We start from the raw sequence: 72,089 nt of genomic DNA, 5'->3' as shown, positions 1-72,089 counted from the left end.
CATGAACACAGCTGGTGCATTAGTTAAACCAAACGGCATGACCATAAACTCGTAATGACCGTAACGTGTTCTGAAAGCAGTCTTTGGAATATCATCTTCTTTCACCCGCATTTGATGATACCCGGAACGTAAGTCAATCTTTGAATAAACAGACGAGCCTTGTAGTTGATCAAATAAGTCATCGATTCTCGGTAGTGGGTAGCGGTTCTTGATGGTAAGTTTGTTCAACTCTCGGTAGTCGATACACAACCTGAATGTACCATCTTTCTTCTTGACAAACAAAACAGGAGCTCCCCACGGTGATGTGCTTAGTCGAATGAAACCACGCTCTAAAAGTTCTTGTAATTGGCTTTGTAGTTCTTTCATCTCGCTGGGTGCGAGTCTGTAAGGAGCACGAGCTATTGGTGCAGCTCCTGGTACAAGATCTATTTGAAATTCAACGGATCGATGTGGGGGTAATCCCGGTAATTCTTTCGGAAATACATCAGGAAATTCTTTTGCGACGGGAACATCATTGATGCTCTTTTCTTCAGTTTGTACTTTCTCGACGTGTGCTAGAACAGCATAGCAACCTTTTCTTATTAGTTTTTGTGCCTTCAAATTACTAATAAGATGTAGCTTCGTGTTGCCCTTTTCTCCGTACACCATTAAGGGTTTTCCTTTTTCTCGTATAATGCGAATTGCATTTTTGTAACAAACGATCTCCGCTTTCACTTCTTTCAACCAGTCCATACCGATTATCACATCAAAACTCCCTAACTCTACTGGTATCAAAACAATCTTAAATGTTTCGCTAACCAGTTTAATTTCTCGATTCCGACATATATTATCTGCTGAAATTAATTTACCATTTGCTAATTCGAGTAAAAATTTACTATCCAAAGGCGTCAATGGACAACTTAATTTAGCACAAAAATCTCTACTCATATAGCTTCTATCCGCACCCGAATCAAATAAAACGTAAGCAGATTTATTGTCAATAAGAAACGTACCCGTAACAAGCTCCGGGTCTTCCTGTGCCTCTGCCGCATTAATATTGAAAACTCTTCCACGGCCTTGTCCATTCGTGTTCTCCTGGTTCGGGCAATTTCTAATAATGTGGCCTGGTTTTCCACATTTATAACAAACTACATTGGCATAACTTGCTCCGACACTACTTGCTCCGCCATTACTCGTTCCGACACCATTTGTTCCTTTCGTTCTATTAACCCCTGGTCCGTAGACCTCACACTTCGCCGCGCTATGACCATTTCTTTTACACTTGTTGCAAAATTTGGTGCAGAACCCCGAGTGATTCTTTTCACACCTTTGGCATAGCTGCTTTTGATTGTTGTTGTTGTTGCGGTTATTATTGTTGTTGGGATGATTGTTGTAGTTGCTGTTGTTGTTGTTGTTGTTGTTGGGCCGTTTGTTGTAGTTTCGATTGATGTTGCGATTGTTGGGATAATTGTTGCGATTATTGTTGTAATTGTTGTTGTTGTTGTATTGGTGATTCTTATCACCGTTTTCCTCCCACTTTCTTTTGACTTGCTTCACATTGGCCTCTTCAGCAGTCTGTTCTTTAATTCTTTCTTCAATTTGGTTCACGAGTTTGTGAGCCATTCTAAATGCCTGTTGTATGGAGGCGGGCTCGTGTGAACTTATATCTTCTTGGATTCTTTCTGGTAATCCTTTCACAAACGCGTCAATCTTCTCTTCCTCATCTTCGAATGCTCCCGGACACAATAGGCACAATTCTGTGAATCGTCTTTCGTATGTGGTAATATCAAATCCTTGGGTTCTAACCCTCTAAGTTCTGTCTTGAGCTTATTGACCTCAGTTCTGGGACGGTACTTCTCGTTCATCAAGTGCTTGAATGCTGACCAAGGTAGTGCGTACGCATCATCTTGTCCCACTTGCTCTAGATAGGTATTCCACCATGTTAACGCAGAACCTGTGAAGGTATGCGTAGCGTACTTCACTTTGTCCTCTTCAGTACACTTACTTATGGCAAACACCGATTCGACCTTCTCGGTCCACCGTTTCAATCCGATCGGTCCTTCGGTTCCATCAAATTCCAAAGGTTTGCAGGCAGTGAATTCTTTGTAGGTGCATCCTACACGATTTCCTGTACTGCTAGATCCAAGGTTATTGTTGGTATGTAGCGCAGCCTGTACTGCGGCTATGTTTGAAGCTAGAAAAGTACGGAATTCCTCTTCATTCATATTCACGGTGTGTCGAGTAGTCGGTGCCATTTCCTTCAAAATAGTCAAATGGAACAAGTTAATCATACAGAATGTTAAGAGTAGTTAATAGTATTTCGTAGCATAATATGAACTCATTTATAAAAGCTTTTTCTTCATATTAGCGTTTTATAAGTTTAAATTCGGGTAGTACCTACCCGTTAAGTTCATACTTAGTAGCTAATATACAATTCAACTACTACAATTCTATATGAAAAACTGATTGTAATAATATTTCGCGTTCAAGCTTTTATACAATATTTTACAAACTTACAATACCGCTTATTTTACATAAAGCATGAAATATAGCACACAATAACTTTGATACAAGATAGTTGTGAAGATAATTCTAGCTAGTACACAAGTCGTTCAGCAAAGGCAATAAAGACACGTAATTCATACGTCCAGAAACAAGTCATGCATTCTGGTTTTACTAGGACTACTTCCCATCCTTGGTCTTGTGCAACATAACCGTTATGGCCGTTGATAAGACAGCGTGTTGTAACATCATCAAAGGGACGAGGGTTACGTAATGTCCAACAGTCCCGTAATAATCTAAAAACCTCATTTCTTACCCCAATTACCGACTCCGTCACTTGTGGAAACATTTTGTTTAATAGTTGTAGCCCGATGTTCTTGTTCTCACTTTGGTGAGAAGCGAACATTACTAATCCGTAAGCATAACATGCTTCTTTATGTTGCATGTTAGCCGCTTTTTCTAAATCACGAAGTCCAATATTCGGATATATTGAGTCAAAATAATTTCTTAACCCGTTGCGTAAAATAGCATTTGGGTTCCCCGCAATATATGCGTCAAAGTAAACACATCGTAACTTATGGGTTTCCCAATGTGATATCCCCCATCTTTCAAACGAAAGTCTCTTATAAACCAAGACATTCTTGGAACGTTCTTCGAATGTCTTACAAACTGATCTCGCCTTAAATAGTTGTGCCGAAGAATTCTGGCCGACTCTAGACAAGATTTCATCAATCATGTCTCCGGGTAGGTCTCTTAAAATATTGGGTTGTCTATCCATTTTGTGTTTTTAAATTGTAAAATAGACAAGAGTTAGATTCATAAAAAAAATTACTTATTAATACAAGCAATTTTTACATATATCATAAAGCATAAGCACACTATATTACATATATTACACCACACGAATACAACTATCTTATTCCGACTCGCTCGTTTCTTCTTGTTGGGTTTTGGTTCGTTTTGCCAAGTTTCTAGGGATATATGATGTTCCCCTAATACGAGCCGTCGTTGTCCACATTGGTTTAGAAAAACCTGGTGGTTTAGAGGTTCCCGGGTCATTGTTACAACTTAAGGACTTCGGGGGTTGACGATACATATAAAGTTCATCGGGGTTGGAATTAGATTTCTCTATTTTTATGCCCTTTCCCTTATTATTTTCTTTTGCCTTTTTAAATTCAGTTGGGGTTATTTCTATAACATCATCGGAATTCTCGTCGGAATCCGATTCATCGGAGAATTGGTAATCCTCCCAATATTTTGCTTCCTTGGCGGAAACACCATTGACCATAATTAACCTTGGTCGGTTGGTTGAGGATTCTCTTTTACTTAACCGTTTTATTATTTCCCCCACCGGTTCTATTTCTTCTTCCGGTTCCGATTCTTCTTCCGGTTCCGATTCTTCTTCCGGTTCCCACTCTTCTTCCGGTTCCTCTTCGGGAACTTGTGAATCAGTCCACGAATCATTCCAATTTACATTTGACTCTTCATTATTATTAGGTGAGTCAATGGGACTTGTTCTAGAGGTAGACATCTATCACATAATATCAAACACGTTAAGAGATTAATATATCACATAATATTCATATGTTAAAAATATATAGTTTCCAACAAAAATGTTAAGCAATCATTTTTAAAGAAAACACGGTCGAAGTCCAGACTCACTAATGCATCCTAACAAACTCGATAAGACACACTAATGCAATTTTCTGGTTCTCTAAGACCAACGCTCTGATACCAACTGAAATGTCCCGTTCTTATTGATTAAAAACGTTCCATATTAATTGATTTCGTTGCGAGGTTTTGACCTCTATATGAGACGTTTTTCAAAGACTGCATTCATTTTAAAACAAACCATAACCTTTATTTCATCAATAAAGGTTTAAAAAGCTTTAAGTAGATTATCAAATAATGATAATCTAAAATATCCTGTTTACACACGACCATTACATAATGGTTTACAATACAAATATGTTACAACAAAATAAGTTTCTTGAATGCAGTTTTTACACAATATCATACAAGCATGGACTCCAAATCTCGTCCTTATTTAAGTATGCGACAGCGGAAGCTCTTAATAATCACCTGAGAATAAACATGCTTAAAACGTCAACAAAAATGTTGGTGAGTTATAGGTTTAACCTATATATATCAAATCATAATAATAGACCACAAGATTTCATATTTCAATACACATCCCATACATAGAGATAAAAATCATTCATATGGTGAACACCTGGTAACCGACATTAACAAGATGCATATATAAGAATATCCCCATCATTCCGGGACACCCTTCGGATATGATATAAATTTCGAAGTACTAAAGCATCCGGTACTTTGGATGGGGTTTGTTAGGCCCAATAGATCTATCTTTAGGATTCGCGTCAATTAGGGTGTCTGTTCCCTAATTCTCAGATTACCAGACTTAATAAAAAGGGGCATATTCGATTTCGATAATTCAACCATAGAATGTAGTTTCACGTACTTGTGTCTATTTTGTAAATCATTTATAAAACCTGCATGTATTCTCATCCCAAAAATATTAGATTTTAAAAGTGGGACTATAACTCACTTTCACAGATTTTTACTTCGTCGGGAAGTAAGACTTGGCCACTGGTTGATTCACGAACCTATAACAATATATACATATATATCAAAGTATGTTCAAAATATATTTACAACACTTTTAATATATTTTGATGTTTTAAGTTTATTAAGTCAGCTGTCCTCGTTAGTAACCTACAACTAGTTGTCCACAGTTAGATGTACAGAAATAAATCGATAAATATTATCTTGAATCAATCCACGACCCAGTGTATACGTATCTCAGTATTGATCACAACTCAAACTATATATATTTTGGAATCAACCTCAACCCTGTATAGCTAACTCCAACATTCACATATAGAGTGTCTATGGTTGTTCCGAAATATATATAGATGTGTCGACATGATAGGTCGAAACATTGTATACGTGTCTATGGTATCTCAAGATTACATAATATACAATACAAGTTGATTAAGTTATGGTTGGAATAGATTTGTTACCAATTTTCACGTAGCTAAAATGAGAAAAATTATCCAATCTTGTTTTACCCATAACTTCTTCATTTTAAATCCGTTTTGAGTGAATCAAATTGCTATGGTTTCATATTGAACTCTATTTTATGAATCTAAACAGAAAAGGTATAGGTTTATAGTCGAAAAAATAAGTTACAAGTCGTTTTTGTAAAGGTAGTCATTTCAGTCGAAAGAACGACGTCTAGATGACCATTTAGAAAACATACTTCCACTTTGAGTTTAACCATAATTTTTGGATATAGTTTCATGTTCATAATAAAAATCATTTTCTCAGAATAACAACTTTTAAATCAAAGTTTATCATAGTTTTTAATTAACTAACCCAAAACAGCCCGCGGTGTTACTACGACGGCGTAAATCCGATTTTACGGTGTTTTTCGTGTTTCCAGGTTTTAAATCATTAAGTTAGCATATCATATAGATATAGAACATGTGTTTAGTTGATTTTAAAAGTCAAGTTAGAAGGATTAACTTTTGTTTGCGAACAAGTTTAGAATTAACTAAACTATGTTCTAGTGATTACAAGTTTAAACCTTCGAATAAGATAGCTTTATATGTATGAATCGAATGATGTTATGAACATCATTACTACCTTAAGTTCCTTGGATGAACCTACTGGAAAAGAGAAAAATGGATCTAGCTTCAATGGATCCTTGGATGGCTCAAAGTTCTTGAAGCAAAATCATGACACGAAAACAAGTTCAAGTAAGATCATCACTTGAAATAAGATTGTTATAGTTATAGAAATTGAACCAAAGTTTGAATATGATTATTACCTTGTATTAGAATGATAACCTACTGTAAGAAACAAAGATTTCTTGAGGTTGGATGATCACCTTACAAGATTGGAAGTGAGCTAGCAATCTTGAAAGTATTCTTGATTTTATGAAACTAGAACTTTTGAAATTTATGAAGAACACTTAGAACTTGAAGATAGAACTTGAGAGAGATCAATTAGATGAAGAAAACTGAAGAATGAAAGTGTTTGTAGGTGTTTTTGGTCGTTGGTGTATGGATTAGATATAAAGGATATGTAATTTTGTTTTCATGTAAATAAGTCATGAATGATTACTCATATTTTTGTAATTTTATGAGATATTTCATGCTAGTTGCCAAATGATGGTTCCCACATGTGTTAGGTGACTCACATGGGCTGCTAAGAGCTGATCATTGGAGTGTATATACCAATAGTACATACATCTAAAAGCTGTGTATTGTACGAGTACGAATACGGGTGCATACGAGTAGAATTGTTGAGGAAACTGAACGAGGATGTAATTGTAAGAATTTTTGTTAAGTAGAAGTATTTTGATAAGTGTCTTGAAGTCTTTCAAAAGTGTATGAATACATATTAAAACACTACATGTATATACATTTTAACTGAGTCGTTAAGTCATCGTTAGTCATTACATGTAAATGTTGTTTTGAAACCTTTAGGTTAACGATCTTGTTAAATGTTGTTAACCCAATGTTTATAATATCAAAAGAGATTTTAAATTATTATATTATCATGATATTATGATGTACGAATATCTCTTAATATGATATATATACATTAAATGTCGTTACAACGATAATCGTTACATATATGTCTCGTTTCAAAATCATTAAGTTAGTAGTCTTGTTTTTACATATGTAGTTCATTGTTAATATACTTAATGATATGTTTACATATAATAATATCATGTTAACTATATATATAACCATATATATGTCATCATATAGTTTTTACAAGTTTTAACGTTCGTGAATCACCGGTCAACTTGGGTGGTCAATTGTCTATATGAAACCTATTTCAATTAATCAAGTCTTAACAAGTTTGATTGCTTAACATGTTGGAAACATTTAATCATGTAAATATCAATCTCAATTAATATATATAAACATGGAAAAGTTCGGGTCACTACATATTAAACATATATTGAAACAAATATGTTCGTGTAGAATATTATACCTTCATTACTTTGTTAACGTTTTCAAGTCAATTTAATAATCACACATATGTATATATTCATACATATCTATTTACACATAATTATTCGTGAATCATCGAGAGCAGTGGAAGGGTAAATGAATACATGAACATAGTTCAAAGTTTTTGAGATTTCAACATTACAGACTTTGCTTATCGTGTCGAAAACATATAAAGATCAAGTTTAAATTTGGTTGGAAATATCCGGGTTGTCACAGTACCTACCCGTTAAAGAAATTTCGTCCTGAAATTTGATTGGGATGGTCATGGCTGACAATAATTATGTTTTCATGACACATTCAAGCTGAAAATTTGAGTTTTATCATCAGCGAGTAATTTGGATAAAACAATTCATTTATGTGAAGAGTACGAGTGAAGCTATCATAAAAGAGTGAAATGAATAAGTATAGATTCGTCATATCTTTTGACGTAGATAGAATTGATTTCCAGAGTTTAAGGGATTTGGAGAAACTCTTTGTAATGAGATTTTATTTATCGGTAACCAAGGAAATTAGGATCCGCTTTAAATGCGATCATCTGTTTTGATTGCTCTGTCAGATATTTCACTATAAATCCACCCTCTTCGTTTCCTTACAATTCACACCTTCTATTCTTTCTCCTTTAATTCATACTTTGACTCATTCGTCAATATGCTTCATCCAGTTCTGATTCTTGATATACTCCTAACTTTCATATCTATCATTCTTCCTTTTCATCTACCGCCGGAGGAATCTATTCACTTTTACTATACTCTTGGCTTTATAGTATTTTTAGTTCTCCCGTGTCTTTAGGTTGCAATACTTATTGATATACACAGTTTGTAATTTATGAGTTGTCGTCGGGCTTTATATCTTTCCTTATCTTTCAGAGTCCCTACTTCTGTTTTTCTATAATCATCGATATCTGATGGTTAAAGCTAAGGGGTATAAAATACTATTAAATTTTAGCAGGAAATACTATTAAATACGATACAATTTTACACAAGATATTTATTTATTTATAGAATGGATATACTTAAACCTTGCTACAACACTTATAGGCAGTGTACCTAATCGTACAGTAGTGTAGTTTTTAGTAAGTCCGGTTCGTTCCACAGGGAAAATCTTTTAATCAAAGCTTAACGCTATATTAGTTTAATTTATAAAAATACGAATATATATATATAAGTAATATTATTATTTTAAAGGGGGTTTTTACCGTTTAATGACCGGTTTGTCGATTTTAAAACTTTAGTCGCAGTTAAAACAAAATGTAAAATATTAAATAAATAAAAGACTTAATTTAAAGTGTAAAGTAAATAACGATAATGAAATTGCGATAAATAAAAGTGCGATAAAATAAACTTGCGATAATTAAAAAGTACGATAATTAAAATTGCAATTAAATACAATAACAATAAATAAAAGTGCGATAATTAGAAGTGCAATTAAATATAAAATAAAGGAAATTAAATATGAAATAAAATAATTATGCTTATTTAAACTTTCCGTAATCATGATGTTTGACGTGTTGATTTTAGTTTAATGCCCATGGGTTAATTGTCCTTTGTCCTGTATTATTTAATATGTCCGTCTGGTTTTTGTCCATAACAGTCCATCAGTCATAAATATAAAGTGCGAGTATCCTCGTCAAATTATCCTTATACCCGAAGTTTAAATATTCCAACTAATTGGGGACTTAAACTATAACAAGATTTTAATACTTTGTTTAATAATTACACCAGGATGTCGACTGAGTGTAACCCAAGGTTTTAATACTTTGTTATCAATTATGCCAAGTGTCCTTGTACATAATTTCACCCCTGTTTTAATAATTCTAGTGGCTATTAATCCATTCCTGTGTCCGGTTAAATGAACGATTATTCGTACATATAAATACCCCGCCCATCGTGTCCGATCGAGTGTAAATGGTTATTTATAGGGACGCCCAATTGTAAATCTTTATATTAACATTAACAAACTATCATTTAGTTAAACAAATATAAAGCCCATTAATAGCCCATAGTCTAATTTCCACAAGTGTCGTTCTTTTGTCCAAACCCCAATTATGGTACAAAGCCCAATTACCCAATTTTAATATTTTTAGCCCAACATCATGATTACTTCGGATTAAATAAGCATAATAATAACTTAGCTACGAGACATTAAATTAAAAAGGTTGAACATAACTTACAATGATTAAAAATAGCGTAGCGTTACACGGACAGAATTTCGACTTACACCCTTACAACATTCGCAAACATACCCTTATTATTAGAATTAAAATTAAAATTAAAATTAAAATATAAATATAAATATATACTACGTATATAGATAGAGAGATTGATATTATGGATGGATATTACGTTCACCAAACTGCGAATTTATAGGCCTGTGAACTGAAAAAGGAGCTCATGCGATCGCATGAGCTTTGCTCTTCAAGGCCATGCGATCGCATGGCCAGCTGGGGAGGCTCACATTTGGTTGTTTTCTTCTGCCGACGGTTTTATAATATAATATAATATATATATTAATTTTAAGAATTAATTATATATTATATTATATTCATGTGCATAGTTGACTTGTAATTTTTAGTCCGTTGCGTCAAGCGTTGAGAGTTGACTCTGGTCCCGGTTCCGGATTTTCGAACGTCCTTGCGTACAATTTAATATCTTGTACTTTGCTTTTTGAATCTTGTACTCTTGTAATTTTGAGACGTTTCTTATCAATAATTGGAACCTTATTGATTGTATTTTGTACTTTTGAGCTTTTTGGTCGTTTGCGTCTTCAATTCGTCGAATCTGTCTTTTGTCTTCACCTTTTATTATTTAAACGAATATCACTTGTAAATAGGACAATTGCAACTAAAAGCTTGTCTTTCTTGAGGAATAATGCTATGAAATATATGTTCGTTTTTAGCATTATCAAATATTCCTACACTTGAGCGTTGCTTGTCCTCAAGCAATATAGTCTTGAAATACTAGAATCACTTCTTTATTCTTCACACTTTGTACATCAGTGATTTCTTTACGGCGGTATAAACAATGGTAGTAACGATGTGGTTTACAGTCTCACATGACTTATGAAAATTTAGATCCTTTAGGAAATTGGATCTTTATGAAAATATTTGATTTTTTTTAAAATTAAATCTAGCTTTTACCCTAGATAAGTTTTCCGGAATAACCCTTCACCGGTGTTTGCAAAATATTTTTATGGGTTTGGTGGGTTTCAGATTTGAAAATTTTAGCTCAAAACTTGCGGTTTTGTGTCACCCACTTGCTAACCTTGTATTGGGAAAGCAACACGTCCAGTTTACTTGCTCCGAATATTACCTTTCAGTAAACTACCGTTCGGTTGTAAAGGAAAGCGTTGAACAAGCAACTGTTAAGGCAATGTCCCCTGACATGCTTTTAATTATGGTCTATAATGTGTCGGACGCAATTACTATCCTTGGTAGGAGCAATAGTAAAGCTCACCCTTATGATTTTTCGGTCTGGCACAAGGTCCTGTCTTCGACCATGCTATGCAACCACCGTTCTTACGGTTGACACTCGATTTAGTTCAGGTGACCTAATGAATTCCAGGTGAATTCCTAGGATTTTACGTTCAATGGTAATGAAGGCATTGAAAATGGGTTTTCAGAAAACAAATCGGTTTGTAATTTGATCAAAATATTTTCTCGTTCAAGCTCGAGTTTAGATATCATTGAATTCCATGAGTTTGTAATTCTCAATCTTTAAGGTCAATCTCTAGGATTGAGTAATATCAGTCTTAAAAGTAGATTTTTGATCTTTAAAGGAGATTATCCTTTCTGGGGATCTGATTTATTAGTCTTATCAAGCTAATTTGCACGGTGCCCCCATTATACGAGTTAAATCCTTCTCATGGTTAGGATAAATCTGACCACTTGGCGACCCTGTTTGATGCTGAGGTCCGTGGATTTCCTGCTGATTTTAGAGATGACTTTTCTAGATTTTTCATCAACCTACAGCTGGTCTGGACGACAACTTCATGACCTAAATCAAGAAGCGCGCGTCTTTTTCGGAAGACTTTACTTCCTTTTAATGATGGAATTGATTCATCGTGTAGATCCATCTTTTCTTTTCTTTTATCGGGTAAAACAGTTTAGTTTAGTCCAAAGCAAAAGTATCTTCAATTATTTGTTACAGAAATATGTGACATATGTTTAAGATAACTTGGTAATTTTTCCCACATTTGGCTTTTATTTTCCTTTTTATTGTCCTCTATTCCATTTTAAATGAATTTTAACATTTTGGGTTGTTTCTCAATTTATGTCCTTTCTGAGGTAACAATAATTTCGGTGTTAACACCTAGTTTTATCGTTCATAAATATGTATAAACATGATTTTGAGTTCATTTAATTGAAAATTTTGAAAATTTTTACTAGAATTGGGTAGTCAGTATATAAGACTAGGGCTGTTCTTTATTATCAGAGAGCAATAGATTCTAATACAACTACTACGTTACTAGTATTTTTAATGGTAACCAAGTGTTTAAGATAAAAATTTTAAAAATCCGAAAGAATTTAACCTCTTCCCACACTTAAGATCTTGCAATGCCCTCATTTGCAAGAAATCAGTAACAATTTAAATTATTGAGGGTGATTAGCGTAGAAAAATGATTAAATTTTACCAAAGTTTCCAAACATATTGGTGTTTGTTTGCTGAATGATAAATGATGCATATCATTTGTTCATTCCGTCTGTTGTTACATCACATTTATTTGTCATCTTGTCGTCAAAATTAGTAGCATTTACTGAACTTAATGCCAGTCTTTGAAAATGCGCTGTTTTACCATGTTTTGTGCAATTTATAATATACATACATACAAATATAAACATGCATGGCAATTTAAAATGGGACTTAATATCCCACTTTCAAATCCTAAATGTGAAATATTAGTACACAATAATAATAAAAATGATAAAGATTACATAAGTATATTCAATAACATAAGTTTAAACATGAATAAGTAAAAAGATAAAAACATAACAATCATATAAATAACCAAATGGAACCAAATCAGTCTGGATAGGGGTTCCAGTTTATCCCATCAGGTGGGTTCCATTGTTGGTTATAGGTGTTCTGATAGGCTTGGTTATAGTCATACCAGTTAAAGGGTGGTCGGATATCGGGGCTGTGTGGCGGAAAATGAGCAGGTCGAGTAGGTACATAGTTATTTGGTACCTGATATGATAGCTGGCTCATGATTTGGTGTTGATGAACTACCCAGCTATCGTGTTGGCGTCGCCTATAATCCTCGTATACTCGCTCGGAGTTCCACTGCTCATACATACTATGTCTGGCCGCGTTCGTCATTGCTTCCTCATCTATACGAACGTGGACGTCAAGAATAGCGTCTCGAAAGACATCCCTAATGTCTTCCGCCTCCTCCATTTCCTCCTCTGAGCCTCTCTCTACCTGAGGATGAGATCCCTCATAGGGTACTGCCTGGTTACGTCTACTTTTCAATACCTTAGCACCCACATAAACTTTCAATACTAAGGGCTCAACCTGTTCTCTACAAAGCTGTAATAGACCCCCTTGGTTCCTATCAACACCTAAATACTCTCCAATGAGAGTAACAAAAATACCTCCTCCTATTATACTCCCGTACTGCATTCCCTCTACCATTTTAGATAAATAAAAAGCAACACAGTAAGGGATATTGACAAAGCTTCTACGATCCCGAATACACTTTAGGTAGAATAAATCGTGTAAGGTAATTTTTTCTTTATTATGACCTCTCTGTGTAATCGAGTTAGCCAAAAATCTATGAATAATACGAAACTCGGCTCTGTCAATATGTGTATAGGAGTGTCCTCCTGCTCGTGTAAAAACATCAAAATGTGACATACGCCTCCAAATGGCGTCAGCGTCAAAGTTACTATCTACCCTTTCACCATAATGAATCAAATTTGTACAATCGGGTAATAGCAACTCACCAGGAGTATATATCTGTAAAGCCCTGGCCATGTCCAGCATGGACATTCTGTACATCCTACCGCCAAGGATAAACCTAAGAAATCTTCTATAATCTATTCTAACTATATTTGTATCAAGTGATACAGTACTCATCAACTCAACACACCATTCCTTATATACAGGTCTACGAATGGTGAAAAGACGTTCCCAATCTGTAAAAGAAGAACTGCCATACCTTTGTACCAAAAGCTGTCTAACACGGTCAGCTAGATGGACCGTTTCCAAAGGGGCCCAATCGATTACCCTTGGCACCTCTACATTTTTTGTTACCAATTTGAATTTGTTCCTTTGATATGTCTCGTAATCTCTCCATCTCCTATCAAATCTCAGATTAGGATGCAGAGTGTGCTCAGGAATCGTTGGGAATTCTACTGGCGGCCTCATTGGGAATATAATGAATTCATCAACAAACTGTACCGGATCATAATAAGGTATGTGCTGATCAGACTTTTGTTGTGGTTCTTGTTGTGGTTCTTGTTCGTGTTGCATTTCTGGTTCTGGTTCTGGTGCTGGTGCTGGTCATCTAGATGATGATGCTCCTGAACCTCCAGTATCGGCTTTCTGCAAAACACATTAAACACAAAATTTTTGCATCCAAATATGCATTAGTGTTAGCAAAATAACAACTTAAAACAATCACTATAACATGTTAAATCAAAATTAAACTTATACACATTTTCACAATTTTTCACAATTCTACACTTTTCAAATAAGCACATATGAAAGTATATACAAAATTCATAAGCATTTAACTCAAATAACATGTCAAAATAGTCATTACTAATAATTAAACAAGTCTCAAATGGCAATTACATCAAATTAATCAAGTTCATGAATTTTGGACTTAAAAAGTCCACTTTAATCTCTAAAAATCATGTTTAGGATCAATGTTTGGATCATTTAACTATCTAAACATGTTACACTACTCAATTTAGCAATAATTCATGATAAAAATCGACCATAACCTGTTTATATCAAAAAGCTCCAAATTGCTCAAGAACACAAACCCTAGATTTCTAAATTTTTTGAAGTTTTTGGCTTCAAATCATGTTAAATAGCATCAATCTAGGTTATACATGCATAAAATACTAACAATTTAACACTAATTACACTAGAAATTAACAAAATTGCATTAGGTAAAAAATTGGTAATTATCACAAAAACTAGGAATTTATAGAGTTTAGGGGTGTAATTTTTACCATTTTGCTGAAGAATGAGAATCTAGGCATGATTAGGGCAAGAAAAATGACGAATTACGGTGGAAAAATAATGAAATTTGGTGAGGTTTTGAGTGTTTTTCGTGTTTGTGTGTGTGTTGTGGTGAGAAAGACAGACTCGCTGTCTGTATGTATCAGGCCTGGAATTTGCCTCCATGCGATCGCATGGATGGATAGTGAGAATCCCATGCGATCGCATGGGTACCCGGCTACAGTGTTTTGCTCTTTTTTTTTTAAATTAAAAAGGTTTTATACTTTATAAAACTTATAATTAATTAAATTTTAAAAATTTGTTTTCCTTTAGGAGCGAGGGTGTTTCGGATCGATGTCCTAGTCCATCCCTCGACAAAATTTTAAAATTTGACAATTCAAAGCGCGGTTTTAAAAGTAAAGATTTTTGGGTTTTTTAATGTTTTTGGCATACTTTAATTCAATAAGATTAAAAATAATGATAATAAAAGTTCTCGTCCCTCCCTCGGGTAAAGCAATTTCGGTTCAATGACCTAGTCTTCAACTCGCGACGAATTTTAAAAATCAAATTTTTAACTTAACGAAATAAAGTAAATTTTTGTTTTTAAATTCACACCAAACTTAAATTTAAAATGCATAAAATTAAAAATTCATATAATAAAAATTAAAAATTCATATTATAAATTCACACCAAACTTAAATTTAAAATGCATAAAATTAAAAATTCATATAATAAAAATTAAAAATTCATATTATAAATTCACATCAAACTTATATTATATTTTTGTTTTTATGCATACAAACTTATATTAAAAAGATTAATTTTTCAAATATTTACAATTTTAAAAATATTAATTTTAAAAAGTTTACAATATTATTTTAATTTTTATATATTAATTTTAAAAACATGGTAAAAATAAAATTAAAAATCTTTTTGGCTTTTATCCCACTTTAATCAATCAAATATTATCAAAAATATACGCCCCTCTTTTCGGTAAAATAATTTCGGTTCCATGACCTAATTTAACTCATGACGAATTTTTGAAATATTTTGGGTTGATTGATTAAAGATATTTATACCTTAAGAATAAATGTTAAATTTCGCAGTGATGTAATAAATTTTTGTATGATATCAATAATTTCGGTCGCCAAACCTAATTTTATTCAATACCAATTTAATACTTTATAGCGAACAAATTAGCGTTTATTATCAAAAGGTTAAAAATAAAAATAAAAAAAATTAAAAACTGTACAGACTTACCTGTGAGATAGTATTCTTAGTTATATGATCTATCCCATTCATAAGATAGTCAGTTTAATTGGTTTTCTATAGCTACATAGGTGTAACCTCTAGCATTCAGTGTTTTTTCTTCTAAACATATGAATGGTCCGTCTCTGCATAAAATAACAAATTCGGTGTTTGAATAGGTTTTATTATTTGAACATTTACCTCCATGTGACCATTTTCCGCATTTGTAACATCTTTCTAGGTGTCGTGCTCTTTTTTTCGCTGCGGATTTTGATTTTCCTTTACCAAATTGTAACTTATTATCTTCGCATCTGGATTCTTTTCTTACTCCGTCCAATCTTTCTCTGATTACTGATACTATTTCACTCGAAAGTGTGTCATTATTATGTTTAGTGATCAAAGCGTGTAGCATTAGACCATGGTTTAGTTCACAGGAAGTCTTCATTTCGTAAAAACCTAAAAAAAATAAAAATTCAGAATGGGGGGAGAAGACTAGTTCTTTAGGGTCTCCTAGGGAAAGACCATTCGGGTTCCATTTTCAAGAACTACACGAAAACAGAAAATCTAACTCTAACAGAAATACATATTATCCTTTAAAGACTTGATTCTCCCCACACTTAGTTAGCTGTGGTATCGAAATTGTGATTAACTTCGTTGTCGACTTCCATCGGATTATCTATGTAATGTTTAACTCTGTGACCATTATCTTTAAATTCAATCCCATTTGAATTTATCAATTCTACTGTTCCGTATGGAAAAACTCTTTTGACTATGAATGGTCCAGACCATCTCGATTTCAATTTTCCAGGAAATAGCTTGAATCGTGAATTGAAAAGAAGAACTCTGTCTCCTTCTTTAAATTCTTTTGAACTTCTGATTCTTTTATCATGCCATTTCTTCGTTCTTTCCTTATAGATTAACGAATTTTCGTATGCTTCATGTCTTAATTCTTCTAATTCATTTAATTGACTTAATCGTCGACGTCTGGCTTCATGTAAATCAAGATTACATGTCTTCAAAGACCAAAATGCTTTGTGTTCAATTTCTACTGGAAGATGAGATGCTTTTCCATAAACGAGTCTAAAAGGTGTGGTTCCAATTGGAGTTTTGTAGGCTGTTCTAAAAGCCCAGAGTGCATCCTCCAATTTAATGGACCATTCCTTCGGATTTGATCCTACGGTTTTCTCTAGAATACGTTTTAAAGCTCGGTTGGTATTTTCAACTTGTCCACTTGTTTGTGGATGATATGCGGTGGAGATTTTATGAGTTACTCCATATCTTTTGAGAACTTTCTCAAGTTGATTATTACAGAAATGAGTACCCCGATCACTTAATAAAGCTTTCGGTGTTCCAAACCTTGCAAAAAGACGTTTTAAAAAGTTGACTACAACTCGTGCATCGTTAGTTGGGAGAGCTTGTGCTTCCGCCCATTTAGATACATAATCAATGGCTACGAGAATATAGAGATTATTATGAGATTTTAGAAATGGACCCATAAAGTCAATACCCCAAATGTCAAATACTTCACATACTTGAATGACATTTTGTGGCATTTCATCACGTTGACTTATTTTTCCCACTCTTTGACATGCATAACAGGATTTGCAAAGAAGGTGAGCGTCTTTGTAAATTGTAGGCCAATAGAATCCAGCATCATAAACTTTTCTTGCTGTTAGTTGAGGCCCATAATGCCCTCCTGTTGGTCCTGTGTGACAATGGTTTAAAATTTTACTAGCTTCATCTCCGAATACACATCGGCGTATTATTCCATCTGGACAACTTTTAAACAAATGTGGATCTTCCCAGAAATAGTGTTTTATATCACTGAAGAATTTCTTTCGTTTTTGGTACGATAATCCTTTTTCAAGGAATCCACATACTAAGTAGTTTGCATAGTCTGCAAACCATGGAATTTCATTATAATCTATCTTCAATAGATATTCATCAAGAAAGTTGTCTTGTATGGCCGATTCATTTAGAACTTCTAATTCAGGATTTTCAAGACGAGAAAGATGATCAGCGGCGAGATTTTCTGCTCCTCTTTTATCTCGGATTTCAATATCGAACTCTTGTAAGAGTAAGATCCAACGGATTAATCTTGGTTTGGCATCTTGTTTCGAAAATAGGTATCTAAGAGCAGAATGGTCGGTATAGACCACCGTTTTTGCTAGAACGAGATATGAACGAAATTTGTCAAAAGCAAAGACAATAGCAAGGAGTTCTTTTTCAGTAGTTGTATAATTTGTTTGTGCTCCTTGTAACGTCTTACTAGCATAATATATAGGTTGAAATTGTTTTTCAATCCTTTGTCCTAAAACAGCTCCCATTGCAAAATCACTTGCATCGCACGTTAGTTCAAAAGGCAAATTCCAATTTGGTGTTATCATGATCGGCGCATTAGTGAGTTTCTCTTTAAGAATATTAAAAGATTTGATGCATTCATCTGAAAAGATGAATGGAGCATCCTTTTCTAGGAGTTTATTCATAGGAGTGGCAATTTTAGAAAAATCTTTTATGAAACGTCGGTAAAAACCGGCATGTCCTAGAAAACTCCTAACTCCTCTAACATTGGTGGGATGTGGAAGTTTAGCAATTACATCTACTTTAGCTCTATCCACTTCAATTCCTTCTTTTGAAATTTTATGTCCAAGAACGATGCCTTCTTTAACCATGAAATGGCATTTCTCCCAATTAAGAACTAGATTTGATTGTTCGCATCTAATCAGCATTCGTTCAAGATTAACTAGACATGATTCAAATGTATCACCGAAGACTGAAAAGTCATCCATGAAAACTTCCATGCATTCTTCTATCATGTCGTGAAAAATCGCCATCATGCACCTTTGAAAGGTTGCAGGGGAGTTGCAAAGTCCAAATGGAATGCGTTTATAAGCAAAAGTACCATAAGGGCACGTGAATGTGGTTTTCTCTTGATCTTCAGGTGCTATTGGAATTTGAAAATATCCGGAAAATCCATCAAGAAAACAATAGTAACTGTTTCCGGCTAATCTTTCCAACATTTGATCAATAAAAGGTAAGGGAAAGTGATCTTTTCTGGTGGCGTCATTTAATTTTCTATAATCAATACAAACACGCCATCCTATTACAGTCCTTGTATGAATAAGCTCATTTTTTTCATTTGTAATGACAGTCATGCCACCCTTCTTAGGCACGCATTGAACTGGGCTTACCCATGGACTATCAGAGATTGGATAAATTAAACCTGCATCTAGCAGTTTAATAATTACTTTTTTAACTACATCTTGCATATTCGGATTTAATCTTCGTTGGCGTTGCACATACATTTTATGACCTTCTTCCATAAGGATTTTATGTGTGCAATACGAAGGACTTATTCCTTTAATATCATGAATCTTTCATGCAATGGCTGGTTTATGAGCTTTCAACACAGAAATGAGTTGTGATTTCTCATTTTCAGTAAGAGAAGACGATATTATTACAGGTAATTCAGATTCACCATGTTAATAAGCGTATTCCAAATGGTTTGGAAGTGGCTTTAACTCTATTTTCGGAGGTTCTTCTATCGATGATTTATATCGATATATGTCTTCTTCTTTTAGCATTTGAATTTCTTCTGTTGTTGGTTCATATCCATTAGCTATAAGTGTAGCTAACATTTCAGCTTCATCAATTTGTTCAGTTCCTTCTCCTAAAGAACATTCTCCTGTTCCTTGTAATTCTGGAAATTCTTCTAACAATTCTGCATGTGAATCTATAGTTTGAATATAATAACATGTATCATCTGCAGATTCCGATTGTTGCATTGCTCTATCAACAAAAAAGGTAACACTCTCGTCCTCTATACTTAGGGTCAATTTCTTACCGAACACGTCTATCATTGCTTTAGCCATGTTTAAGAATGGTCTTCCTAATATGAGAGGAACTTGAGAATCTTCTTCCATGTCCAGAACAACAAAATCTACTGGAAATACTAAAGTACCAACTTTAACTAGCATATTCTCCATTATCCCTCTAGGATATTTTATTGATCGATCGGCTAGTTGTATGCTTATTCTTGTTGGTTTCAATTCTCCAAGGTCTAGTTTAGTATATAGTGAAAACGGCATTAAATTTATACTAGCACCTAAGTCTGCTAATGCTTCTATTGAACTAAGACTACCCAGAAAACATGGAATTGTGAAACTTCCTGGATCAAATAATTTTTCTGGTATCTTATTCAACAGCACTGCTGAACAATTAGCATTCATAGTAACAGCCGAGAGTTCTTCCATTTTCTTTCTATTCGTGATCAGATCTTTCAATAATTTAGCATATCTAGGCATTCCTGAAATCACATCAATGAAAGGAAGATTTACATTTATCTGTTTAAACATATCCAAGAATTTGGATTGCTCGGCTTCAAGTTTCTCTTTCTTCATTTTACTTGGGTAAAGAAGTGGTGGTCGGTATGGTTTAACATAAGGTTTATCCTTAGCTATGTTATCTTCATTAACCTTTTTAACTACCGGTTCTTTTTCCTTATCTTGATCAGGTTGTGGTTCTTGTGGAGTAGGAATAGCTTCATCAGAAGTTACAGGTATTTCAGGTGGTTTAAGTGTTGTACCACTTCTTGTGGTGAGAACTTTAGCTGTTTCATTCCGGGGTTAGCATTTGTATCACTAGGTAGACTTCCCGGTTTTCTTTCACCTATTAACCTTGCTAGGTTACTTACTTCTTGTTCCAAGTTTTGAATAGAAGCTTGTTGATTTCTAAATGCTTGAGCATTTTGTTCATTGGTTTGTTTTTGAAATGTGAAAAACTGCGTTTGAGTTTCAACTAGCTTCGTCATCATATCTTCTAAATTCGGCTTTTTATCATCGGTTTGTGGTGGTTTGTTTTGAAAATTAGGTCTTTGCTGATTGTAAGTATTATTGGATACTTGTTGATTGCTAGGACCTTGTTGGTTGTTGTATGGAATATTTCGATTATAATTTTGGTTTTGATTGTAAATCGGTCTTGGCGGTTGATAATTATTTTGATAATTATTTCCAGGCCTTTGGTTTAGATTTGAAACATTCTCTCTTTGTTCCATTGTTAATTCAATACTGAGACAATATTTTGTCAAATGTGGTCCTCCACACTGCTCACAATTAATTCGTATTGAGTGGATATCTTTAGTCATCTTTTCCATTCGTCTCTCGACAGCATCTATCTTTGCAGAAATTGAATCTAAGTCATGGCTAGAATCGGCTCTAGCTGCTTTAGATGATCTAACGATATCTTTTTCTTGGTGCCACTCATGTGAGTGGGAAGCAGTGTTATCAATAATTTTATAAGCATCAGTTTCGGTTTTCTTCATAATAGAACCACCAGCTGCTATATCGATGTCTTTCCTTGTAGTGATGTCGCATCCTTGGTAGAATATTTGTACTATTTGACAGGTGTCTAAACCATGTTGCGGACATCCTCTTAATAACTTTCCAAATCTTGTCCACGCCTCATATAGAGTTTCATTCAGCTTCTGTGTGAACGTAACAATTTCTCCTTGAAGTCTTACAGCTTTAGATGCCGGAAAGAATTGTTTAAGAAATTTTTCAACAAAAACGTCCCATGTATCGATCGCCCCTTCAGGTAACGATTCCAACCAATCTTTGGCTTCTCCCTTTAAAGTCCAGGAAAATAACATGAGATATATCTGTTCATCCTCCACTTCTCGGATTTTAAATAGAGTGCAGATCCTATTAAAGGTACGAAGATGTTCATTTGGATCTTCCTTCGGTGCACCACTAAATTGGCATTGATTAGTTACCACGTGTAGAATTTGTCCTTTGATTTCATAATCTGGTGCATTAATGTCAGGCTGAGTAATTGCGTGACCTTGGCCAGTGCGTTTAGCTCTCATTCGGTCTTCCATACTTAAAGGTTCCAGATTCTCCATAATTGAATTTGTTGAATCGGAATCACTAGAGGATTCTGATTTAATGGTTCATTCCTCAACAATCTCTGTTTGAATGATTGGTGGTTCCGGAGGAAAATTTAATGGTTCAGGATCTATGAATCGTCCCTGAATATTCTCTGGATTCTCAATTGTGAGGTCGGGTTCAAAAAATGGATTATCAGAAATTTGAACTGGAGTACTTGGTTGACTGGATGACGATTCTAAAGAAAAATCAACGGAGGTAATATTTTCTAGATGTCTTGATCTAGTTACAGTTGGTGAACGTACAAAAGGTGGTGAACGTCTTGCTCGGTGCATTCCCTGAATATCCTATTAGTTTTTAAAAGGAAAGAAAAATTATATAAGTTATCCAATTAATAGACTTTTCTGATTTTGCCCACGTTTCGAATAGCCAAAAGATGCAGCAGAGGGGCAGGATTCGTTTGGTCTCAATATAATTGAGGACTGTTTGGCTCCAATAACTCGGTCCACGTACAAATCCAACTATTACTACGAACCAGAAAATTTTGATGTCTATCAATTTAACCACTTAAAATAAATTTTCGTAATTTTAAGAAATTTAGATAAGAGGTAGAATAAAAATCTATGTCCTAAAACTAGAATGGCGAGAAATAAGAAAGAAAAAGAGTGCGTCGAAAAAGGTCGAAAAAGAAAAAAAAAATTGAAAAAGGCGTCGAAAAATAAAAGAGTGACTTATAAAACTTAAAAATACTTGACTAACCCAACCTTATTACTATCACTAACTTAAAATTATAATCGCAAATTGAGATTACTAATTGGAATGATAATTGATACATAGGTAAAAGGCGTCTAAAAATATTAAAGCTTACAAGTAAATCTATATCCCAAATGGCAATATCTTAAAAAGGTACTAAAACTTAAAAAGGCGTCGCAAAATTCTAAATCACCTAAATCTTAGTCTAAAGAAAAAGCACTTAAGGGATTTTACGGCAAAGCCTAAAAATCTAGAAATAAAAATAACTATGGCAAAAACTATGAATTAAAACTAAATACGAGCGAAAAATACAAATATTACGCTAAAAACAAATAAAAAGGGACAAAATATAAAAATATACTAAAAGTTGTAAAAATTACAATTTTTTTAAAAATATTATTTTTATATTATTTATTTAATAAAACTATTAATTTTACAATTTAAATAAACAAATTAAACTAAAAATATAAATTAAATCTAAAAACTATTAACTAATTAAATAATAAAACCTAATTAGGGTTTTAAATTAAATAATAATTATAATAATTACTCCGTATTTAATGCTGTTTTAGGGCAACAGTGGCGTGTCAGGTGATCTCATGCGATCGCATGAGATATTGCTTTCGGGTTCATGCGATCGCATGAGCTGAGGATTTGGGCAAGGATACGGGCTGCTACATTATCAGGCCCGAGTGTTTTTTTTTTTATTTTGCTGTGTTGAATTTTCTGTTTTATATATTTATGTAATATATTTATATAAATTAAATAAAACTTGTATTTTTATAAAATAAAGATAAAGAAACTTTTATAGAACTTAAATATTTAACAAACTCTTAAAAATATTTATATTTTTGTTTTCTTTTTATATTTTCGAATATATTAAAACGTATTTTTTACAAAAGCGTATTTTAATAAAAGTAAACTAAAAATAATTTTTTTTTTCTATATTAGCGTTGCGCTTCCGGCTTTTAAGCAAGAAAGTTCCCCGGCAGCGCCGCCAAAAATACTTGATAGTTAAAGCTAAGGGGTATAAAATACTATTAAATTTTAGCAGGAAATACTATTAAATACGATACAATTTTACACAAGATATTTATTTATTTATAGAATGGATATATTTAAACCTTACTACAACACTTATAGGCAGTGTACCTAATCGTACAGTAGTGTAGTTTTTAGTAAGTCCGGTTCGTTCCACAGGGAAAATCTTTTAATCAAAGCTTAACGCTATATTAGTTTAATTTATAAAAATACGAATATATATATAAGTAATATTATTATTTTAAAGGAGGGTTTTTACCGTTTAATGACCGGTTTGTCAATTTTAAAACTTTAGTCGCAGTTAAAACAAAATGTAAAATATTAAATAAATAAAAGACTTAATTTAAAGCGTAAAGTAAATAACGATAATGAAATTTCGATAAATAAAAGTGCGATAAAATAAACTTGCGATAATTAAAAAGTACGATAATTAAAATTGCAATTAAATACAATAACAATAAATAAAAGTGGGATAATTAGAAGTGCAATTAAATATAAAATAAAGGAAATTAAATATGAAATAAAAGAATTATGCTTATTTAAACTTTCCGTAATCATGATGTTTGACGTGTTGATTTTAGTTTTATGCCCATGGGTTAATTGTCCTTTGTCCTGGATTATTTAATATGTCCGTCTGGTTTTTGTCCATAACAGTCCATCAGTCACAAATATAAAGTGCGAGTGTCCTCGTCAAATTATCCTTATACCCGAAGTTTAAATATTCCAACTAATTGGGGACTTAAACTGTAACAAAATTTTAATACTTTGTTTAATAATTACACCAGGATGTCGACTAAGTGTAACCCAAGGTTTTAATACTTTGTTATCAATTATGCCAAGTGTCCTTGTACATAATTTCACCCCTGTTTTAATAATTCTAGTGGCTATTAATCCATTCCCGTGTTCGGTTAAATGAACGATTATTCGTACATATAAATACACCGTCCATCGTGTCCGATCGAGTGTAAATGGTTATTTATAGGGACGCCCAATTGTAAATCTTTATATTAACATTAACAAACTATCATTTAGTTAAACAAATATAAAGCCCATTAATAGCCCATAGTCTAATTTCCACAAGTGTCGTTCTTTTGTCCAAACCCCAATTATGGTACAAAGCCCAATTACCCAATTTTAATATTTTTAGCCCAACATCATGATTACTTCGGATTAAATAAGCATAATAATAACTTAGCTACGAGACATTAAATTAAAAAGGTTGACCATAACTTACAATGATTAAAAATAGCGTAGCGTTACACGGACAAAATTTCGACTTACACCCTTACAACATTCGCTAACATACCCTTATTATTAGAATTAAAATTAAAATTAAAATTAAAATATAAATATAAATAGATACTACGTATATAGATAGAGAGATTGATATTATGGATGGATATTACGTTCACCAAACTGCGAATTTATAGGCATGTGAACTGAAAAAGGAGCTCATGTGATCGCATGAGCTTTGCTCTTCAAGGCCATGCGATCGCATGGCCAGCTCGGGAGGCTTACATTTGGTTGTTTTCTTCTGCCGACGGTTTTATAATATATATATATATATATATATATATATATATATATATATATATATATATATATATATATATATATATATATATATATATATATATATATTAATTTTAAGAATTAATTATATATTATATTATATTCATGTGCATAGTTGACTTGTAATTTTTAGTCCGTTGCGTCAAGCGTTGAGAGTTGACTCTGTTCCCGTTTCCGGATTTTCGAACGTCCTTGCGTACAATTTAATATCTTGTACTTTGCGTTTTGAATCTTGTACTCTTGTAATTTTGAGACGTTTCTTATCAATAATTGGAACCTTATTGATTGTATTTTGTACTTTTGAGCTTTTTGGTCGTTTGCGTCTTCAATTCGTCGAATCTGTCTTTTGTCTTCACCTTTTATTATTTAAACGAATATCACTTGTAAATAGGACAATTGCGACTAAAAGCTTGTCTTTCTTGAGGAATAATGCTATGAAATATATGTTCGTTTTTAGCATTATCAATATCCACAGTTAATGCTCTCTCCTATTTGCTGCAATTTATACCCCCATTTCTTTTTCGGGGCTTCATGCTCTGTTTTCTCTTCTATCCATTAAGCATAATGGTCCATAATTTGTAGATATGAATTTTGGAATCAACATAGTTAATGTTCTAAGAAGGAAATTGTATTGGCACGATCTTGATTTGTCAAATTACCAGAATATCCCGGAAAAGACCGAATCATCAAGAAAATATTTTCTTGATATGTTTAGAGTTTAAGAAGAATACAAGAGTCGTATAACATAGCACATGATGACGTTATGATCTGTGAATCATCACGTTCCATTTAGAAACTCATCATAACTTACTGTAATATAATCACGTTGATTAAGTGTCATTATATTATACTAACTCATGCTTCAGTTCCCAACACTACTTCAAAAACATTCATACTTTAAATTCGAAGGTTTCAAAAATTTAGAAAATAAAATAGTTTTCTTTATGATACAGATAACGCGAGGAGATAAATGATTTCAGATAAGAATAATTATGAAAATATCTTCAGAAATATGGAGGATATTTATAATGGAAGATACGATGATATCTTAGAATATTTAGGATAAGAGGATGATGAAGAATATTGTTCGCAATGGTTTTTAAGTAAGGAGCAAGGTATTCGCTAAAGACTTAAGCAGACACTGAATCATTTGGATTCTTTGAAGGTAGATTTCGTCTTTATAATTTGTCCACAGCCTCCTTCATAGTTTTCTGAATCCGTTTTCCAGTTCCAAACCTTCTCTTTTTCTGAGCTTTGCCAACACACTATTCTTTATCATCAAACTTTTGGCTGTTATGGTTATCTACAGTTTCTGCTGCTTCGTTCAGCTTTTCTAAAAATTCAGAGAACTAAATCGTAGATTGGGGTGTTTTTCAGAAACTTCACATTCGAAGTATGTAAGTCTAGGAGATAGACGTTATATGTACACATATAACTATTGGCGTAGACATGCTTCGAGATTTCAAAATACTGATTGCTGATTCCCAGTAATTGGCATGAAAATTCTTGCTACAAGATACGGATGAGTAAATGATGGGGTTTCGATAAATATAATGATTTTTCAGAAAGTCAAAGATCAGTGAAGTTGTTGGTAAGTTTATTGCTAATGTGGTGGAACATAAAAAGTTTCCCTGTAAAGATGGCGAAAGGGCAACGTATATATCAAGGTTTTAATAAGGCTGTTTCGACTGAAAAGTCGAAGTTGACTTGCTGGAGCTGTGACAAAACTGACTACTTTGGAAAGGGATAACAAGTTATTTTAGCTAATAAATGCCAAAGGGTCCGACACGGATACGTGTTAAACTATGACTTTGGTTTCGAGAGTTTTTCAGTTACAAGGCTGTGGGTAATATGTGGTTGGATCATCATCTCAATTGTTCATTATTTGAAGTGTCTTCAGGAATTTCGAAGGGTTTGAACACAGATTGTAATTGTTAATATTCATATGATGTTCTAGGATTTTGAATGATACAAATATTTTTTCTGGGTTCCATGAGTAGAAATGATGTTCTAGTACAGTTTTGAAGTCAAAATATAGTTTTGAAAGATGTAGGGATCTAAGAGTGATGATACCGGTTATACCTCAAATTGAATTCTGAGATTTCAAAATCAGAATATGTAATTGGATTTGAATGAGTATGGTTGTTTTGATTTCTATTAAAAGAATGTATACTGTTATGAAAGTAGGGAGTATAGTGGATGATTTGCTGAATCAGAATTGAAGAATGTAACATATAAATTGTGAATTTATATATCTCTCGGGTATTACCTACCCGTTAAAAAAAATTTCACAAATAATATTTTGTACAAATGAATTTTATTACAGTCTTTATGAAAACATATGTATATTTTCTTCAGATGTAATACAGATTTAATGAGTTAATATTAAATTAAACTCATTTGATTTTCAGCTGGAATTAGAAATGAATAATCTCTAGAACTTTAGAAATTACGGAATCTTAGTGGATTATTTATTCAACGTAAATGAAATTATGAATCAATACTTCATTATTAATTTTTAATGAATGATGTTGGTGCTCGTGGAATTCTTGTGAACTTCACAAGATATGAATGATGTTTTCTAGAAAGTTTCGAGTACGGTGAAAATGAAAGTGTAATATCAAACATGTATTTGAATAGTACACTTGGTTTATTATGACCTGGAATTTATTGAATTGAAATAGAGATTGTTGTTAATGATGGTTAAATCATTAAGGAAGGATGTACATTTTAGTAGTATGAATTTAATAGAGTAGTATCTACCCTTTATTTAATTCATTCATAAAAGCTTAGTACGGAAGATTTATTTTGATCTCAAAATTTATATATATATATATATATATATATATATATATATATATATATATATATATATATATATATATATATATATATATATATATATATATATATATATATATACATATATTTTCTTCAGAGACAATGAGTTAATACTTCATAACTCGTTGATACAATATACGCGTTATTGATTCGTAATGATGTCCACGGTGATTCTTGAACTGGCAGAGCTTGTGATGTTATAGGTGCTGCTAGTGCTGATGATGCTGATGGTGCTGTTGATGTTGCTGATAAAATAAGTCTAGCTTGTAAATCACGCACCATTCTTGTCAGGGTTGCTTTTATCATTTCGATCTACTCGTTTGACTTATGGTTAGGTCTAGAATAAGTAATCTCTAAAATTTTAGAGATTACATAATCACCGTAGAATATTTTGAAATGTCCCGTTCTTATTGATTAAAAACGTTCCATATTAATTGATTTCGTTGCGAGGTTTTGACCTCTATATGAGACGTTTTTCAAAGACTGCATTCATTTTTAAAACAAACCATAACCTTTATTTCATAAATAAAGGTTTAAAAAGCTTTACGTAGATTATCAAATAATGATAATCTAAAATATCCTGTTTACACACGACCATTACATAATGGTTTACAATACAAATATGTTACATCGAAATCAGTTTCTTGAATGCAGTTTTTACACAATATCATACAAACATGGACTCCAAATCTTGTCCTTATTTTAGTATGCAACAGCGGAAGCTCTTAGTATTCACCTGAGAATAAACATGCTTTAAACGTCAACAAAAATGTTGGTGAGTTATAGGTTTAACCTATATATATCAAATCGTAACAATAGACCACAAGATTTCATATTTCAATACACATCCCATACATAGAGATAAAAATCATTCATATGGTGAACACCTGGTAACCGACATTAACAAGATGCATATATAAGAATATCCCCATCATTCCGGGACACCCTTTGGATATGATATAAATTTCGAAGTACTAAAGCATCCGGTACTTTGGATGGGGTTTGTTAGGCCCAATAGATCTATCTTTAGGATTCGCGTCAATTAGGGTGTCTGTTCCCTAATTCTTAGATTACCAGACTTAATAAAAAGGGGCATATTCGATTTTGATAATTCAACCATAGAATGTAGTTTCACGTACTTGTGTCTATTTTGTAAATCATTTATAAAACCTGCATGTATTCTCATCCCAAAAATATTAGATTTTAAAAGTGGGACTATAACTCACTTTCACAGATTTTTACTTCGTCGGGAAGTAAGACTTGGCCACTGGTTGATTCACGAACCTATAACAATATATACATATATATCAAAGTATGTTCAAAATATATTTACAACACTTTTAATATATTTTGATGTTTTAAGTTTATTAAGTCAGCTGTCCTCGTTAGTAACCTACAACTAGTTGTCCACAGTTAGATGTACAGAAATAAATCGATAAATATTATCTTGAATCAATCCACGACCCAGTGTATACGTATCTCAGTATTGATCACAACTCAAACTATATATATATTTTGGAATCAACCTCAACCCTGTATAGCTAACTCCAACATTCACATATAGAGTGTCTATGGTTGTTCCGAAATATATATAGATGTGTCGACATGATAGGTCGAAACATTGTATACGTGTCTATGGTATCTCAAGATTACATAATATACAATACAAGTTGATTAAGTTATGGTTGAAATAGATTTGTTACCAATTTTCACGCAGCTAAAATGAGAAAAATTATCCAATCTTGTTTTACCCATAACTTCTTCATTTTAAATTCGTTTTGAGTGAATCAAATTGCTATGGTTTCATATTGAACTCGATTTTATGAAGTTAAACAGAAAAATTATAGGTTTATAGTCACAAAAATAAGTTACAAGTCGTTTTTGTAAACGTAGTCATTTCAGTCGAAAGAACGACGTCTAGATGACCATTTTAGAAAACATACTTCCACTTTGAGTTTAACCATAATTTTTGGATATAGTTTCATGTTCATAATAAAAATCATTTTCCCAGAATAACAACCTTTAAATTAAAGTTTATCATAGTTTTTAATTAACTAACCCAAAACAGCCCGCAGTGTTACTACGACGGCGTAAATCCGGTTTTACGGTGTTTTTCGTGTTTCCATGTTTTAAATCATTAAGTTAGCATATCATATAGATATAGAACATGTGTTTAGTTGATTTTAATAGTCAAGTTAGAAGGATTAACTTTTATTTGTGAACAAGTTTAGAATTAACTAAACTATGTTCTAGTGATTACAAGTTTAAACCTTCGAATAAGATAGCTTTATATGTATGAATCGAATGATGTTATGAACATCATTACTACCTCAAGTTCCTTGGATAAACCTACTAGAAATGAGAAAAATAGATCTAGCTTCAAAGGATCCTTGGATGGCTTGAAAGTTCTTGAAGCAGAATCATGACACGAAAACAATTTCAAGTAAGATTTCCACTCGAAATAAGATTGTTATAGTTACAGAAATTGAATTAAAGTTTGAATATGATTATTACCTTGTATTAGAAAGATAACCTACTGTAAGTAACAAAGGTTTCTTGATCTTGTATGATTACTTGGAATGGATTTAGAAAACTTGGAAGTAAACTTGCAATCTTGGAAGTATTCTTGATTTTATGAAACTAGAACTTTTGGAATTTATGAAGAACACTTAGAACTTGAAGATAGAACTTGAGAGAGATCAATTAGATGAAGAAAATTGAAGAATGAAAGTGTTTGTAGGTGTTTTTGGTCATTGGTGTATGGATTAGATATAAAGGATATGTAATTTTGTTTTCATGTAAATAAGTCATGAATGATTACTCATATTTTTGTAATTTTATGAGATATTTCATGCTAGTTGCCAAATGATGGTTCCCACATGTGTTAGGTGACTCACATGGGCTGCTAAGAGCTGATAATTGGAGTGTATATACCAATAGTACATACATCTAAAAGCTGTGTATTGTACGAGTACGAATACGGGTGCATACGAGTAGAATTGTTGATGAAACTGAACGAGGATGTAATTGTAAGCATTTTTGTTAAGTAGAAGTATTTTGATAAGTGTCTTGAAGTCTTTCAAAAGTGTATGAATACATATTAAAATACTACATGTATATACATTTTAACTGAGTCGTTAAGTCATCGTTAGTCGTTACATGTAAATGTTGTTTTGAAACCTTTAGGTTAACGATCATGTTGAATGTTGTTAACCCATTGTTTATTATAACAAATGAGATGTTAAATTGTTATATTGTAATTATATTATGATATATAATATATCTTAGTATGATATATATACAGTTAAATGTCGTTACAACGATAATCGTTACATATATGTCTCGTTTTGAAATCATTAAGTTAATAGTCTTATTTTTACATATGTATTTCATTGTTAATACACTTAATAATATATTTACTTATCATTTAACATAATTAACCAAGTGTATCAATATCTTAATATGATTCATATGTACCTAGTAAGACGTTGTTATAACGATAATCGTTATATATATCGTTTTCGAGTTTCTTAAATTAATAGTCTCATTTTGATGTATATAACTCATTGTTAAAATACCTAATGAGATACATACTTATAATAAAATCATGTTAACTATATATATAACCATATATATGTCATCGTATAGTTTTTACAAGTTTTAACGTTCGTGAATCACCGGTCAACTTGGGTGGTCAATTGTCTATATGAAACCTATTTCAATTAATCAAGTCTTAACAAGTTTGATTGCTTAACATGTTGGAAACACTTAATCATGTAAATAACAATTTCATTTAATATATATATATATAAACATGGAAAAGTTCGGTCACTACAGTACCTACCCGTTAAATAAATTTCGTCCCGAAATTTTAAGCAGTTGGAGGTGTTGACGTATCTTCTGGAAATAAATGTGGGTATTTCTTCTTCATCTGATCTTCACGCTCCCAGGTGAACTCGGGTCCTCTACGAGCATTCCATCGAACCTTAACAATCAGTATCTTGTTTTGTTTAAGTCTCTTAACCTCACGATCCATTATTTCGACGGGTTCTTCAATGAATTGAAGTTTTTCATTGATTTGGATTTCGTCCAACGGAATAGTGAGATCTTCTTTAGCAAAACATTTCTTCAAATTTGAGACGTGGAAAGTGTTATGTACAGCTGCGATTTGTTGAGGTAGCTCCAGTTGGTAAGCTACTGGTCCGACACGATCTATAATCTTGAATGGTCCAATGTACCTTGGATTTAGTTTCCCCCGTTTACCAAATCGAACAACGCCTTTCCAAGGTGAAACCTTAAGCATGACCATTTCTCCAATTTCAAACTCTATATCTTTTCTTTTACTGTCCGCGTAGCACTTTTGTCGACTCTGATCGGTTTTCAATCTTTGTTGAATTTGGATGATTTTCTCGGTAGTTTCTTGTATTATCTCCGGACCCGTAATCTGTCTATCCCCCACTTTACTCCAACAAATCAGAGACCTGCACTTTCTACCATAAAGTGCTTCAAACGGCGCCATCTCAATGCTTGAATGGTAGCTGTTGTTGTAGGAAAATTCTGCTAACGCTAGATGTCAATCCCAACTGTTTCCGAAATCAATAACACAAGCTCGTAGCATGTCTTCAAGCGTTTGTATCGTCCTTTCGCTCTGCCCATCAGTTTGTGGATGATAGGCAGTACTCATGTCTAGATGAGTTCCCAATGCTTGCTGTAATGTCTGCCAGAATCTTGAAATAAATCTGCCATCCCTATCAGAGAGATAATAGAGATTGGTATTCCATGTCTGGAGATGACTTCCTTCAAATACAGTCGTGCTAACTTCTCCATCTTGTCATCTTCTCTTATTGGCAGGAAGTGTGCTGACTTGGTGAGACGATCAACTATTACCCAAATAGTATCATAACCACTTGCAGTCCTTGGCAATTTAGTAATTAAATCCATGGTAATGTTTTCCCATTTCCATTTCGGGATTTCAGGTTGTTGTAGTAGACCTGATGGTTTCTGATGTTCAGCTTTGACCTTAGAACACGTCAAACATTCTCCTACATATTTAGCAATATCGGCTTTCATACCTGGCCACCAAAGCTATTTCTTAAGATCCTTGTACATCTTCCCCGTTCCAGGATGTATTGAGTATCTGGTTTTATGAGCTTCTCTAAGTACCATTTCTCTCATATCTCCAAATTTTGGTACCCAAATTCTTTCAGCCCTATACCGGGTTTTGTCTTCCCGAATATTAAGATGCTTCTCCGATCCTTTGGGTATTTCATCCTTTAAATTTCCCTCTTTTAAACTCCTTGTTGCGCCTCCTTTATTTGAGTAGTAAGGTTAGTGTGAATCATTATATTCATAGATTTTACTCGAATGGGTTCTCTGTCCTTTCTGCTCAAGGCGTCGGCTACCACATTTGCCTTCCCCGGGTGGTAACGAATCTCAAAGTCTTAATCAGTCAACAATTCAATCCACCTACGCTGCCTCATATTCAGTTGTTTTTGATTAAATATGTGTCGAAGACTTTTGTGGTCGGTATATATAATACTTTTGACCCCATATAAGTAGTGCCTCCAAGTCTTTAATGCAAAAACAACCGCGCCTAATTCCAAATCATGCGTCGTATAATTTTGCTCGTGAATCTTCAATTGTCTAGACGCATAAGCAATCACCTTCGTCCGTTGCATTAATACACAACCGAGACCTTGCTTTGATGCGTCACAATAAATCACAAAATCATCATTCCCTTCAGGCAATGACAATATAGGTGCCGTAGTTAGCTTTTTCTTCAATAATTGAAACGCCTTCTCTTGGTCATCCTTCCATTCAAATTTCTTCCCTTTATGCGTTAATGCAGTAAAGGGTTTTGCTATTTTGGAGAAATCTTGGATGAATCTTCTGTAGTAACCAACCAATCCTAAAAATTGACGTATATGCTTCGGAGTTTTTGGAGTTTCCCACTTTTTAACGGTTTCGATCTTTGCCGGGTCCACCTGGATACCTTCTTTGTTCACTATGTGACCGAGGAATTGAACTTCTTCCAACCAAAATGCACACTTTGAAAACTTAGCGTACAGTTTTTCTTTCCTCAATACTTCTAGCACTTTTCTCACATGTTCTTCGTGCTCTTGATCATTCTTTGAGTAAATAAGTATGTCATCGATGAAAACAATGACAAACTTGTCAAGATATGGCCCACACACTCGGTTCATAAGGTCCATGAACACAGCTGGTGCGTTAGTCAATCCAAACGGCATAACCATAAACTCTTAATGACCATAACGCGTCCTAAAAGCATTTTTTGGAATATCATCCTCCTTTACTCGCATTTGATGATATCCAGAACGTAAATCGATCTTCGAATAAACCGACGAGCCTTGTAGTTGATCAAATAAGTCATCAATTCTCGGTAGTGGATAACGGTTTTTGATGGTAAGTTTGTTCAACTCTCTGTAGTCAATACACAACCTAAATGTACCATCCTTCTTCTTGACAAACAAAATAGGAACTCCCCATGGTGATGTGCTTGGTCGAATGAAACCACGTTCTAATAGTTCTTGCAGTTGGCTTTGCAGTTCTTTCATCTCGCTGGGTGCGAGTCTATAAGGAGCACGAGCTATTGGTGCAGCTCCTGGTACAAGATCTATTTGAAATTCAACAGATCGATGTGGTGGTAGTCCCGGTAATTCTTTCGGAAATACATCGGGAAATTCTTTTGCGACGGGAACATCATTGATGCTCTTTTATTCAGTTTGTACTTTCTCGACGTGTGCTAGAACAGCATAGCAACCTTTTCTTATTAGTTTTTGTGCCTTTAAATTACTAATAAGATGTAGCTTCATGTTGCCCTTTTCTCCGTACACCATTAAGGGTTCTCCTTCTTCTCGTACAATGCGAATTGCATTTTTATAACATACGATCTCTGCTTTCACCTTCTTCAGCCAGTCCATGCCAATTATTACATCAAAACTCCCTAACTCTACTAGTATCAAATCAATCTTAAATATTTCGCTACCCAGTTTAATTTCTCGATTCCGGCATATATTATCTGCTGAAATTAATTTACCGTTTGCTAATTCGAGTAAAAATTTACTATCCAATGGCGTCAATGGACAACTTAATTTAGCACAAAAATCTCTACTCATATAGCTTCTATCCGCACCCGAATCAAATAAAACGTAAGCAGATTTATTGTCAATAAGAAACGTACCCGTAACAAGCTCCGGGTCTTCCTGTGCCTCTGCCGCATTAATATTGAAAACTCTTCCGCGGCCTTGTCCACTCGTGTTCTCCTTTTTCAGGCAATTTCTAATAATGTGGCCCGGTTTTCCACATTTATAACAAAAAACATTGGCATAACTTGCTCCGACACTACTTGCTCCGCCATTACTCGTTCTGACACCATTTGTTCCTTTCGTTCTGTTAACCCCTGGTCCGTAGACCTCCACTTTGCCGCGCTATGACCATTTCTTTTACACTTGTTGCAAAATTTGGTGCAGAACCCCGAGTGATACTTTTCACACCTTTTGCATAGCTGCTTCTGATTGTTGTTGTTGTTGCGGTTGTTATTGTTGTTGGGATGATTGTTGTAGTTGCTGTTGTTGTTGTAGTTGTTGTTGTTGTTGTTGTTGTTGTTGTTGTTGGGCCGTTTGTTGTAGTTGCGATTGATGTTGCGATTGTTGGGATAATTGTTGCGATTATTATTGTAATTTCTGTTGTTGTTGTATTGGTGATTCTTATCACCGTTTTCCTCCCACTTTCTTTTGACTTTCTTCACATTGGCCTCTTCAGCCGTCTGTTCTTTAATTCTTTCCTCAATCTGGTTCACTAGTTTGTGAGCCATTCTACATGCCTGTTGTATGGAGGCGGGCTCGTGTGAACTTATATCTTCTTGGATTCTTTCCAGTAATCCTTTCACAAACGCGTCGATCTTCTCTTCCTCATCTTCGAACGCTCCCGGACACAATAGGCACAATTCTGTGAATCGTCTTTCGTACGTGGTAATATCAAATCCTTGGGTTCGTAACCCTCTAAGTTCTATCTTGAGCTTATTGACCTCGGTTCTGGGACGGTACTTCTCGTTCATCAAGTGCTTGAATGCTGACCACGGTAGTGCGTACGCATCATCTTGTCCCACTTGCTCTAGATAGGTATTCCACCATGTTAACGCAGAACCTGTGAAGGTATGCATAGCGTACTTCACTTTGTCCTTTTCAGTACACTTACTTATGGCAAACACCGATTCGACCTTCTCGGTCCACCGTTTCAATCCAATCGGTCCTTCGGTTCCATCAAATTCCAAAGGTTTGCAGGTAGTGAATTCTTTGTAGGTGCATCCTACACGATTTCCTGTATTGCTAGATCCAAGGTTATTATTGGTATGTAGCGCAGCCTGTACTGCGGCTATGTTTGAAGCTAGAAAAGTACGGAATTCCTCTTCATTCATATTCATGGTGTGTCGAGTAGTCGGTGCCATTTCCTTCAAAATAGTCAAATGGAAAAGTTAATCATACAGAATATTAAGAGTAGTTAATAGTATTTCGTAGCATAATATGAACTCATTTATAAAAGCTTTTTCTTCATATTAGCGTTTTATAAGTTTAAATTCGGGTAGTACCTACCCGTTAAGTTCATACTTAGTAGCTAATATATAATTCAACTACTACAATTCTATATGAAAAAATGATTATAATAATATTTCGCGTTCAAACTTTTATACAATATTTTACAAACTTACAATACCGCTTATTTTACATAAAGCATGAAATATAGCACACAATAACTTTGATACAAGATAGTTGTGAAGATAATTCTAGCTAGTACACAAGTCGTTCAGTAAAGGCAATAAAGACACGTAATTCATACGTCCAGAAACAAGTCATGCATTCTGGTTTTACTAGGACTACTTCCCATCCTTGGTCTTGTGGAACATAACCGTTATGGCCGTTGATAAGACAGCGTGTTGTAACGTCGTCAAATGGACGAGGGTTACGTAATGACCAACAGTCTCGTAATAACCTAAAAACCTCATTTCTTACCCCAATTACCGACTCTGTCACTTGTGGGAATGTTTTGTTTAATAGTTGTAGCCCGATGTTCTTTTTCTCACTTTGGTGAGAAGTGAACATTACTAACCCGTAAGCATAGCATGCTTCTTTATGTTGCATGTTAGCCGCTTTTTTCTAAATCATGAAGTCCTATATTCGGATACATTGAGTCAAAATAATTTCTTAACCCGTTGCGTAAAATAGCATTTGGGTTCCCCGTAATATATGCGTCAAAGTAAACACATCGTAACTTATGGGTTTCCCAATGTGATATCCCCCATCTTTCAAACGAAAGTCTCTTATAAACCAAGACATTCTTGGAACGTTCTTCGAATGTCTTACAAACTGATTTCGCCGTAAATAGTTGTGCCGAAGAATTCTGACCGACTCTAGACAAGATTTCATCAATCATGTCTCTGGGTAGGTCTCTTAAAATATTGGGTTGTCTATCCATTTTGTGTTTTTATACTGTAAAATAGACAAGAGTTAGATTCATAAAAAAAAATACTTATTAATACAAGCAATTTTTACATATATCATAAAGCATAAGCACACTATATTACATATATTACACCACACGAATACAACTATCTTATACCGACTCGCTCGTTTCTTCTTCTTCGGTTTTGGTTCGTTTTGCCAAGTTTCTAGGGATATATGATGTTCCCCTAATACGAGCTGTCGTTTTCAACAACGGTTTAGAAAAACCTGGTGGTTTAGAGGTTCCCGGGTCATTGTTACAACTTAAGGGCTTCGGGGGGTTGACGATACATATAAAGTTCATCGGGGTTGGAATTAGATTTCTCTATTTTTATGCCCTTTCCCTTATTATTTTCTTTTGCCTTTTTAAATTCAGTTGGCGTAATTTCTATAACATCATCGGAATTCTCGTCGGAATCCGATTCATCGGAGAATTGGTAATCCTCCCAATATTTTGCTTCCTTGGTGGAAACACCATTGACCATAATTAACCTTGGTCGGTTGGTTGAGGATTTTCTTTTACTTAACCGTTTTATTATTTCCCCCACCGGTTCTATTTCCTCCTCCGGTTCCTCCTCTTCTGGTTCTGATTCTTCTTCCGGTTCTGATTCTTCTTCCGGTTCTTCTTCGGGAACTTGTGAATCAGTCCAATATATATTTGACTCTTCGTTATTATTAGGTGAGTCAATGGGATTTGTGCTAGAGGTAGACATCTATCACACAATATCAAACATGTTAAGAGATTAATATATCACATAATATATACATATTAATAATATATAGTTTCCAACAAAAATGTTAAGCAATCATTTTTAAAGAAAACACGGTCGAAGTCCAGACTCACTAATGCATCCTAACAAACTCGATAAGACACACTAATGCAAATTTTCTGGTTCTCTAAGACCAACGCTCGGATACCAACTGAAATGTCCCGTTCTTATTGATTAAAAACGTTCCATATTAATTGATTTCGTTGCGAGGTTTTGACCTCTATATGAGACGTTTTTCAAAGACTGCATTCATTTTTAAAACAAACCATAACCTTTATTTCATAAATAAAGGTTTAAAAAGCTTTACGTAGATTATCAAATAATGATAATCTAAAATATCTTGTTTACACACGACCATTACATAATGGTTTACAATACAAATATGTTACATCGAAATCAGTTTCTTGAATGCAGTTTTTACACAATATCATACAAACATGGACTCCAAATCTTGTCCTTATTTTAGTATGCAACAGCGGAAGCTCTTAGTATTCACCTGAGAATAAACATGCTTTAAACGTCAACAAAAATGTTGGTGAGTTATAGGTTTAACCTATATAAATCAAATCATAACAATAGACCACAAGATTTCATATTTCAATACACATCCCATACATAGAGATAAAAATCATTCATACGGTGAACACCTGGTAACCGACATTAGCAAGATGCATATATAAGAATATCCCCATCATTCCGGGACACCCTTCGGATATGATATAAATTTCGAAGTACTAAAGCATCCGGTACTTTGGATGGGGTTTGTTAGGCCCAATAGATCTATCTTTAGGATTCGCGTCAATTAGGGTGTCTGTTCCCTAATTCTTAGATTACCAGACTTAATAAAAAGGGGCATATTCGATTTCGATAATTAAACCATAGAATGTAGTTTTACGTACTTGTGTCTATTTTATAAATCATTTATAAAACCTGCATGTATTCTCATCCCAAAAATATTATATTTTAAAAGTGGGCCTATAACTCACTTTCACAGATTTTTACTTCGTCGGAAAGTAAGACTTGGCCACTGTTTGATTCACAAACCTATAACAATATATACATATATATCAAAGTATGTTCAAAATATATTTACAACACTTTTAATATATTTTAATGTTTTAAGTTTATTAAGTCAGCTGTCCTCGTTAGTAACCTACAACTAGTTGTCCACACTTAGATGTACAGAAATAAATCGATAAATATTATCTTGAATCAATCCACGACCCAGTGTATACATATCTCAGTATTGATCACAACTCAAACTATATATATATTTTGGAATCAACCTCAACCCTGTATAGCTAACTCCAACATTCACATATAGAGTGTCTATGGTTGTTCCGAAATATATATAGATGTGTCGACATGATAGGTCGAAACATTGTATACGTGTCTATGGTATCTCAATATTACATAATATACAATACAATTTGATTAAGTTATGGTTGGAATAGATTTGTTACCAATTTTCACGTAGCTAAAATGAGAAAAATTATCCAATCTTGTTTTACCCATAACTTCTTCATTTTAAATCCGTTTTGAGTGAATCAAATTTCTATGGTTTCATATTGAACTCTATTTTATGAATATAAACATAAAAAGTATAGGTTTATAGTAATAAAAATAAGTTACAAGTCATTTTTGTAAAGGTAGTCATTTCAGTCGAAAGAACAACGTCTAGATGACCATTTTAGAAAACATACTTCCACTTTGAGTTTAACCATAATTTTTGGATATAGTTTCATGTTCATAATAAAAATCATTTTCCCAGAATAACAACCTTTAAATCAAAGTTTATCATAGTTTTTAATTAACTAACCCAAAACAGCCCGCGGTGTTACTACGACGGCGTAAATCCGTTTTACGGTGTTTTTCGTGTTTCCAGGTTTTAAATCATTAAGTTAGCATATCATATAGATATAGAAAATGTGTTTAGTTGATTTTAAAAGTCAAGTTAGAAGTATTAACTTTTATTTGCGAACAAGTTTAGAATTAACTAAACTATGTTCTAGTGATTACAAGTTTAAACCTTCGAATAAGATAGCTTTATATGTATGAATCGTATGATGTTATGAACATCATTACTACCTCAAGTTCCTTGGATAAACCTACTGGAAATGAAAAAAATAGATCTAGCTTCAAAGGATCTTTGGATGGCTTGAAAGTTCTTGAAGCAGAATCATGACACGAAAACAATTTCTAGTAAGATTTCCACTCGAAATAAGATTGTTATAGTTATAGAAATTGAATAAAAGTTTGAATATGATTATTACCTTATATTAGAAAGATAACCTACTGTAAGTAACAAAGGTTTATTGATCTTGGATGATTACTTGGAATGGATTTAGAAAACTTAGAAGTAAACTTGCAATCTTGGAAGTATTCCTGATTTTATGAAAATAGAACTTTTGGAATTTATGAAGAACACTTAGAACTTGAAGATAGAACTTGAGAGAGATCAATTAGATGAAGAAAATTGAAGAATGAAAGTGTTTGTAGGTGTTTTTGGTCGTTGGTGAATGGATTAGATATAAAGGATATGTAATTTTGTTTTCATGTAAATAAGTCATGAATGATTACTCATATTTTTGTAATTTTAAGAGATATTTCATGCTAGTTGCCAAATGATGGTTCCCATATGTGTTAGGTGACTCACATGGGCTGCTAAGAGCTGATCATTTTTAGTGTATATACTAATAGTACATACATCTAAAAGCTGTGTATTGTACGAGTACGAATACGGGTGCATACGAGTAGAATTGTTGATGAAACTGAACGAGGATGTAATTGTAAGCATTTTTGTTAAGTAGAAGTATTTTGATAAGTGTCTTAAAGTCTTTCAAAAGTGTATGAATATATATTAAAACACTACATGTATATACATTTTAACTGAATCGTTAAGTCATCGTTAGTCGTTACATGTAAATGTTGTTTTGAAACCTTTAGGTTAACGATCTTGTTGAATGTTGTTAACCCATTGTTTATTATAACAAATGAGATATTAAATTGTTATATTATCATGATATTATGATATATAATATATTGTAGTATGATATATATACTGTTAAATGTCGTTACAACGATAATCGTTACATATATGTCTCGTTTCGAAATCATTAAGTTAGTAGTCTTATTTTTACATATGTATTTCATTGTTAATACACTTAATAATATATTTACTTATCATTTAACATAATTAACCAAGTGTATCAATATCTTAATATGATTCATATGTACCTAGTAAGACGTTGTTATAACGATAATCGTTATATATATCGTTTTCGAGTGTCTTAAATTACTAGTCTCATTTTTATGTATATAACTCATTGTTAAAATACCTAATGAGATACATACTTATAATAAAAGCATGTTAACTATATATATAACCATATATATGTCATCGTATAGTTTTTACAAGTTTTAACGTTCGTGAATCACCGGTCAACTTGGGTGGTCAATTGTCTATATGAAACCTATTTCAATTAATCAAGTCTTACAAGTTTGATTGCTTAACATGTTGGAAACACTTAATCATGTAAATAACAATTTCTTTTAATATATATATAAACATGGAAAATTTCGGGTCACTACATATTTCTCCGATGAAGTTATGAATCAATACTTCATCGTTTGTTGTTGTTGGTCTTCCTTGTTATCTATAGAGCTTATTACGTTGATGCTTGTGGAACAGATTGTGAAATTGAGGTTTGCGATGCAGTTGTTGTTGGTGGTGGTAATGATTCTGTTGGTGTTGATGATGGTGGTACTATTGTTGTCGGTGCTGCTGCTGGTGCTTGTAACCTTTGCACCATATTCTCCAAAGCCAGTACCCGAGCGCGAAGCTCGCTGACTTCTTCTATTACTCCGGGATGATTGGTGGTTCGGACGAGTGGGTGAATAAGATCTAGAATATGAGATAGTATATAATTATGATGAGATACTCTGGAAATGAGAGAGAAAATGGTGTCTCGAAGAGGTTCGTCGGTAAGTGCTTCAGGTTCATCGCCAAGAGGGCAATGTGGTGGATTGAAGGGATCACCTACTTCTTGTCTCCAGTGATTTAGTAGACTACAAACCCATCCCCAATTCATCCAGAATAGGTGATGGCTGATTGGTTGATCCATTCCGGTCACACTGCTTTCGGAGCTCGAGTGAAACTCCATATCGGAATCCGAGGAAGTGGCGAGTTCCATTTCGTATGATTGGATAAAGAATTTTTCGATATCAAATGATTTCTGGCTATCGGATGGTATTCTAATTACATAGAATATCTATATATAGACAAAATATTTCGTAGATTACAAGGGGATTTACGAAATATGCCAGGCAAAGTTTATAATAACAGATACGCTAAGATATGAATTAGCAGATACGGTAAGATATGAATTAGCAGATACGCTAAGATATGAATTTTGTCCATACACTATTCATGCAATCAATGCAGTAAGATGTGTCTAGACTAAGAATGATAAGCAGGTAATTTTATAAGGATGATAAGCAGGTAATTTTCGACAAAAATGATAAGCAAAACTTTTAATATGCAGACACGGTCGAATTCCAGACTCACTAATGCATCATAACAACTATCAGTTAGACATACTAATACAAGACCTGGTTCGCTAAGACGACCGCTCTGATACCACATGAGACGACCCGTTCCAATCCATAAGGACGAATACAATAACATATGGTTACATTGCGAGGTTTTGACCTCTATATGATACATTTTTACAAAGATTGCATTCGTTTTCAAAAGACAACCTTTCATTACATCGAAAGTTGACAGGTATGTATACCACTTCATAATATCCAAACAATAAATGACCTAATCTGTTATTTAATTAATAATAATCTTTATTGAACTCAACGACTTGAATGTAGCATTTTTTGAAATATGCCATGAATGACTCCAAGTAATTTCTCTAAAATGAGCAAATGCACAGTGGAAGATTTCTTTAATACCAGAGAATAAACATGCTTTCAAGTGTCAACCAAAAGGTTGGTGAGTTCATTAATTTATCGTAATCAATCATTTCCATAATTTTAATAGACCACAAGATTTCATTTATTCAATAATCATACACTCTCAAGTATTTAAAATTCATTCATATGGATTGAACACCTGGTAACCGACCTTAACATGATGCATATAGAATATCCCCATCATTCCGGGACTCTCATCGGACATGATAAATCGAAGTACTAAAGCATCCGTATCTCGGATGAGGCTTGTTGGGCCAAATAGATCTATCTTTAGGATTCGCGTCAATTGGAAGCAATTATCATAAACACTAATTCTTAGGCTACCAAGCTAAAAAGGGGCATTCTCTGGTTCGATAATCCAACCATAGAATGTAGTTTCGATCACTTGTGTCTATTTCGTAAAGCATTTATAAAAGCAGCGCATATATTCTCAGTCCCAAAATTATATATTGCAAAAGCATTTAATAAGGGAGTAAATGAAACTCACAATACTGTATTTCGTAGTAAAAATACATATGTCGTCATTGTACAAGTGTAGGGTTGGCCATGGATTCACGACCCTATATTAAGTATATATATTTATATGTTGGTCAATATCTGTCTAATAATTTAGGTCAGGATATAGTGTATCACAATCCTAATGCTCGAGACTAATATGCAAAAGTCAACAAAAGTCAACTTGACCCAAAATGACTTCCAAAATCTATACATGATTATTATATAACTTAAATATAGTCGTTTTATATATTTAAATATATTTAATAGATTTTATTAGAGTAAATAATATAAATCATTTATTAATAAATAAAAATTTATATTAAAATTTATATATAATAAAAATATACTTTTATATATCTTAAGTAATAAAATTTTTAAAGTTCACTTAATATCATAAAAATATAATGGTATGTATTATTAATGCAATTATATTACATGTGGTAAAATATCTTTGTATCACATATTCATTTAATAAAATAATATTGATAATAATAATAATAATAATAAGTAAAAGTTTTATTATTGTGTAATAATAATAATTATTATTATTTTACTAATAATAATAACAATATTTATATTAACTAATGATGATATTAATTATGATAAAATGATAATTCTAATCATAATAATTTTAATAATAACGATGCTTTTTAATATTAATAGTAATAATAATAATATTTTATAAAAATAATAATTCTATTCAAAATAATAATTTTAATAATAATAATACTAAAATGATAATAATAATGATATTTGATAATAACAATGATATTTCTAATAAAAATGATCATTTTAATAAAAGTGATAGTTTTAATATTAATAATACTTTTAATAATAATAATAATAATAATAATAATAAAAATACTAAAAATGATATTTTTTTTAAATCAATGTCTTACACTATTTTAATTTCATCATGATACTTATACTCATTATTTCCTAATCGATTTGTTTAATAGCTTTTAGTCCTCTTTTATATCGCATTCATAATAATGATAATAATAGCAATCATAATAATTAGATGATACTAATATTAGTTTTAATGATAATGATACTAATAAGTATTATGATAATATTAATAATAATAATAATAATAATAATAATAATAATAATAATAATAATAATAATAATAATAATAATAATAATAATATAATAATAATAATAATGATAATATTAATAATAACCTTAATGATAATAACGATAGTAATAATAATAACATTAATTTTAATAATAATACTTATATTAATGATAATAATAATAATAATAATAATAATAATAATAATAATAATAATAATAATAATAATAACGACGATAATAACGACGATAGTAATAATAATAATCATTTTAACAATAATAATACTAAAATTAATAATAATTCAGTTGACCATATCTTTTAATCCGTCCATTGAAACCATACGCTTTCTAAATGAAAAGTTATTAATTTTTCGCCAGCTTTCCAACGACATGCATATCATATACCTTATCTCAATCGCATATGTATCAAATTCGTGATTTATCATAAACTAGCTAACGATAATATTAAGCATACAAGCATGCATAATGCTATATACTTGAGCACTAGTCAGGGATGCACTATTAATATATAAAAGTTAAGTTATGAGTGCTCACGTATCAATATTGAGATTCAATATTGCAGGAAAGTACGTAAACGCAACGGAGATGATAAATGCTAGGTTGACTTCACGAGCATACCCTCAAACCATACCCATATCCTCCAAAGCAATAACCCATAATTTTCTTAGCTCTATCCCTCTCAAGAAAACCGTTTTGAAAATAACTCGCTCATGACCTCGTCGTAAAATTTTATTTACATAATAATAATAATACTCTTAATTATAAGATTAGTAATAATATTAATTTTATTATTGATAATAATGATAATAATAATAATTATAATATATATATATATTTAAATATATATATATATATATATAAAAATATATTTATAGATATGCGAGAGATAGATGGATGGAATGATTCACAGAACCATAAATCGATCGAGCTTTATACACCTCTCCTGACTCCACTACCATGCAATCGCATGGGTTAGGAGTGCAATGGCCATGCGATCGCATGGCCTAGCTGTACTGCACCCAACGTTTTGTTTTCATTCTGCCGACGGTTTATATAATATATATATATATATATATATATATATATATATATATATATATATATATATAATATTTAATTTATATAATTAAATATATATTATATTAAATTCACGTGCATAGTTGACTTGTAATTTTTGTTCCAATGACTCGTACGTTGTCACTCGACTTATGTACCAGTTCCGGTTTCTCGAACACATTTTCGTACGCTTAGAAAACTCTTACTTTACGTTACGCGACATGTACCTTTATTAATAATTAGACTTAAATTAATGAACAACTAACCCATTCAAAGTGTAACCTAATCATTCGAGTGTTGTGGTCATTTGCTTCCATAAATCGACATCTCATTATATATACATATGCACATATATATATATATATATATATATATATATATATATATATATATATATATATATATATATATATATATATAATAGTATTGATTTAAATAAAATGTTCTTATAAATAAAATTAATATTAAATCTTATTACGTTGCAAAATATATATATATATATATATATATATATATATATATATATATATATATATATATATATATATATATATATATATATATATATATATATATATATATATATATATATATATATATATATATATATATATATATATATATATATGGGGGCAGGATCAATGAGGAAGTAACCAATCGGGGGGAAGCAATTTTTTTTTTCATTTTTTAAATTTTTTTTTCCGGCATCAAGATCACACGAAAATATGAACATTTAGAAGAGACACTTTGTGATGAATGTTATTATTTAGGCGGGAAAACGATCGACTAAAATAACATTCAAGATAATATTGTTTGTGAAGAATATGAAGGTTTTTTTCTTCTTCATGTTTTGTGAAGTAAAATTTATCCCAATTTAGAGTTTAGGGTTTAGGGTTTAGGGTTTGGTGTTTTGGGTTTATGAATAAACCCAAAACACCAAACCCTAAACCCTAAACCCTAAACTACAAACCGTTTGTGTTAAAAACTCAATCTAAATCCTAAATCTAAACCCTAAATCTAAACCCTAAACCCTAAATTTCTAAACCCTAATATCTAAACCCTATAAACCCTAATATCTAAACTCCAATAGCTAAAACCTCAAAATACGTTCGAAAAATACGATAATTGTTATATATTACTTCTTCGAGCATTTTCCCGCCAAAATAAAAACATTTATCACAAAGTGTCTCTACTAAATGTTCATATTTTCATCTCATCTATAATGTTCGTGAACAAAGTTTTTTCAAAAAACAAAAAAAAAAAGTTTTTGCTTCCCCCCGCTTCCCCCCGAATGGTTACTTCCCTCTTGATCCTACCACTATATATATATATATATATATATATATATATATATATATATATATATATATATATATACTTTCATTTCGAAATATAAATTTGAAATATTTATTTCACAATATAATATATAAATTTTCAAAACTAAATGTATTTCAAAGACCATTATATAATTTAAAACCATTTAAATATTTAACAATGGTTATGTCACATAACGTTTACATAATAGAAATTATTATATCATATAACGTTTTCATTTTTAAAACTTAACTAAGTATAGTTCATTTATGTACTAGCGTTTATTTTAACTTCTTAAACGTACTAGTTATCCAATCTACATATTAATTGAATCACTTAAGCGAGTGTTACTATAGTTTACTTAACTAATTTAATATACATAAACACGTTTTAAATACACGATGCAAGTTATATTTAACAATTAACATTTCGACTTATTGTATATATTCAAATTAAATCGTTAAAAGGTTCCACCTATATCATAAATGTTTTCAATAATATAAAAACTAAATAATTATCTTATCAAAGACACGAGGCAATCATTGCATTGAAAGTTAAGCAGGAATCTCTACTAACCTTTGTCCAATTATCGTTAATTGATATATTTGTTCTTACTTGTAATTCCCTTTACCATTTTCCGAATATTGTTAAAATGGAAAGATTTCTCAAATCAACGTGGACCTCACAACAGAGACTCGAATCCTATCACAATGTATCTGATAATTCACTCATTTGATATTATCTTTTAATTTCATCGATAGATATATTAAACATATATTGAAACAAATATGTTCATGTAGAATATTATACCTTCAATACTTTGTTAACGTTTTCAAGTCAATTTAATAATCACACATATGTATATATTCATACATATCTATTTACACATAATTATTCGTGAATCATCGAGAGTAGTCGAAGGGTATATGAATACATGAACACAGTTCAAAGTTTTTAAGATTTCAACATTACAGACTTTGCTTATCGTGTCGAAAACATATAAAGATCAAGTTTAAATTTGGTTGGAAATTTCCGGGTTGTCACAGTACCTACCCGTTAAAGAAATTTCGTCCTGAAATTTAATTGGGATGTTCATGGCTGACAATAAGTATGTTTTCATGACACATTCAAGCTGAAAATTTGAGTTTTATCATCAGCGAATAATTTGGATAAAACCATTCATTTATGTGAAGAGTACGAGTGAAGCTATCATAAAAGAGTGAAATGAATAAGTATAGATTCCTCATATCTTTTGACGTAGATAGAATTGATTTCCAGAGTTTAAGGGATTTGGAGAAAATCATCGTAATGAGATTTGATTTATCGGTAACCAAGGAAATTAGGATCCGCTTTAAAAGTGATCATCTGTTTTGATTGCTCTGTCAGATATTTCACTATAAATCCACCCTCTTCGTTTCCTTACAATTCACACCTTCTATTCTTTCTCCTTTAATTCATACTTTGACTCATTCGTCAATATACTTCATCCAGTTCTGATTCTTGATATACTCCTAACTTTCATATCTATCATTCTTCCTTTTCATCTACCGCCGGAGGAATCTATTCACTTTTACTATACTCTTGGCTTTATAGTATTTTTAGTTCTCCCGCGTCTTTAGGTTGCAATACTTATTGATATACACAGTTTGTAATTTATGGGTTGTCGTCGGGGTTTATATCTTTCCTTATCTTTCAGAGTCCCTACTTCTGTTTTTCTATAATCATCGATATCCACAGTTAATGCTCTCTCCTATTTGCTACAATTTATACCCCCATTTCTTTTTCGGGGCTTCATGCTCTGTTTTCTCTTCTATCCATTAAGCATCGCATGTAATGGTCCATAATTTGTAGGTATGAATTTCGGAATCAACATATTAATGTTCTAAGAAGGAAATTGTATTGGCACGATCTGGATTTGTCAAATTACCAGAATATCCCGGAAAAGACCGAATCATCAAGAAAATATTTTCTTGATATGTTTAGAGTTTAAGAAGAATACAAGAGTCGTGTAACATAGCACATGATGACGTTATGATCTGTGAATCATCACGTTCCATTTAGAAACTCAGCATAACTTACTGTAATATAATCACGTTGATCAAGTGTCATTATATTATACTAATTCCTGCTTCAGTTCCCAACACTACTTCAAAAATATTCATACTTTAAATTCGAAGGTTTCAAAAATTTAGAAACTAAAATAGTTTTCTTTATGATGCAGATAATGCGAGGAGATAAATGATTTCAGATAAGAATAATTATGAAAATATCTTCAGAAATATGGAGAATATTTATAATGGAAGATACGATGATATCTTAGAATATTTAGGATAAGAGGATGATGAAGAATATTGGTCGCAATGGTTTTTGAGTAAGGAGCAAGGTATTCACTAAAGACTTCAGCCGACACTGAATCATTTGGATTATTTAAAGGTAGATTTTGTCTTTATAATTTGTCCACAGCCTCCTTCATAGTTTGCTCAATCCATTTTCCAGTTCCAAACCTTCTCTTTTTCTGAGCTTTGCCAACACACTATTCTTTAAAATACTTCATAGACATGCTTCGAGATTTCAAAATACTGATTGCTGATTCCCAGTAATTGGCATGAAAATTCTTGCTACAAGATACGGATGAGTAAATGATAGGGTTTCGATAAATATAATGATTTTTCGGAAAGTCAAAGATCAGTGAAGTTGTTGGTAAGTTTATTGCTAATGTGGTTGAACATAAACAGTTTCCCGGTAAAGATGGTGAAAGGGCAACGTATATATCAAGGTTTTAATAAGGCTGTTTCGACTGAAAAGTCGAAGTTGACTTGCTGGAGCTGTGACAAAACTGACTACTTTGGAAAGGGATAACAAGTTATTTTAGCTAATAAATGCCAAAGGGTCCGACACGGATACATGTTAAACTATGACTTTGGTTTCGAGAGTTTTTCAGTTACAAGGCTGTGGGTAATATGTGGTTGGATTATCATCTCAATTGTTCATTATTTGAAGTGTCTTCAGGAATTTCGAAGGGTTTGAACACAGATTGTAATTGTTAATATTCATATGATGTTCTAGGATTTTGAATGATACAAATATTTTTTCTGGGTTCCATGAGTAGAAATGATGTTCTAGTACAGTTTTGAAGTCAAAGTATAGTTTTGAAAGATGTAGGGATCTAAGAGTGATGATACCGGTTATACCTCAAATTGAATTCTGAGATTTCAAAATCAGAATATGTAATTGGATTTGAATGAGTATGGTTGTTTTGATTTCTATTAAAAGAATGTATACTGTTGTGAAAGTAGGGAGTATAGTGGATGATTTGCTAAATCAGAATTGAAGAATGTAACATATAAATTGTGAATTTATATGTCTCTCGGGTATTACCTTCCCGTTAAAAAAAATTTCACAAATAATATTTTGTACAAATGAATTTTATTACAGTCTTTATGAAAACATATGTATACTTTCTTCATATGTAATACAGATTTAATGAGTTAATATTAAATTAATCTCATTTGATTTTTAGCTGGAATTAGAAATGAATAATCTCTAAAACTTTAGAAATTACGTAATCTTAGTGGATTATTTCTTCAACGTAAATGAAATTATGAATCAATACTTCATTATTCATTTTTAATGAATGATGTTGGTGCTCGTGAAATTCTTGTGAACTTCACAAGATATGAATGATGTTTTCTAGAAAGTTTCGAGTACGGTGAAAATGAAAGTGTAATATCAAACATGTATTTGAATAGTACACTTGGTTTATTATGACCTGGAATTTATTGAATTGAAATAGAGATTGTAGTTAACGATGGTTAAATCATTAAGGAAGGATGTACATTTTAGTAGTATGAATTTAATCGAGTAGTATCTACCCTTATTTAATTCATTCATAATAGCTTAGTACGGAAGATTTATTTTGATCTCAAAATTTATATATATATATAAAATATACATATAATTTCTTCAGAGGGAATGAGTTAATACTTTAAAACTCGTTGATACAATATACGCGTTATTGATTCGTAATGATGTCCACGGTGATTCTTGAACTGGCGGAGTTTGTGATGTTATAGGTGCTGCTAGTGCTGATGATACTGACGGTGCTGTTGATGCTGCTGATAAAACAAGTCTAGCTTGTAAATCACGCACCATTCTTGTCAGGGTTGCTTTTATCATTTTGATCTACTCGTTTGACTTATGGTTAGGTCTAGAATAAGTAATCTCTAAAATTTTAGAGATTACATAATCACCGTAGAATATTTCTCCAATGTAGTTATGAATCAATACTTCATCGTTTGTTGTTGTTGGTCTTCCTTGTTATCTATAGAGCTTATTACGTTGATGCTTGTGGAACAGATTGTGAATTGAGGTTTGGGATGCGGTTGTTGTTGGTGGTGGTAATGATTCTGTTGGAGTTGATGATGGTGGTACTATTTTTATCGGTGCTGCTGCTGGTGCTTGTAACCTTTGCACCATATTCTCCAAAGCCAGTACCCGAGCGCGAAGCTCGCTGACTTCTTCTATTACTTCGGGATGATTGGTGGTTCGGACGAGTGGGTGAATAAGATCTAGAATGTGAGATAGTATATAATTATGATGAGATGCTCTGGAAATGAGAGAGAAAATGGTGTCTCGAAGAGGTTCGCCGGTAAGTGCTTCAGGTTCATCGCCAAGAGTGCAATGTGGTGGATGGAAGGGATCACCTACTTCTTGTCTCCAGTGATTTAGTAGACTACAAACCCATCCCCAATTCATCCAGAATAGGTGATGGCTGATTGGTTGATCCATTCCAGTCACACTGCTTTCGGAGCTCGAGTGAAACTCTGTAGTGACCCGAACTTTTCCATGTTCTTATATATTAAATGAAATTGATATTTACATGATTAAATGTTTCCAACATGTTAAGCAATCAAACTTGTTAAGACTTGATTAATTGAAATAGGTTTCATATAGACAATTGACCACCCAAGTTGACCGGCGATTCACGAACGTTAAAACTTGTAAAAACTATATGATGACATATATATGGATATATATATATATATATATAGTTAACATGATATTATGATAAGTAAACATATCATTAAGTATATTAACAATGAACTACATATGTAAAAACAAGACTACTAACTTAATGATTTTGAAACGAGACATATATGTAACGATTATCGTTGTAACGACATTTAATGTATATATATCATATTAAGATATATTAATACATCATGATATCATGATAATGTAATAATTTAACATCTCATTTGATTTAATAAATAATGGGTTAACAACATTTAACAAGATCGTTAACCTAAAGGTTTCAAAACAACACTTACATGTAACGACTAACGATGACTTAACGACTCAATTAAAATGTATATACATGTAGTGTTTTAATATGTATTCATACACTTTTGAAAGACTTCAAGACACTTATCAAAATACTTCTACTTAACAAAAATGTATACAATTACATCCTCGTTCAGTTTCATCAACAATACATCCTCGTATGCACCCGTATTCGTACTCGTACAATACACAGCTTTTAGATGTATGTACTATTGGTATATACACTCCAATGATCAGCTTTTAGCAGCCCATGTGAGTCACCTAACACATGTGGGAACCATCATTTGGCAACTAGCATGAAATATCTCATAAAATTACAAAAATATGAGTAATCATTCATGACTTATTTACATGTAAACAAAATTACACATCCTTTATATCTAATCCATATAACAACGACCAAAAACACCTAAAAACACTTTCATTCTTCAATTTTCTTCATCTAATTAATATCTCTCAAGTTCTATCTTCAAGTTCTAAGTGTTCTTCATAAATTCTACAAGTTTTAGTTTCATAAAATCAAGAATACTTCCAAGTTTGCTAGCTTACTTCCAATCTTGTAGAGTGATCATCCAACCTCAAGAAATATTTATTATTTATAGTAAGATATATTTCTAATACAAGGTAATACTCATATTCAAACTTTGATTCAATTTCTATAACTATAACAATCTTATTTCGAGTGGAAATCTTACTTGAACTTGTTTTCGTGTCATGATTCTGCTTCAAGAACTTTCAAGCCATTCAAGGATCCTTTGAAGCTAGATCCATTTTTCTCATTTCTAGTAGCTTTATCCAGAAAACTTGAGGTAGTAATGATGTTCATAACATCATTCGATTCATACATATAAAGCTATCTTATTCGAAGGTTTAAACTTGTAATCACTAGAACATAGTTTAGTTAATTCTAAACTTGTTCGCAAAAAAAAGTTAATCATTCTAACTTGACTTTTAAAATCAACTAAACACATGTTCTATATCTATATGATATGCTAACTTAATGATTTAAAACCTGAAAACACGAAGAACACTGTAAAACCGGACATACACCGTCGTAGTAACACCGCGAGCTGTTTTGGGTTAGTTAATTAAAAACTATGATAAACTTTGATTTAAAAGTTGTCCTTCTAGGAAAATGATTTTTCTTATGAACATGAAACTCTATCCAAAAATCATGGTTAAACTCAAAGTAGAAGTATGTTTTCTAAAATGGTCATCTAGACGTCGTTCTTTCGACTGAAATGACTACCTTTACAAAAACGACTTGTAACTTATATTTCCGACTATAAACCTATACTTTTTCTGTTTAGATTCATAAAATAGAGTTCAATATGAAACCATAGCAATTTGATTCACTCAAAACGGATTTAAAATGAAGAAGTTATGGGTAAAACAAGATTGGATAATTTTTCTTGTTGTAGCAACGTGAAAATTGGGAACAATTCTATATTAATCTTATCCTAGCTAACTTATATTATATTATACATGTATTCTAATATATTATGTAATCTTGGGATACCATAGACACGTATGCAAATGTTTTGACATATCATATCGACCCATGTGTATATATTATTTGGAACAACCATAGACACTCTATATGCAGTAATGTGGGAGTTAGCTATACAGGGTTGGGGTTGATTTCAAAAATATATATATACTTTGAGTTGTGATCTAGCCTGAGACGTGTATACACTGGGTCGTGGATTGATTCAAGATAATATATATCAATTTTTTCTGTACATCTAACGTTGGACAACTAGTTATAGGTTACTAACGAGGATAACTGACTTAATAAACTTAAAACATCAAAATGTATAAAAAGTGTTGTAAATATATTTTGAATATACTATGATATATATGTACATATTTGTTATAGGTTCGTGAATCGACCAGTGGCGAAGTCTTACTTCCTGACGAAGTAAAAATCTGTGAAAGTGAGTGATAGTCCCACTTTTAAAATCTAATATTTTTGGGATGAGAATACATGCAGGTTTTATAAATGATTTACAAAATAGACACAAGTACGTGAAACTACATTCTATGGTTGAATTATCGAAATCGAATATGCCCCTTTTTATTAAGTCTGGTAATCTAAGAATTAGGGAACAGGCACCCTAATTGACGCGAATCCTAAAGATAGATCTATTGGGCCTAACAAACACCATCCAAAGTACCAGATGCTTTAGTACTTCGAAATTTATATCATATCCGAAGGGTGTCCCGGAATGATGAGGATATTCTTATATATGCATCTTGTTAATGTCGGTTACCAGGTGTTCACCATATGAATGATTTTTATCTCTATGTATGGGATGTATATTGAAATATGAAATCTTGTGGTCTATTGTTACGATTTGATATATATAGGTTAAACCTATAACTCACCAACATTTTTGGTGACGTTTAAAGCATGTTTATTCTCAGGTGAATATTAAGAGCTTCCGCTATTGCATACTAAAATAAGGACAAGATTTGGAGTCCATGTTTGTATGATATTATGTAAAAACTGCATTCAAGAAACATATGTCGATGTAATATATTTCTATTGTAAACCATTATGTAATGGTCGTGTGTAAACAGTATATTTTAGATTATCATTATTTGATAATCTACGTAATGCTTTTAAAACCTTTAATGATAAAATAAAGGTTATGGTTATTTTAAAATGAATGCAGTCTTTGAAAAACGGGACATTTCAGTTGGTATCCGAGCGTTGGTCTTAGAGAACCAGAAAATTTTCATTAGTGTGTCTTATCGAGTTTGTTAGGATGCATTAGTGAGTCTGGACTTCGACCGTGTTTTCTTTAAAAATGATTGCTTAACATTTTTGTTGGAAACTATATATTTTTAACATGTGAATATTATGTGATATATTAATCTCTTAACGTGTTTGATACTATAGATGTCTACCTCTAGAACAAGTCCCATTGACTCACCTAATAATAGTGAAGAGTCAAATGTAAATTGGAATGATTCGTGGACTGATTCACAAGTTCTTGAAGAGGAACCGGAAGAAGAGTCGGAACCGGAAGAAGAATCGGAACCGGAAGAAGAAATAGAACCAGTGGGGGAAATAATAAAACGGTTAAGTAGAAGAAAATCCTCAACCAACCGACCAAAGTTAATTATGGTCAATGGTGTTTCTGCCAAGGAAGCAAAGTATTGGGAGGATTACCAATTCTCTGATGAATCGGATCCCGACAAGGATTTCGATGATGTTATAGAAATTACCCCAACACAATTTAATAAGGCAAAAGAGAACAATAAGGGAAATGGCATAAAAATAGAGAAATTTGATTCCAAACACGATGAACTTTATATGTATCGTCAACACCCGTATTTCTTAAGTTGTGACAATAACCCGGGAACCTCTAAACCACCAGGTTTTTCTAAACCAATGTGGAAAACGACGGCTCGTATTAGGGGAACATCATATATCCCTAGAAACTTGGCAAAACGAACTAAAACCGAAGAAGAAGAAATGAGCGAGTCGGAATAAGATAGTTGTATTCGTGTGGTTTAATATATGTAATATAGTGTGCTTATGCTTTATGATATATGTAAAAATTGCTTGTATTAATAAGTATTTTTTTATGAATCTAACTCTTGTCTATTTTACAGTATAAAAACACAAAATGGATAGACAACCCAATATTTTAAGAGACCTACCCGGAGACATGATTGATGAAATCTTGTCTAGAGTAGGTCAGAATTCCTCGGCACAACTATTTAAGGCGAGATCAGTTTGTAAGACATTCGAAGAACGTTCCAAGAATGCCTTAATTTATAAAAGGCTTTCGTTCGAAAGATGGGGGATATCACATTGGGAAATCCATAAGTTGCGATGTGTTTACTTTGACGCATATATTTCGGGGAACCCAAATGCTATTTTACGCAACGGGTTAAGAAATTATTTTGACTCAATATATCCGAATATAGGACTTCGTGATTTAGAAAAAGCGGCTAACATGCAACATAAAGACGCATGTTATGCTTACGGGTTAGTAATGTTCGCTTCTCACCAAAGTGAGAACAAGAACATCGGGCTACAACTATTAAACAAAACATTCCCACAAGTGACGGAGTCGGTAATTGGGGTAAGAAATGAGGTTTTTAGGTTATTACGAGACTGTTGGTCATTACGTAACCTTCATCCTTTTGACGACGTTACAACACATTGTCTTACTATCGGTCACAACGGTTATGTTCCACAAAACCAAGGATGGGAAGTGATATTAGTAAAACCAGAATGCATGACTTGTTTCTGGACGTATGAATTACGTGTCTTTATTGCCTTTGCTGAATGCCTTATTTATTAACTAGAATTATCTTCACAACTACTTTGTATCAATGTTTTATGTGCTATATTTCATGCTATATGTAAAAAAAAGCGGTATTGTAAGTTTGCAAGTTATTGTGTAAAGGTTTGAATATGATTTTTTTTTTTTTTTTTTGTGATTAGTTTTTCATATAGAATTGTAGTAGTTCAAATGGTATGTTAGCTACTAAGTATGAACTTAAAGGGTAGGTACTACCTGAATTAAAGAGTATAAAACGCTAATATGAAGAAAGAGCTTTTATAAATAAGTTCATATTACGCTACGAAATACTATTGACTACTCTTGATATTCTATATGATTAACTCTTTTCATTTGACTATTTTGAAGGAAATTGCACCGACTACTCGACACACCTTGAATATGAGCGAAGAGGAATTTCGGGCCTTTCTTGCTTCAAACATAGCCGCAGTACAGGCTGCGCTACATACCAACAACAACTCTGAATCTAGCAATGCAGCTAACGGCGCAAGAAATCGTGTAGGATGTACCTACAAAGAATTCACTGCCTGCAAATCTTTGGAATTTGATGGAACCGAAGGACCGATCGGATTGAAACAGTGGACCGAGAAGGTCGAATCGGTTTTTGCCATAAGTAAGTGTACTGAAGAGGACAAAGTAAAGTACGCTACGCATACCATCACAGGTACTGCGTTAACATGGTGGAATACCTATCTAGAGCAAGTGGGACAAGATGATGCTTACGCACTACCGTGGTCAGCATTCAAGCACTTGATGAACGAGAAGTACCATTCCAGAACCGAGGTCAATAAGCTCAAGATAGAACTTAGAGGGTTACGAACTCAAGGATTTGATATTACCATGTACGAAAGACGATTCACAGAATTGTGCCTATTGTGTCCGAGAGCGTTCAAAGATGAGGAAGAGAAGATCGACGCGTTTGTGAAAGGATTACCGGAAAGAATCCAAGAAGATATAAGTTCACACGAGCCCGCCTCCATACAACAGGCATGTAGAGTGGCTCACAAACTAGTGAACTACATTGAGGAAAGAATTAAAGAACAGGCGGCTGAAGAGGCCAATGTGAAGCAAGTCAAAAGAAAGTGGGAGGAAAACGGTGATAAGAATCACCAATACAACAACAACATCAATTACAACAATAATCGCAACAACTATCCCAACAATCGCAACATCAATCGCAACTACAACAAACGGCCCAACAACAACAACAACAACAACAACAGCAACTACAACAATCATCCCAACAACAATAACAACCGCAACAACAACAACAATCAGAAGCAGCTATGCCAAAGGTGTGAAAAGTATCACTCGGGGTTCTGCACCAAATTTTACAAAAAGTGTAAAAGAAATGGTCATAGCGCGGCGAAGTGTGAGGTCTACGGACCAGGGGTTAACAGAACGAAAGGAACAAATGGTGTCGGAACGAGTAATGGCGGAGCAAGTAGTGTGGGAGCAAGTTATGCCAATGTAGTTTGTTATAAATGTGGAAAACTGGGCCACATTATTAGAAATTTCCCGAACCACGAGAACACGAATGGACAAGACCGTGGAAGAGTTTTCAATATTAATGCGGCAGAGGCACAGGAAGACCCGGAGCTTGTTACAGGTACATTTCTTATTGACAATATATCTGCTTACGTTTTATTTGATTCGGGTGCGGATAGATGCTATATGAGTAGAGATTTTTGTGCTAAATTAAGTTTTCCATTGACGCCATTGGATAGTAAATTTTTACTCGAATTAGCAAACGGTAAATTAATTTCAGCAGATTATATATGCCGGAATCGAGAAATTAAACTGGGTAGCGAAATATTTAAGATTGATTTGATACCCATAGAGTTAGGGAGTTTTGATGTAATAGTTGGCATGGATTGGCTGAAGAAGGTGAAAGCAGAGATCGTATGTTATAAAAATGCAATTCGCATTGTACGAGAAGAAGGAGAACCCTTAATGGTGTACGGAGAAAAGGGCAACACGAAGCTACATCTTATTAGTAATTTAAAGGCACAAAAACTAATAAGAAAAGGTTGCTATGATGTTCTAGCACACGTCGAGAAAGTACAAACTGAAGAAAAGAGCATCAATGATGTTCCCGTCGCAAAAGAATTTCCCGATGTATTTCCGAAAGAATTACCGGGACTACCTCCACATCGATCTGTTTAATTTCAAATAGATCTTGTAACAGGAGCTGCACCAATAGCTCGTGCTCCTTATAGACTCACACCCAGCGAGATGAAAGAACTGCAAAGCCAACTGCAAGAACTATTAGAACGTGGTTTCATTTGACCAAGCACATCACCATGGGGAGCTCCTGTTTTGTTTGTCAAGAAGAAGGATAGTACATTTAGGTTGTGTATTGACTACAGAGAGTTGAACAAACTTACCATCAAAAACCGTTATCCACTGCCGAGAATTGACGACTTATTTGATCAACTACAAGGCTCGTCGGTTTATTCAAAGATCGATTTACGTTCTGGATATCATCAAATGCGAGTAAAGGAAGATGATATTCCAAAAACTACTTTTAGGACGCGTTATGGTCATTATGAGTTTATGGTTATGCCGTTTGTATTGACTAACGCACCAGCTGTGTTCATTGACCTTATGAACCGAGTGTGTGGGCCATATCTTGAGAAGTTTGTCATTGTTTTCATCGATGACATACTTATTTACTCAAAGAATGATCAAGAGCATGAAGAACATTTGAGAAAAGTGCTAGAAGTATTGAGGAAAGAAAAACTGTACGCTAAATTTTCAAAGTGTGCATTTTGGTTTGAAGAAGTTCAATTCCTCGGTCACATAGTGAACAAAGAAGGTATCCAGGTGGACCCGACAAAGATCAAAACCGATGAAAAGTGGGAAACCCCAAAAACTCTGAAGCATATACGTCAATTTTTAGGATTGGCTGGTTACTACAGAAGATTCATCCAAGATTTCTCCAAAATAGCAAAACCCTTGACCGCATTAACACATAAAGGGAAGAAATTTGAATGGAAGTATGAACAAGAGAAGGCGTTTCAATTATTGAAGAAAAAGCTAACTACGGCACCTATATCATAATTGCCTGAAGGGAATGATGATTTTGTGATTTATTGTGACGCATCAAAGCAAGGTCTCGGTTGTGTATTAATGCAACGGACGAAGGTGATTGCTTATGCGTCTAGACAATTGAAGATTCACGAGCAAAATTATACGACGCATGATTTGGAATTAGGCGCGGTTGTTTTTGTATTAAAGACTTGGAGGCACTACTTATATGGGGTCAAAAGTATTATATATACCGACCACAAAAGTCTTCAACACATATTTAATCAGAAACAACTGAATATAAGGCAGCGTAGGTGGATTGAATTGTTGAATGATTACGACTTTAAGATTCGTTACCACCTGGGGAAGGCAAATGTGGTAGCCGACGCCTTGAGCAGAAAGGACAGAGAACCCATTTGAGTAAAATCTATGAATATAATGATTCACACTAACCTTACTACTCAAATAAAGGAGGCGCAACAAGGAGTTTTAAATGAGAGAAATTTAAAGGATGAAATACCCAAAGGATCGGAGAAGCATCTTAATATTCGGGAAGATGGAACCCGGTATAGGGCTGAAAGAATTTGGGTACCAAAATTTGGAGATATGAGAGAAATGGTACTTAGAGAAGCTCATAAAACCAGATACTCAATACATCCTGGAACGGGGAAGATGTACAAGGATCTTAAGAAACATTTTTGGTTGCCAGGTATGAAAGCCGATATTGCTAAATATGTAGGAGAATGTTTGACGTTTTCTAAGGTCAAAGCTGAACATCAGAAACCATCAGGTCTATTACAACAACCTGAAATCCCGGAATGGAAATGGGAAAATATTACCATGGATTTCATTACTAAATTGCCAAGGACTGCAAGTGGTTATGATACTATTTGGGTAATAGTTGATCGTCTCACCAAGTCAGCACACTTTCTGCCAATAAGAAAAGATGACAAGATGTAGAAGTTAGCACGACTGTATTTGAAGGAAGTCGTCTCCAGACATGGAATACCAATCTCTATTATCTCTGATAGGGATGGCAGATTTATTTCAAGATTCTGGGAGACATTACAGAAGCATTAGGAACTCGTCTAGACATGAGTACTGCCTATCATCTACAAACTGATGGGCAGAGCAAAAGGACGATATAAATGCTTGAAGACATGCTACGAGCATGTGTTATTGATTTCGGAAACAGTTGGGATCGACATCTACCGTTAGCAGAATTTTTCTACAACAACAGCTATCATTCAAGCATTGAGATGGCGCCGTTTGAAGCACTTTATGGTAGAAAGTGCAGGTCTCTGATTTGTTGGAGTGAAGTGGGGGATAGACAGATCACGGATCCGGAGATAATACAAGAAACTACCGAGAAGATCATCCAAATTCAACAACGGTTGAAAACCGCCCAAAGTCGACAAAAGAGCTATGCCGACATTAAAAGAAAAGACATAGAATTTGAAATTGGAGAAATGGTCATGCTTAAGGTTGCACCTTGAAAAGGTGTTATTCGATTTGGTAAACGGGGGAAATTAAATCCAAGGTATATTGGACCATTCAAGATTATTGATCGTTTCGGACCAGTAGCTTACCGACTTGAGTTACCTCAACAACTTGCGAATGTACATAACACTTTCCACGTCTCGAATTTGAAGAAATGTTTTACTAAAGAAGATCTCACTATTCCGTTGGACGAAATCCAAATCAATGAAAAACTTCAATTCATTGAAGAACCCGTCGAAATAATGGATCGTGAGGTTAAGAGACTTAAACAAAACAAGATACCGATTGTTAAGGTTCGATGAAATGCTCGTAGAGGACCCGAGTTCAACTGGGAGCGTGAAGATCAGATGAAGAAGAAATACCCGCATCTATTTCCAGAAGATTCGTCAACACTTTCAATAGCTTAAAATTTCGGGACGAAATTTATTTAACGGGTAGGTACTGTAGTGACCCGAACTTTTCCATGTTCTTATATATTAAATGAAATTGATATTTACATTATTAAATATTTACAACATGTTAAGCAATCAAACTTGTTAAGACTTGATTAATTGAAATATGTTTCATATAGACAATTGACCACCCAAGTTGACCGGCGATTCACGAACGTTAAAACTTGTAAAAACTATATGATAACATATATATATATATATATATATATATATATATATATATATATATATATATATATATATATATATATATATATATATATATATATATATATATAGTTAACATGATATTATGATAAGTAAACATATCATTAAGTATATTAACAATGAACTACATATGTAAAAATAAGACTACTAACTTCATGATTTTGAAACGAGACATATATGTAACGATTATCGTTGTAACGACATTTAATGTATATATATCATATTAAGATATATTAATACATCATGATATCATGATAATGTAATAATTTAACATCTCATTTGATTTAATAAACAATCGGTTAACAACATTTAACAAGATCGTTAACCTAAAGGTTTCAAAACAACACTTACATGCAACGACTAACGATGACTTAACGACTCAGTTAAAATGTATATACATATAGTGTTTTAATATGTATTAATACACTTTTGAAAGACTTCAAGACACTTATCAAAATACTTCTACTTAACAAAAATGCTTACAATTACATCCTCATTCAGTTTCATCAACAATACATCCTCGTATGCACCCGTATTCGTACTCGTACAATACACAGCTTTTAGATGTATGTACTATTGGAATATACACTCCAATGATCAGCTCTTAGCAGCCCATGTGAGTCACCTAACACATGTGGGAACCATCATTTGGCAACTAGCATGAAATATCTCATAAAATTACAAAAATATGAGTAATCATTCATGACTTATTTACATGTAAACAAAATTACACATCCTTTATATCTAATCCATATAACAATGACCAAAAACACCTACAAACACTTTCATTCTTCAATTTTCTTCATCTAATTAATCTCTCTCAAGTTCTATCTTCAAGTTCTAAGGGTTCTTCATAAATTCTACAAGTTCTAGTTTCATAAAATCAAGAATACTTCCAAGTTTGCTAGCTTACTTCCAATCTTGTAGAGTGATCATCCAACCTCAAGAAATCTTTATTATTTACAGTAAGATATCTTTCTAATACAAGGTAAAACTCATATTCAAACTTTGATTCAATTTCTATAACTATAACAATCTTATTTCGAGTGGAAATCTTACTTGAACTTGTTTTCGTGTCATGATTCTGCTTCAAGAACTTTCAAGCCATCCAAGGATCCTTTGAAGCTAGATCTATTTTTCTCATTTCTAGTAGCTTTATTAAGAAAACTTAAGGTAGTAATGATGTTCATAACATCATTCGATTCATACATATAAAGCTATCTTATTCGAAGGTTTAAACTTGTAATCACTAGAACATAGTTTAGTTAATTCTAAACTTGTTCGCAAACAAAAGTTAATCCTTCTAACTTGACTTTTAAAATCAACTAAACACATGTTCTATATCTATATGATATGCTAACTTAATGATTTAAAACCTTGAAACACGAAGAACACTGTAAAACCGGACATACGCCGTCGTAGTAACACCGCGGGCTGTTTTGGGTTAGTTAATTAAAAACTATGATAAACTTTGATTTAAAAGTTGTTCTTCTAGGAAAATGATTTTTCTTATGAACATGAAACTCTATCCAAAAATCATGGTTAAACTCAAAGTGGAAGTATGTTTTCTAAAATGGTCATCTAGACGTCGTTCTTTCGACTGAAATGACTACCTTTACAAAAATGACTTGTAACTTATATTTCCGACTATAAACCTATACTTTTTCTGTTTATATTCATAGAATAGAGTTCAATATGAAACCATAGCAATTTGATTCACTCAAAACGGATTTAAAATGAAGAAGTTATGGGTAAAACAAGATTGGATAATTTTTCTTGTTGTAGCAACGTGAAAATTGGTAACAAATCTATATTAATCATATCCTAGCTAACTTATATTGTATTATACATGTATTCTAATATATTATGTAATCTTGGGATACCATAGACACGTATGCAAATGTTTTGACATATCATATCGACCCATGTATATATATTATTTGGAACAACCATAGACACTCTATATGCAGTAATGTTGGAGTTAGCTATACAGGGTTGAGGTTGATTCCAAAAATATATATACTTTGAGTTGTGATCTAGCCTGAGACATGTATACACTGGGTCGTGGATTGATTCAAGATAATATATATATCAATTTTTTTCTGTACATCTAACGTTGGACAACTACTTGTATGTTACTAACGAGGACAGCTGACTTAATAAACTTAAAACATCAAAATGTATTAAAAGTGTTTTAAATATATTTTGAATATACCTTGATATATATGTACATATTTGTTATAGGTTCGTGAATTGACCAGTGGCCAAGTCTTACTTCCCGACGAAGTAAAAATCTGTGAAAGTGAGTTATAGTCCCACTTTTAAAATCTAATATTTTTGGGATGAGAATACATGCAGGTTTTATAAATGATTTACAAAATATACACAAGTATGTGAAACTACATTCTATGATTGAATTATCGAAATCGAATATGCCCCTTTTTATTAAGTCTGGTAATCTAAGAATTAAGGAACCGACACCCTAATTGACGCGAATCCTAAAGATAGATCTATTGGGCCTAACAAACCCCATCCAAAGTACCGGATGCTTTAGTACTTCGAAATTTATATCATATCCGAAGGGTATTCCGGAATGACGGGGATATTCTTATATATGCATCTTGTTAATGTCGGTTACCAGGTGTTCACCATATGAATGATTTTTATCTCTATGTATGGGATGTATATTGAAATATGAAATCTTGTGGTCTATTGTTACGATTTGATATATATAGGTTAAACCTATAACTCACCAACATTTTTGTTGACATTTAAAGCATGTTTATTCTCAGGTGAATATTAAGAGCTTCCGCTGTTGCATACTAAAATAAGGACAAGATTTGGAGTCCATGTTTGTATGATATTATGTAAAAACTGCATTCAAGAAACATATGTCGATGTAATATATTTCTATTGTAAACCATTATGTAATGGTCGTGTGTAAACAGTATATTTTAGATTATCATTATTTGATAATCTACGTAATACTTTTGAAACCTTTATTGATAAAATAAAGGTTATGGTTGTTTTAAAATGAATGCAGTCTTTGAAAAACGTCTCATATAGAGGTCAAAACCTCGCAACGAAATCAATTAATATGGAACGTTTATAATCAATATGAACGGGACATTTCAAACTCCATATCGGAATCCGAGGATGTGGCGAGTTCCATTTCGTATGATTGGATAAAGGATTTTTTGATATGAAATGATTTCTGGCTATCGGATGGTATTCTAATTACATAGAATATCTATATATAGAGAAAAGATTTCGTAGATTACGGAGGGATTTACAGAATATGCCAGGCAAAGTTTATAATAACAGATACGCTAAGATATGAATTAGCAGATACCCTAAGATATGAATTAGCAGATACGCTAAGATATGAATTTTGTCCATACACTATTCATGCAATCAATGAAGTAAGATGTGTCTAGACTAAGAATGATAAGCAGGTAATTTTATAAGGATGATAAGCAGGTAATTTCCGACAAAAATTATAAGCAAAACTTTTGATATGCAGACACGGTCGAAGTCCAGACTCACTAATGCATCCTAACAACTATCAGTTAGACATACTAATACAAAACCTGGTTCGCTAAGACCACTGCTCTGATACCACATGAGATGACCCGTTCCAATCCATAAGGACGAATACAATAACATATGGTTACATTGCGAGGTTTTGACCTCTATATGATATATTTTTACAAACATTGCATTCGTTTTCAAAAGACAACCTTCCATTATATCGAAAGTTGACAGGTATGTATACCACTTCATAATATCCAATCAATAAATGACCTAATTTGTTATTTAATTAATAATAATCTTTATTGAATTCAACGACTTGAATGTAACGTTTTTTGAAATATGCCATGAATGACTCCAAGTAATTTCTCTAAAATGAGCAAATGCACAGCGGAAGATTTCTTTAATACCTGAGAATAAACACGCTTTCAAGTGTCAACCAAAAGGTTGGTGAGTTCATTAGTTTATCGTAATCAATCATTTCCATAATTTTAATAGACCACAAGATTTCATTTATTCAATAATCATACACTCGCAAGTATTTAAAATTCATTCGTATGGATTGAACACCTGGTAACCGACCTTAACATGATGCATATAGAATATCCCCATCATTCCGGGACTCTCATCGGACATGATAAATCGAAGTACTAAAGCATCCGTAACTCAGATGAGGCTAAACCCTAAACCCTAAACCCTAAACTCTAAACCGTTCGTGTTAAAAACTTAATCTAAATCCTAAATCTAAACCCTAAATCTAAACCCTAAACCCTAAATTTCTAAACCCTAATATCTAAACCCTATAAACCCTAATATCTAAACCCCAATAGCTAAAACCTCAAAATACGTTCGAAAAACACGATAATTGTTATATATTACTTCTTCGAGCGTTTTCCCGCCAAAATAAAAATATTTATCACAAAGTGTCTCTACTAAATGTTCATATTTTCATCTCATCTATAATGTTCGTGAACAAAGTTTTTTCAAAAAACAAAAAAAAAAGTTTTTGCTTCCCCCCGAATGGTTACTTCCCTCTTGATCCTACCACTATATATATATATATATATATATATATATATATATATATATATATATATATATATATATATATATATATATATACTTTCATTTTGAAATATTTATTTCACAATATAATATATAAATTTTCAAAACTAAATGTATTTCAAAGACCATTATATAATTTAAAACCATTTAAATATTTAACAATGGTTATGTCACATAACGTTTACATAATATAAATTATTATATCATATAATGTTTTCATTTTTAAAACTTAACTAAGTATAGTTCATTTATGTACTAGCGTTTATTTTAACTTCTTAAACGTACTAGTTATCCAATCTACATATTAATCGAATCACTTAAGCGAGTGTTACTATCGTTTACTTAACTAATTTAATATACATAAACATGTTTTAAATACATGATGCAAGTTATATTTAACAATTAACATTTCGACTTATTGTAAATATTCAAATTCATTCTTTAAAAGGTTTCACCTATATCATAAATATTTTCAATAATATAAAAACTAAATAATTATCTTATCAAAGATACGAGGCAATCATTGCATTGAAAGTTAAGCAGGAATCTCTACTAACCTTTGTCCAGTTATCGTTAATTGATATATTTGTTCTTTCATGTAATTCCCTTTACCATTTTCCGAATATTGTTAAAATGGAAAGATTTCTCAAATCAACGTGGACCTCACAACAGAGACTCGAATCCTATCACAATGTATCTGATAATTCACTCATTTGATATTATCTTTTAATTTCGTCGATAGATATATTAAACATATATTGAAACAAATACGTTCATGTAGAATATTATACCTTCAATACTTTGTTAATGTTTTCAAGTCATATAATAATTTCATAACCCATTTTCATATCAACCAAACTGGTAAATGTTTTTATTAGTATTTCTCAATTTAATAATCACACATATGTATATATTCATACATATCTATTTACACATAATTATTCATGAATCATCGAGAGCAGTCGAAGGGTAAATGAATACATGAACACAGTTCAAAGTTTTTGAGATTTCAACATTACAGACTTTACTTATCGTGTCAGAAATATATAAAGATTAAGTTTAAATTTGGTTGGAAATTTTCGGGTTGTCACAAAGGCTTTGACACATTCGTCGGTGAAGACGAATGGCACTTCTTTCTCTAGTAGATGAGTGATAGGTCGAGTGATTTTTGAGAAGTCTTTTATGAAGCGTCGGTAGAATCCAGTAGGTCTTAGGAAACTCCTAACGAATTTTATAGTGGCAGAACAAGTTAGCAGAAAATAAGTGAAGAAAACTGAAAAACCAGTAACTGAAGAACCAGCACACGTCCAGACAATGAGTGAATTTTTTTTTTTAAAAAAAAAAAATGGAGACGCCATGAAAATTATTGAATTAAATTTCTATGGGTTAAAATCATGCCTGAAATTCAATTAATGATCTGATATGACCGAAAAGGATGATTTTATTTATGCGGTGTCCTTTGGCCGCAAGGCGTCAGAATCAGCTATCGGGAGTTGAGAGAAATAGTTTTAAATTTATATTTAGCGGGGCCTAAATCGTACTACTCCTTATTATGGTGAGTAATGGAAGTATGTTACCAATTGAGACCACACTTTTCATTGACCACACTTGAGTGTACATGGTGGTTGTAGTGACCCTAACTTTTCCATGTTTATATATATTAATTGAGATTGATATTTACATGATTAAATGTTTCCAACATGTTAAGCAATCAAACTTGTTAAGACTTGATTAATTGAAATAGGTTTCATATAGACAATTGACCACCCAAGTTGACCGGTGATTCACGAACATTAAAACTTGTAAAAACTATATGATGACATATATATGGTTATATATATAGTTAACATGATATTATGATAAGTAAACATATTATTAATTATATTAACAATGAACTACATATGTAAAAACAAGACTACTAACTTAATGATTTTGAAACGAGACATATATGTAACGATTATCGTTGTAACGACATTTAATGTATATATATCATATTAAGAAATATTCGTACATCATAATATCATGATAATATAATAATTTAAAATCTCTTTTGATATTATAAACATTGGGTTAACAACATTTAACAAGATCGTTAACCTAAAGGTTTCAAAACAACATTTACATGTAACGACTAACGATGACTTAACGACTCAGTTAAAATGTATATACATGTAGTGTTTTAATATGTATTCATACACTTTTGAAAGACTTCAAGACACTTATCAAAATACTTCTACTTAACAAAAATGCTTACAATTACATCCTCATTCAGTTTCATCAACAATTCTACTCGTATGCACCCGTATTCGTACTCGTACAATACACAGCTTTTAGATGTATGTACTATTGGTATATACACTCCAATGATCAGCTCTTAGCAGCCCATTTGAGTCACCTAACACATGTGGAAACCATCATTTGGCAACTAGCATGAAATATCTTATAAAATTACAAAAATATGAGTAATCATTCATGACTTATTTACATGAAAACAAAATAACATATCCTTTATATCTAATCCATACACCAACGACCAAAAACACCTACAAACACTTTCATTCTTCAATTTTCTTCATCTAATTGATCTCTCTCAAGTTCTATCTTCAAGTTCTTAGTGTTCTTCATAAATTCCAAAAGTTCTAGTTTCATAAAATCAAGAATACTTTCAAGTTTGCTAGCTCACTTCCAATCTTGTAAGGTGATCATCCAACCTCAAGAAATCTTTGTTTCTTACAGTAGGTTATCATTCTAATACAAGGTAATAATCATATTCAAACTTTGGTTCAATTTCTATAACTATAACAATCTTATTTTAAGTGATGATCTTACTTGAACTTGTTTTCGTGTCATGATTCTGCTTCAAGAACTTCGAGCCATCCAAGGATCCATTGAAGCTAGATCTATTTTTCTCTTTTCCAGTAGGTTTATCCAAGGAACTTAAGGTAGTAATGATGTTCATAACATCATTCGATTCATACATATAAAGCTATCTTATTCGAAGGTTTAAACTTGTAATCACTAGAACATAGTTTAGTTAATTCTAAACTTGTTCGCAAACAAAAGTTAATCCTTCTAACTTGACTTTTAAAATAAACTAAACACATGTTCTATATCTATATGATATGCTAACTTAATGATTTAAAACCTGGAAACACGAAAAACACCGTAAAACCGGATTTACGCCGTCGTAGTAACACCGCGGGCTGTTTTGGGTTAGTTAATTAAAAACTACGATAAACTTTGATTTAAAAGTTGTTATTCTGAGAAAATGATTTTTATTATGAACATGAAACTATATCCAAAAATTATGGTTAAACTCAAAGTGGAAGTATGTTTTCTAAAATGGTCATCTAGACGTCGTTCTTTCGACTGAAATGACTACCTTTACAAAAACGACTTGTAACTTATTTTTCCGACAATAACCCAATACTTTTTCTGTTTAGATTCATAAAATAGGGTTCAATATGAAACCATAGCAATTTGATTCACTCAAAACGGATTTAAAATGAAGAAGTTATGGGTAAAACAAGATTGGATAATTTTTCTCATTTTAGCTACGTGAAAATTGGTAACAAATCTATTCCAACCATAACTTAATCAACTTGTATTGTATATTATGTAATCTTGAGATACCATAGACACGTATACAATGTTTCGACCTATCATGTCGACACATCTATATATATTTCGGAACAACCATAGACACTCTATATGTGAATGTTGGAGTTAGCTATACAGGGTTGAGGTTGATTCCAAAATATATATAGTTTGAGTTGTGATCAATACTGAGATACGTATACACTGGGTCGTGGATTGATTCAAGATAATATTTATCGATTTATTTCTGTACATCTAACTGTGGACAACTAGTTGTAGGTTACTAACGAGGACAACTGACTTAATAAACTTAAAACATCAAAATATATTAAAAGTGTTGTAAATATATTTTGAACATACTTTGATATATATGTATATATTGTTATAGGTTCGTGAATCAACCAGTAGCCAAGTCTTACTTCCCGACGAAGTAAAAATCTGTGAAAGTGAGTTATAGTCCCACTTTTAAAATCTAATATTTTTGGGATGAGAATACATGCAGGTTTTATAAATGATTTACAAAATAGACACAAGTACGTGAAACTACATTCTATGGTTGAATTATCGAAATCGAATATGCCCCTTTTTATTAAGTCTGGTAATCTAAGAATTAGGGAACAGACACCCTAATTGACGCGAATCCTAAAGATAGATCTATTGGGCTTAACAAACCCCATCCAAAGTACCGGATGCTTTAGTACTTCGAAATTTATATCATATCCGAAGGGTGTCCCGGAATGATGGGGATATTCTTATATATGCATCTTGTTAATGTCGGTTACCAGGTGTTCACCATATGAATGATTTTTATCTCTATGTATGGGATGTGTATTGAAATATGAAATCTTGTGGTCTATTATTATGATTTGATATATATAGGTTAAACCTATAACTCACCAACATTTTTGTTGACGTTTTAAGCATGTTTATTCTCAGGTGATTATTAAGAGCTTCCGCTGTCGCATACTTAAATAAGGACGAGATTTGGAGTCCATGCTTGTATGATATTGTGTAAAAACTGCATTCAAGAAACTTATTTTATTGTAACATATTTGTATTGTAAACCATTATGTAATGGTCGTGTGTAAACAGGATATTTTAGATTATCATTATTTGATAATCTACGTAAAGCTTTTTAAACCTTTATTGATGATATAAAGGTTATGGTTTGTTTTAAAATGAATGCAGTCTTTGAAAAACGTCTCATATAGAGGTCAAAACCTCGCAACGAAATCAATTAATATGGAACGTTTTTAATCAATAAGAACGGGACATTTCAGTTGGTATCCGAGCGTTGGTCTTAGAGAACCAGAATTTTGCATTAGTGTGTCTTATCGAGTTTGTTAGGATGCATTAGTGAGTCTGGACTTCGACCGTGTTTACTTGAAAAATGATTGCTTAACAAATTTTGTTGGAAACTATATATTTTTAACATGTGAATATTATGTGATATATTAATCTCTTAACGCGTTTGATATTATGTGATAGATGTCTACCTCTAGAACAAGTCCCATTGATTCACCTAATAATAATGAAGAGTCAAATGTAAATTGGAATGATTCATGGACTGATTCACAAGTTCCCGAAGAGGAACCGGAAGAAGAGTCGGAACCGGAAGAAGAATCAGAACCGGAAGAAGAATCGGAACCGGATGAAGAAATAGAACCGGTGGGGGAAATAATAAAACGGTTAAGTAAAAGAAAATCCTCAACCAACCGACCAAGGTTAATTATGGTCAATGGTGTTTCCGCCAAGGAAGCAAAATAT

This window comes from Rutidosis leptorrhynchoides, chromosome 1, assembly GCF_046630445.1.
Source record: "Rutidosis leptorrhynchoides isolate AG116_Rl617_1_P2 chromosome 1, CSIRO_AGI_Rlap_v1, whole genome shotgun sequence".
In the NCBI taxonomy this organism is placed as follows: Eukaryota; Viridiplantae; Streptophyta; class Magnoliopsida; order Asterales; family Asteraceae; genus Rutidosis; species Rutidosis leptorrhynchoides.
Note: the sequence above shows the minus strand (reverse complement) of the source record.